This window comes from Necator americanus, chromosome II, assembly GCF_031761385.1.
Source record: "Necator americanus strain Aroian chromosome II, whole genome shotgun sequence".
Taxonomy (NCBI): Eukaryota; Metazoa; Nematoda; class Chromadorea; order Rhabditida; family Ancylostomatidae; genus Necator; species Necator americanus.
The window spans coordinates 15,738,620-15,810,708 of NC_087372.1; the positions used below are offsets into that span (position 1 = coordinate 15,738,620).

General features: G+C 40.3%; 8 protein-coding genes across 11 annotated transcripts in view; 5 read left to right on the top strand and 3 right to left on the bottom strand.

The window, feature by feature from the left end:
* Positions 1–3,199: 3,199 nt before the first annotated feature.
* Positions 3,200–9,812, top strand: RB195_017975 (uncharacterized protein; the record flags this gene model as incomplete). 2 transcript variants are annotated; one of them, XM_064185193.1, is made up of 3 exons in its annotated part: positions 3,200–3,526; positions 9,015–9,165; positions 9,220–9,812. In XM_064185193.1, the coding sequence occupies 3 exons, from the start codon at positions 3,200–3,202 to the stop codon at positions 9,810–9,812; spliced, it is 1,071 nt and encodes a 356-aa protein (XP_064041073.1). The 2 variants fall into 2 exon arrangements, with proteins under 2 accessions (XP_064041073.1, XP_064041074.1); XM_064185192.1 differs by having other exon boundaries at positions 9,292–9,812.
* A 128-nt stretch (positions 9,813–9,940) lies between these two features.
* On the top strand, positions 9,941–11,176 carry RB195_017976 (uncharacterized protein; the record flags this gene model as incomplete). Its single annotated transcript, XM_064185194.1, has 1 exon — positions 9,941–11,176. The coding sequence occupies one exon, from the start codon at positions 9,941–9,943 to the stop codon at positions 11,174–11,176; it is 1,236 nt and encodes a 411-aa protein (XP_064041075.1).
* Positions 11,177–14,832: 3,656 nt separating this feature from the next.
* On the top strand, positions 14,833–31,472 carry RB195_017977 (uncharacterized protein; the record flags this gene model as incomplete). The annotated part of the gene is made up of 16 exons (XM_064185195.1): positions 14,833–14,935; positions 16,582–16,667; positions 18,007–18,108; positions 18,384–18,431; positions 19,186–19,274; positions 21,098–21,148; positions 22,342–22,524; positions 22,580–22,652; positions 22,716–22,805; positions 26,990–27,122; positions 28,519–28,607; positions 28,662–28,766; positions 28,849–28,924; positions 29,016–29,111; positions 29,792–29,860; positions 31,354–31,472. The coding sequence occupies 16 exons, from the start codon at positions 14,833–14,835 to the stop codon at positions 31,470–31,472; spliced, it is 1,512 nt and encodes a 503-aa protein (XP_064041076.1).
* A 3,198-nt stretch (positions 31,473–34,670) lies between these two features.
* RB195_017978 (uncharacterized protein) lies at positions 34,671–35,129 on the bottom strand (the record flags this gene model as incomplete). The annotated part of the gene is made up of 1 exon (XM_064185196.1): positions 34,671–35,129. The coding sequence occupies one exon, from the start codon at positions 35,127–35,129 to the stop codon at positions 34,671–34,673; it is 459 nt and encodes a 152-aa protein (XP_064041077.1).
* Positions 35,130–37,085: 1,956 nt separating this feature from the next.
* On the bottom strand, positions 37,086–43,096 carry RB195_017979 (uncharacterized protein; the record flags this gene model as incomplete). The annotated part of the gene is made up of 9 exons (XM_064185197.1): positions 37,086–37,268; positions 37,325–37,411; positions 38,538–38,641; positions 38,711–38,822; positions 38,881–39,010; positions 39,077–39,201; positions 40,677–40,805; positions 41,017–41,112; positions 42,932–43,096. 9 exons carry the CDS (start codon positions 43,094–43,096, stop codon positions 37,086–37,088), a joined length of 1,131 nt encoding a protein of 376 aa, XP_064041078.1.
* Positions 43,097–44,786: 1,690 nt separating this feature from the next.
* RB195_017980 (uncharacterized protein) lies at positions 44,787–48,619 on the bottom strand (the record flags this gene model as incomplete). 2 transcript variants are annotated; one of them, XM_064185199.1, is made up of 5 exons in its annotated part: positions 44,787–45,538; positions 45,603–45,714; positions 47,074–47,210; positions 48,204–48,326; positions 48,508–48,619. In XM_064185199.1, the coding sequence occupies 5 exons, from the start codon at positions 48,617–48,619 to the stop codon at positions 44,787–44,789; spliced, it is 1,236 nt and encodes a 411-aa protein (XP_064041080.1). The 2 variants fall into 2 exon arrangements, with proteins under 2 accessions (XP_064041080.1, XP_064041079.1); XM_064185198.1 differs by lacking the exon at positions 45,603–45,714 and having other exon boundaries at positions 44,787–45,503.
* A 6,025-nt stretch (positions 48,620–54,644) lies between these two features.
* Positions 54,645–54,944, top strand: RB195_017981 (uncharacterized protein; the record flags this gene model as incomplete). Its single annotated transcript, XM_064185200.1, has 1 exon — positions 54,645–54,944. One exon carries the CDS (start codon positions 54,645–54,647, stop codon positions 54,942–54,944), a length of 300 nt encoding a protein of 99 aa, XP_064041081.1.
* A 16,953-nt stretch (positions 54,945–71,897) lies between these two features.
* Positions 71,898–72,089, top strand: part of RB195_017982 (uncharacterized protein) — a gene marked incomplete at both ends in the record, with an annotated part of 1,266 nt that continues 1,074 nt past the window's right edge. Inside the window, one exon of one of the 2 annotated variants that reach the window (XM_064185202.1) lies at positions 71,898–72,027. In XM_064185202.1, coding sequence (XP_064041082.1) covers positions 71,898–72,027 — 130 coding nt within the window. The remainder of the gene's footprint in view (positions 72,028–72,089) is intronic. The other variant, XM_064185201.1, reaches the window with a different exon arrangement.

Below are 72,089 nucleotides of genomic sequence, written 5' to 3' on the forward strand. Positions count from 1 at the left end.
CATCACATCTTAGATTACTAAACAAATCCCTTTTTCCAATTTTTCCCGCTTCTAGTAGTACTTACATATCTCAAAAACCTTTTGCTTAGATTTAAATATATTCAACAGTCATATTCATCCAATAGTAATGTAATTGAATCCTTAGCGCAGAAGTTTAGCTGGAATTATTTTTAAAATAATTTTAGTTAAACATCAATGTTGATATTGGTCCTAGGTACAGCTTCACCAGAGAAGCAGTGCATGGCAAATATTGAATCTGATCCAATTGTACCTCACCAAAATTCAAAGCAAGCAGCAGATACATTGTTAGCATCCATTGAGGTTATCTGCAATTAACTACTGCAGATAAGGTAGCAGTAGTGGTAGTGGTGTAGAGTAGTGTAAAAACAGATGTTTTAATTTGATTTCATTGATGCCAAAACCTTGAGTTCATGTTATATATTTATTTATTCGCAGAGGTACACTATTGGTGCACCAGAAAAGGGAACCGTACTAGCTCCTACTCAAAACAAAATTCTGATACTTATTTTTTGACAATGAACCAAGTCGTTCTGCTCCTAATTAAGGTGGAAGAACTCCTGAACAACCGATTTAAAACAGTGAAAATCAACGAGAATAAATTTACCCGGAAGTGGCTATGCACGGAGATAGAGTAACAGTATTTTTTCTGTTGCTAATGCAATGCAAATTTTATTCAAGTTTCTGCAAATTATAAATAGTCTAGTTTAACAATTTTTTTAGAAAGAAAACGAGGTCTAGATGAGCTTGGATCACAAGGACGAAGAACCAAAGGGCTTTGATCACTTCTCTCTAGGATGTCCATCTAACCCGTCTACTTCAATTCAGAGTTGTAGAAGTTTTGTAGAAGTAGAAAGTAAAGGGTTTCTGCCTTACCATACAAATCTTTCACTGAGGCGTCGACTTAAGAAGAAATAGTGACGACTTATCACTGCGTCAACAGTTCGGAACGTTACACAGATCCGGATGATTTACGCTTTTTCACTCTTTTTTGAAATTATTGGGTTGTTAGAGAACAAATTAGTTTTTTTTTTGATGGTTTTGTTCGATTACATGAGATTTGAAGAAAGTTTCCTTCTTCCTCAACAACAGCAACCTCAACAAAAACTCTTCACATTCTCAAGAAAAATGCTATCGGCAGCTACATTTATTCACTTTTTAGGAGGCAGGTCCAGACGTTAGCTATAATAGCGCTAGTTGCATATATAATTCTGCGTAAAAACAGGTAACAGATTTACACTTAGCATATCTACTCCACTACAAAATCCTTGCTCCAAAAAAACTAAGTAGGTGAAGTATTCAAGAATTTTTTCACAAGGAAACAAAAAATAAAATAAATCTCAAAAAAAAAACGTTAGGCTTCTCCAGCAGATGTGGAACGGACAGCGATAGAGGTGAAGTTTTCGGCATAACAAATATCAGGGTGGGATTTCCGAGGAAGAATGTAGAGCTAATAATATCTGCGTGCTATCCTCATTGTCTTGTCGCTAGACACAAACGATTTCAAAGTCAGAACAGATTATTCAATACGAAGAGTCAAGTTGGGAGAATTGAATGCACTTCGTGGAGGCTTTCCAAGGGCAGAAGAAAATAAATTAGAAGACAGCACAGGGAAGATTTCATTTAAAATGAGTTTTCCATTCATTGGCCGACTGTAGGTAGCGCTGTCGGTAAGTGGATCCATTGTATCTACACGATCGATCTGAAGTTGGAATCAAAGGAAATCACTCTTTGCCTAAGCATATGGCCGAGTTTCAGTATGTTCTCTGTGAGCTAAAATGTAGCAAAAAGTGGAAGAAGCTACAAAAAGTTCCGTTACATAAGTGCAAAAATGAACTGTTGTGTCACTAAGACTGAAATTAGAGATACATAAGAAATATAAATACTTGAAAACCTCCAGCTCTTGGCTCACTTCTCAGACAAAAAGAACAGAGAAAACGCGAGAAAAATGGAGGGCCACGCTCAATGACATAATGTCTTTTTATTGTATAAAAAAGAGAACTAAAATCACACCTAGAGAATTTCAATCTGACTGCTAGCCGACATATTTATCGTGCGAAAAGTGTTTGTCTGCTGTTGGGGCTCTCAGGACATAAAACTGAAACATAATTGTACCTTTCCATCGGAGAAATATGGCATTTTTTATACATGTGAGCTGTCGATATTAAAAACAAACTAGAAATGATCTGGGGCAAAAAATTCTAGCTAGAAACCTCGTTGAAACCTAGAAGGCTTTCATCGCCAGGATGCAATCACTGCTAAAAGATCTGTTACATCGACAGAGCGTGCAAAGGTCGCACGATTTTGAAAAGGATTTCAACCAAGCCAGAAACAAGTCGCAATTTTGGAAAAGAAACCAATGCCAAGTTACTCGAAGGCGTGCATCGTCCTTGGGGATTAAAGGTCGAGCCAACGTTCTCGCACAAGCTGTAGGTGCTGTTTACATGCATACCATGAAGGAAATCCGTCTGAATGAGCTATATTTTTCTCCACAAGCTTGAAGCCTTACGAAATGTGGTCGAAATGAAACTAATCTATAGATGGATTTCCACATGGCGCAAGGAATTAAAGAAAATTAGATGGGTTTTTAGTCAGGGAAGGCTAGCGAGCCACATTGCTATTCTCATAGATTTCTACTAGTGGGATAGTAGAGGGTTCTGCTACGCAGCCTTCGAATAAGACTCATACATCATTTTTCTTCGTTTGCCAGAATTAGACTCACCATTGCGATCGAGTTCACAAAGATATAATAGTGGATTGCACTGAAACATCTTAAATTGCGCTTGCAGTTGCCTGATGCAACGGGATTTAAACGCTATCCAATGAGAGCGTCAACGAATGCGCACAGCCACATAAAATAATGAATTGTATCTAACATTTAGGGCGGGTGTAGCGTAGCGGTTAAAGGTTCAGCTTCCTGCACGATTGATCGGAGGTTCGAATCCGCCCTAGTGACTTTCCATGCCTTTCATCTCTCCGGTGACAATAAATTGGTACCAACATGTTTTCCTTCTCATATCAATCTCATATCTAAAAGAAGTGTTACCAGCGCGAAAGGCAGGCAGCTCACATTCGTTCCACTACCTCGAAAAGAAACTGGAGATAACCACAACTTGATAAGACAACTAAAACAGGTTGACTAATTAACTCCGAACAACTACAAATTCGACGAAACATGTGGATGCATTGGTCTCCAGCTGAATCTGCAAAAGACAATGTTCATGCGCAACGGATGGGTCTCGGATGCCCCATTCATGCTCAAGGGAACGAACATATCCGAATGCACCAGCTACGTTTATCTGGGTCAGGAATTGAACATGAAGAACGACTTGATCCCCAAGCTGGGCAGGAGGAGACGAGCAGCTTGGGAGCGTATAAGAGCATCGAGGATGTAGTAAAGAAGACCAGCAATATCCGGCTCCGTGCTCACCTCTTCAACATCACCGTACTTCCTGCTTTGGCCTATGCTTCGGAATCCTGGGCATTTCGCAAGCAGGAAGAAAACGCGGTGAGCGCCCTTGAACGCTCAATGGAAGGGAGATGCTAGGAGTATCCCGTTTCATGCAAGTGAGGGACGGGATTCGAAGTTCTCTCCTACGTCAGCTATAGAAGATTAGAGACGCCGCTGCGTTTGCCAAGGAAAATAAAATAAGATGGGCCGGACACGTGATGCGCTTTAACGACAACTGCTGGATCAGAGCCGTGAGCGACATGGTTCCTCGCGATATTAAGCGCACTACAGGAAGACCGCCGACCCGATGGTCAGATTTTTTCAAGAAGTCCTTCGAAGAAAATTATGATTTTCTTTGTGTCCCACGCGAAAGGAGGAACTACTGGGCAACTCTGGCAGGCGATCGGGACAAATGGAAGACTTACTGGTGCACGCTCGACCAGTTCGAAGATCAACGGGAGTCAAGGTGATATATATATATATATATATATATATATATATATATATATATATATATATCACCTTGGCTCCCCTTGATATATACGTACATAAGCGTATGTATGCATGCGTGTATTCATAGTAATTCTTCTTCTACGTACTTTCTGAAGAAACAAATCAAAAGTGCCCTTCTAAATCGCCAAATTTCTAATCACCTTTGGTCATAACTCAGCATTTAGCGCTACTCACTAACACTTATTTCTCAACAGCGTGGATCCTCGAAAAACTTAAAGTTCGGTTTATCCAAATCTTTATTCCTTCTGAAAAACTTCTTTTTTGTAACATTTAAGAAATGTAACAGCTTTTTGGCAATTTCAATAACTCTCGTTATGTACAGGATATCGGTAGTTGTAGCAACGGCACAAACATGAGACCTATCCGATTTCCTGCGATTTTCTGGAATAAACAACTCATACAAACATACGAAGATTTTCAATGCTTTGAAAATTGAATAAGAACTCAATAATTTTTAGTCTCAGTAGCACGACTGGTAAGGTGACCCGAGTTGGCACTCCCCACTCTATACGATTGAAATAGTTACACAAACATGTCGTGGAGGAAAACAGAAACATATGTCACCAAAAAATTTGTTTTCATCCCCTAAAAATAAAAAAGAATATGAACCCAGAGACACTTTTTCTATATGTGTTTTTTTCAAACTTTTCTGCGAGTGGTTTTCCTTCTCATTCGAACGATCTGCTCTTTCAGCGCTGTGGACGCGGATAGGTCATTATTGATATTAGTATTAATGATTTAAACACAAATTCCGATAGCTTAATAATTTTCGTATTGTTTTTATATTTTTGTGAAACATTTCTCGTCTTTTCACATTTTTTTGGCTTATCTTGAAATATTATCAAATTAAGTCTTTTTAAACAAAAGTCGGAAATTACTTTTTCCCCTATTCCATTCCTATTATCAATTATATGCTCTAAAGAAGCTCTACGACCCCGTTGCATCAAATCTAGCTCAGTCGAGTATTGGATAGTAGCTTTTTTTTCTTTTTTCTTGGAAATAATCTTGTGAAAGATGCGTAAGGGCTTGTTTCTTGACAAGATGTAACCCAATTACGTATTGGTCCGTCGAACTATTGCTTTTTCTACGGAGAAAGAAGACAAATTGGTCAACATGATTAGGACTGTCAAAGCAGAGACAAAATCATTTGTTGCGGAAACGTTGTGGAGCCATATTGAAACTAAGCCGTAGAAAATCGAGAAAAAACGTTTTATGTAACGAAACAGCATCTGTCTCAAATTTGAGTTTCCGATCTCTCTTTATGGGAATGAGACCAAATTACGCCGGCTTCTTCTATAGTCATGCGGTGATTCAGTTAACGTTTCGCACGTTGACTACAAGTGCTGGAACAGAGATTTATATCGTGCGTCTGCGACCTTTTCAGTGGAAGAAATACGAAGCTTTCCGCAACCTTGGTGTTTTCAACAACAATAGAACATGTCTTTAAAATTACTCAGTTGAAGGTGTTGGAAAGCGCCGTAGAAATCAGTGAGTGCTAATCGGCACATCTATTATGTTTTTTATTGTCTTTTCACTCGTCTACAACAATTGAAGAAAGTGCGAAATTAGTACAATTAAGCAACAAGTAGGCACTTCTGCAAAATCGTTTTACTTTAAATCTCTTAAAAGTTTGCTTGCCATTTGTTTGTCCTCCCTGCTTCACAAGGTTCGCCGTGTGGGTTCCACCGTTTCTTAACCGACCAGATTAGTGATTTTTACTTTCGCCCTCCTGCGACTTGTTTGATGTGCCGTCTTTCAATAGGATAGACGAACTACTGTTAGGAAAAACTGCAATTGTTTTGATGACCAAATTACCCGAAAAACACTTCTGTGGTGGCCACAGACACGACTTGGGCTATGAATAGGGTGGAGTATGCACCGTCGCTCTAACAGCTGTCGATTTTCGCCTTCTTGTGACGACTGTTCGGATTCATTGTCCGGATAATTGTTGTTTCCGCTGAAACAGCCCTAATTTAGAAAAGAACTACCGCACTTACCCGTGTTTACAAATACTGGAACTGACAGCTGTACAATGTAGACATTAGCAAAGGGTTGACGAGCAATGCAGAGAATGTTAACCCCAACTACAAAATAAAAAAACTATTCTGCGGTTGAAGTTCTGCCTAAAAAGCAAAATTTCTGACATATAAACATCAGTTTTGAGGAAGATCTGATACTTTTAGAAAAAAAATCTCAAAACTAATTAAAAACCAGCCAGCATTAGTAGAAAAAAATAGGTTTGATTCATTAGAGTTATAAAAGAGATAAATATATACACATAGCCATGTCACATTAATTAAACACAATAACTGTGCATATGGTGCAGGCCCCAGACTTTTCAAGATATTTTCGTGTTAAGTAGCGAAAAATTCATTTGAAATAAAAAAGACCTATTTCTTGTTTTCTTAAAAAAAAGGTTGCATTAGGGTTTGAGGTACGTGAGATAACGGCTATTTATAATCGTTCATTGAGTTTTTTGTGTCTTTTTTTAAAATATTTCCTTCCGATAAGCGCCGATCCATTGAAGAGAATTTTACAGGATAAAAATTCTTGTAGAGTAAAAAGGCGTTGTTTGGTACTTTACCTGCTACGGTATCTAGAGTTCATCTAAGTTGTAGAAATAAATCAATAAACAAACCTGCAGATGACTAATTATCTCCCCATAGTATATTCTATACTATAGAAATTCGCTAAATCATCACCAATGTGATGCCATAAAAGAAAACTAGCTAGTCGTAAGCCACCTTTGCTGCTCAATGCATCCAGCGTAGAGGAAATTATCGCGAAGGGCGGTGTCCTTCACTGAATGTCGGCTTCAAATCAAATTTCGCCTCCTCAAACTTTCGAGGACGGTATGCTGATTAGTATCGTGCGTGCGGATCAACCTGCACCTATTTCCATATCCAGCTAGAATGCTTCGACGTCGGCAACACTGAAACTTTCCCACATCAACTGAAGCTTATTTGGCTATGTATATAAATGGTGACATAAATGTAGTCCTCATTTTTTGGGATCCACAAATCACTGTTGGGTTCAAGCGAGACGTTGTAAGACAGTGACGTATAAATCTCCACTTCCATCATTTGCTGTTCACCTTCTACATACAAAACGAGCCGGTTGTATGCACCTATGATGGTTTACATTCTTTCATGCCATTCGTCATCAAGGGCACAGAGACTTCACTTCACTCAATACTGAACCAGCATATGAGGAAGCTACCCTGTCTTTTGACAGGTTGCCCACAGTTATCTCTCCATCCCTTCTCGCGTTCACGAGAGGCCTATAATCACAAGAATAGCAGTTGCAAAATCCCCCGCAGCTGCTTTTCTTCCTTTATAACTTCTTAAAGTATATCGTTAGTATTTGAGGACACTTCGTTTCACAGCTTTTTTTCTATGGAACTGTGATAACTGACCACAAAGATTTCCTGAAGAGTTGAAGAATAAAAATAACCATAAAACTACTTGAAAAACTGAAAACTGGAAGTTTCTCGGTTTTTCCTACATGATTCAACTAACCTTTTGTTACTCTTGTAGGACCTTCCCCAATGCCGAATCCATCACTATCTTTTCTGCTTCTTTCTTTTTTTTTCTTATGTCACACGCATATTGCAAAACAAATCGGTAATGGGTGGTGACCATGTCACCGCGTACTGTCATCTTCCTTCTTTCCGGTTGTTCCTCGCCGCTTAAAAGAAGCCAGAAGAAACTCACTCCTCTTCACACGGATACCTTTGCCGCTTTTGCTATTTTGCTCCTCAGCCATCAAAATCATCCGTCCTCATGCTTTTTGGACAAAATGCACAGCTTAGAAGACAGTTAAGAAATCTAACCGGTCATCAGTCTGTGTTTGAAGTGTGGTTTTTTTTTTCAAATAATCTTCATAATGAGTTTTACCAGTTTTCGTCAGAGATGTCTGGCAAAGTCAAACTAATATCTGTTTCATTTTTCCTCTTGACATGATAAGACCATAGATCAATTAGGAGTGATCGAGTGGCACCTCGCTTACTCACGAAACACTTTTGGAGAGGATGGTATTTCTATGGGTAGCCATGCTCAGAAACTGCAGTACTTGCAAGAGTTGGGACCGTTCTTTTTTTACTTTACTTCTTTTACTTTTTGTCGTCCTTGTACCACTTATAGTATATTCTGTGTGATATTCCTAGGTGACCTCGCGAAGGTTTAAATATAGGCTCGAGGAGCCTTTGGGATACAGAGTTTTTCTAGAACAGCTCCAGTCGTTCAGCTTTGACCTGAACACCGCAACACAGCACACAGACTGTTACAAACTACTACTCGATAATATGGTTTGAAAGAATTTAAGGACGTTTTATTCTTATTGATGTGGCTGTGAAAATTTATGTCCAAAACAATGGCGCTGTTTCTTTAATGTTCTTGTTTCAATTTCTAGTTTTAGTAGATGGCTAAATTTTTTCCGATTTTTAGCCCCAGTAGTTAGGTTTCCATTGGTGGTTTTTGGCTTGTTTTTCTCTCCCAAGGTTCTCAAATCGTTTTTTTTTTGTATACGTATAGCACTCCGAGTGCACAGATGAGCTGGTGAATGAATGAATGAATGAATGAATTTAGGGATTAGCTTCAAAAACTATTGTTCCACTCCATCATCTCTCTTGAAAAAAAAAGTGAAATCAAAATGGAAGTTGGCAAAAACTTATAAAAAAATCCCAAGCCATCTATGCGTCGCAGAAAATAGAATCGAAGGTTAGAATTACCGCAAGAACACGATTTTTTCAAACATTTGAAGTTGATAGCACTTTTTTTACTCGAACTTATTTCTTCTCACTCCACAACGGTTTACCGCCTCATAGTGGCGTGGATGTGACACTGGGCGTCGAATTGCGATGCACAGCGGAGGTTCGTCCTCTCAAGCTCTCAAGTCTCTCAAGCTGAGAAGGAGTTCGACACATCCGACATTCCGACTTCTCGGAATCGGAAGCCTAGCTAAGAGTAAACCACTGCTAAGATTCACCACCGTCTTGGCAAAATGTCGCAAGGTGGTTCCCTGATCCATATAGGTTGGACGACGACCTGTGGTGAAAGCTAAACTCGCCGTGGCATGGCTGCTTAGTTTGGGGAAAAGTCTCTTTGTCACTCCAGCATATTCAGTGCCTCAGTACCCTGCACACTGGGCCCTGCCGTCTCAGACGTCGGACGGTATGGCGACCGGTGAGAGGCGATCAAATCTCAGGTTGCTCAGGACGTCATTGATTCTGGACTAAGGCGACACACGCACGACTCGCCATGGAGACGGTCTCAGATTGTGTACTTACAACGCGAGAACAGTTTTCACAGACGCTGACCTGCATGCCCTTCTCGGAGCTGCAGAGCGTATCAAATTTCACGTGATTGCTCTGCAGGAGACCAAGTGCAGAAGGAGCGACGTACGACAGATGAATGACGGTACACTCGTCATTCGTGGGGAGAAGGTTCCGTCGCGAAATGTAGGCGGTGTTGGTTTTGTTGTGCACCCATCTGTCGTCCATCTCGTCGATTTTCACGAGATCCTGTCACCTCGTCTGGCCATTCTTCGCCTCCGCCCTCTGCGCCAAAAATCTATCAGTATCATCAATTGCTATTCACCAACATCAGCAGCTGATGATTCCGAAATGGACGCGTTTTACGAGGAGCTGGAGGAAGTAGTCCGCAACGAGAAGTCCTTTTACAAATTCATTGTCGGAGACTTCAACGCAAAACTAGGAAAAGCCAAAGAAGAGGAATACAGGATTGGAATATTTGGAATAGGGGACCGGAATGAAAATGGCAATCGTCTCGCCGGGCTGTTGTCTGCCGCTCGCCTCTTTCATGGGAACTGACTCGTGCGGAGATCGACTACATACTCACCAACCGGAGGTGGTGTCTACTTGACATCTCAGTAGTACCATCCTTTTGTAATGGTTCTGATCACCGTCTCCTTCGTGCAAAAATACGACATAGCCACACGATGGAAAAGAACATCTGCTATCGGCAACGAAGGAGAAAAGAAGTCGTCTACGACGATTGCGTACTCGAGGACTTCTTGTCCCAAGGTGACTGGCACATTGAGGAGGACGCAAACGTGGACTACGAGATGCTGCTCAGAGGATTACGAGCCTGCGCTGAACGTGCCTCGAAGCCGCGCACGACAAACTTGGATCGAATTTCGAAGACCACCAAGGAATTGTTGGAAAGAAGAAGGGCATTGAGGCTTGATCCGAATGCATCGCACACTGAGCGGTTAGTAGCAAACACTAGCTGCAGAAAAGCGTTGCAGGAGGATCTTTTGAAGTACAGGCAGAATAAGATTCTAGAAGCAGCACAAAGAAGAACGACTCTAAAGAAGTGCCGCAGAGATCTCCGCGAATATAATATTCCGCTAGCAACCTTGCTGAGCGAAGACGGGACTCGCACGTCTTCTCGTCGTGAGATGGAAATCATTACGGAGAGGTTCTACTCGAACCTGTTCCGTTCATCAACTCCTATGTCAAGCCCGATCATCCCCACTGGCAAAGCTGCATTGCAATGGATAATGAAATCATTATCCTGGGAAGAAAGGGGCATACGTGTTGATGGAAGATTTCTCTCGAACCTTCGTTTCGCGGACGACATCGTTGCCTTTTCGAGCAGTACCAATGAAGCAGAAACGATGCCCAACGAATTGAACGAAGTAGGGAAGAGAATAGGACTACGAATAAACAGAAAGAAGACACAGTTCATGAAGAACGCCCACTGCGAGGACGGAGGAGTACAACTTGAAGGCTTCCAAATCGTGGAAACTCCGTCATACGTATACCTCGGACGTTCTTTGAACATGAAAAACGACTTGAACGAAGAACTGAATAAAAGAATGAGAGCAGCATGGGCAGCATTCGCAGCCGTCAGGGAAGCTACGGGCCAACTGACGGACCATGATCCTCGTGCCCATCTGTTCGACTCGACAGTCCTTCCATCGCTCTGTTACGCAGCGGAGACGTGGGCAGACACCGCGGCCACGTCTAGGAAACTATTTACTACCCACAGAGCCCTTGAGAGATGTCTCCTGAAGTTTAACCGGCGCACACAACACCTTGCCGGCCTTCGTAGCTCCCACTTAAGAGGAATGTCCCGTCTTCGCGACCCAACGGAATATGTATCGAAAGCAAAACATAGATGGGCCGGTCACATCATGAGAAGAATCGACGGTAGATGGACTGAACGCTAGAGTGGGTCGCAACAGTGCTAAATTCCCTCGAGGGAGACCGCCAACGAGGTGGGGTGACGTGTTCGCTACACGAATGGACCAGCTGAGAGCTCAGCTGGGTACGGCTCAAGGACCTCGTCAACGTCACTCACGAAGCTTGAGAACATCTTGGATGACAATGGCGAGGGAACGAAACGAGTGGAAGAGATGCTGGGGCCCGCACGTCCAGTGGAGACGGGCCATCTAAGTATCTAAGTAAGTAAGTATCTCTTCTTGCGGACGATCAGCATTCCACCCTCGTTTGTGTGTTTTAACATTTAATGTGTAGCGTACTATCTATTACGCTACTATAAAGCCGCTTCATATCTTAGTCCCAGTCCCACATGGACAAACGGGTACTATGTTGGGCAAAAACCCTTGCTGAATTTGCTTCACTTCTCCGCATCTTTTCTGCGCGATCCACCTGAAATATTTCACCCAGTAAATTCAGTTGAATCTGCACAATCTTCTAACATATCAGAAAATGTTCTATGAATGTTATGTTGTCCTCAATGCAATGAAATGTGTAGAAATGAGATTAAACCATCAAATATTATAGCAGACAAGTGCTATAATTGCTTAGATTCAGTTCAGAAAAATTCAGAAATTCCTGCGATTGGGGAACAACTATCCGCATTGAATTATTCACATATTTCTAAAAGAATTCGGATACGCGGGAAAATCACGTCACTTCTTGAATACCAAGCGAGCAAAGTTACTGTGAGATCCTCGAGCAAGCAAGAAGTATCTTCAAGCTCAACTTCTTTCCCTCTTTCTAAAATATATCTTGTAGTTGACAAGGAGAGAACAGTGTTTTTTTTTCTTTTTAGGACGGAGAATATCAATTCAACAAAATTCAATTCTCTGATTGTTTTCTGCATAGTTTACAATTCATTCTTAGTGAATTGCCTTGGTGATACAAAATGTTGCATAGGTCAAAGTCGATGAAAATTCTAACCTGCATACAAATTACATTTTTCTCTCTAACAGTAGGAAAATCGAACTTAGAATTCCTATTTCTACTTTTTCCACTCGCTGTAAATAGAAGAGACCAAAGTATCGACTTTCTTAAAGAGAAATTATGGACGTTTTGATTAAAGCGGAGTGAACAGTGATGTTTTGAGGAGATGACATAAAAAAAAAACAGAGGAAATTCTCTCTCGGAGGAAATTCATTCACTGTAAGGCAAAGGCGCACCGTGTTGTATAATGGTAGTCAAGCTATTTTATTGTAGTATGGCAAGAAATTCTGTGGTTCGTTAATCTTGGAGTAGGCAATGGAAAAACGAAAAGGGTACCAGTAAAAGGCCTCAATTAGGCCGGATCTGATCCTATACTTCATTCCTTCATCCACCGTACTTGTCAATTTCCGCCTTTTTCTGTTTTCGTTCAAGCTTTTCGAGTAGGCAAGAATGTTATAGTGTTATGATGCATCTGAGATAACCGAGAAGCGACTGGCTCAAAATTTTAGAAACTGTCCAACAGCGTAATCCACCTCAGGGTCTCTTAGGAATGCCATGGGCATCAAGGTATTTCGGACGAGTTCTGCTGGTGCAATGGTCAGCCAAAGAGCTATCTTATACGTTCGCTATCGCTCATATTACACTCTCTTCTTTGGTTCTCTGGTCTGGTTCTCTAGTCCTCACACCGAAATTAGAGGTTGCTTCTTCCTACCGTTCTTTTAAATCTCGCTCAGGTAAGAAAAGCTTGCTTTGAGACCGTCATCACATCGAGGAGCGTATCGCTAGGTGATTGATCCGGTCTAACTCCTGATTTTCTCGTTTCTTTTTTGGGAGCACCTGCCATTGTCGGTTTATGCACTAGTGAACATGCGGACTCACCTTCCAGATGCAAAGTATGTCTTAAAACTTTAATAACTCAGATAACTAGTGAAAAACTGCATTAGTTGATTTCGTTTGTTCTTGGTGATAGTCTGACTTTTCTCACTTCGAACAATTTCGAAAAGATCCGCTAAATCAGGATATTTTGAACTTTGGATTGCGCCGGCAACGGTATAACAGGAAGACTTAAGTGGAGCTACGAAACCACGCTCTTGCTAGACTTGCTCAATTCTGCAAGTGCATACACGGGCTCCCGACTATACTAACGCCTCTAGCAGTATGTCCAAAACCGTTTGAATGATCACTAATTCGTTTTATTTGACAATTCGTTATTGTTCGTCCATCGCTTTCAGTGTTATTGTTGATTTGCTAGGAGATAAACACCGCATACACAGGTTATGTAGGTTGTATTATCACTGTTACCAGAGCCTTAGCTATTCTTGACTGCTCGTGTGTGGTGAGACAAAGTTCGGAGTTTTGTCGAGCCGCAGCTTTAGTTATTTTCAAGGTAACCCTTGGAAAATATTAAAGATATCCTGAAAGCCGTTACAGTAGGCAGAATGTATCAGCTACCACTTAAAAATTTCCCAGTACCTCAGTCCCGTTATCCTTTTAATAAAAGTGCGCCTATTGCTTTGAAAAATAAAACAAATTGAATAAAAATTAAATTTAAGGAAGAAGGCAGGGCGTGGCGCAGGCGGTGAGAGGTCCACTGTGGCTGCAGGGTTGACGGTTCGAAACCGCTCTAGTGGCAACCAGTCCATTCATCCCTTTGGGGTCGATAAATTGGTATCAAACTTGTTTGGGAGGATAAAATTAGGGTCTAAAGTATTTATATGAATATATTTAAAAATTGTGTAAATTATATAATTTAAAAATTATTTATATGAATATATTTAAAAATATTTATAGGATTTTATTCACCCAAATACGTTCCAGCACCCTAACGATCACGAATTTCAGTACAGCGCATTGGGGCATTTCAGGTGGATTGATACGCAGGAGATTTTTAGACATTTCAAACGAAATAACGTAGCAAGTGATGAACAATTTTAAAGAAGCGATTGAAGGCTAAGGAAGAGTGATTGCAAATATCCTCTGTAATAAACGTTTACTCACAAGCCCACAAATCCGTGTCTTCGAGGAGCAACTTCCCACTTCCGGTACAAGATTTAGGCGTGTGAGAGCTTTTTGGGATAAACACGAACTATTATCAGATAAAGAAGAAGAAAGTCGTGTACTTGCGCATACACGTGTACTAGTACCTCCGCGCAGAAAGCATAGGTAACCTTGACTTTTTAAAACTCACATCAAATGCTTAGGATTCCGTGAAAGGTCTGTGTTTTACCTTACAGCAACACTTAACGAGCCAATAAGCAGTCGAACACAACAATAACAGGTCTCCGACGGTTAAACCTTTTATAAGAGCTTCAGAGGGCTTAGCTGCGCCTCCGAGACTCACACATCGCCGCCGCTAGCGCCGTTAGAAGCCCGCCCGCCCCTCAGTTGAGAGATTGCGTAACCGCCGCGAGGAAGCACGGCAACCAGATTCTTGCCGGCTGTTCTTTTAAGATTTCATTTTATTCGCGCAGGTGAGTTGAACGCGGTTCTCTTTTCTCGTATGGTTATGGAATCAGCATACCTGAGCCAGTACTTGTCTTCTGTATTTCACTTGCTCAATTCTTCCAGTTGTTGATGATAATTGCTCCTTCTGAATGGACTCGCTGACATTTCCTTGTATAGAAACCCCTTTTACACGATTTAGGTTCACATCGTCTCTCGTCAGGGCTCGAGATAAATGCCGGCATTTTCATCACCATTGTCATCCCTGATAGTCCTTCTTTCGTACACATACGCTGTTCAAACGCATCTAACAGTGGAGATCGACAATGGAGTTATAGGTACGTTGTGTGGAAGAAGTTTGCTTCACCTCACTGATTAGAATTGAGACATTTCATGGGTTACATATAATTTTTCTTCGAATCCAGACATTTCTTAAGCTGTTCATACACCTCCTATTTCCATTGCCGAAACGACATTCTTAGTTCATTCCTATTCTGAAAACTCTTCATCATCGGTTGCCTCATTGGTTCTGCTCAAGTGATATCGTAAAAATTGTATTGGGGCGATTCTGAGGTGGCATACTGTATGATTATGTCATGTTAGTCAAGTTAAAGGGTTTTTTCTTCTACCCTCACTACGAAGTCAAGGACACGCTGTTGCACGTGTGAGCGAAGCCGAATGTAATATGGGAAATTCCAGTCAAAATAACCCTACAATGTTTGATTTAATTCTGCAGAAATTTACCACTACCATTTCTTTGGTCCTTGCAATACTTTTAACGTGATCAAACCTAAAGAGTTTTAGATTTTAAGGAAATTTTAAAGAATAGAGAAAAGAAAAAATAAATACTTTGCTAGGTTACGAACATCTGCTGTCCACCTAGCTTTACTTCTGCACACCGCTCTGAATGCTTTTATGGCAATAACCTGTCTTATTGCGGGCCTCCGCTTCATAGTTCCCTTTTGAGCTTTTTCGAATCCATTTCTTTTCCCTATATATAAACTAGACGTTCTTCCGTGGAAAAAAATTCGTTCGTGTAGAAGAAATCTTAATGTCTGTCACTGTTGTGCTGAAAATAAACCTCAGAGCATTACAGACGCAAAAATTTCCGACGATTCCAGCTTTTATTCTCTAAGTACGTGTAAAAATAGTTAGATTCCCATCACTGTTTCTATTGCAGGAGAAACATATTAAGCAATTTTTTAAAAATTCTTTTCCTTTTCCATTCTGGAGAATAAAATGACCATTAGAAATGTTTTTATTTTAGGGTATGTTCTTGTCTGTGGCTCACAGTATAAGTTTAGTGCACTTTCTTTGAATTTTCAAGCTTCTTCTCGATTTGATGATTTATTCAAGTAGAATTTCTGGAACTCTTATTCCTGTTCTGTTGATACATTGGGAAATAAAAAGATCCTTCTTAGTAGTGTTATGTAAGTTTGACTTCTGATTTTTTGTTGTGTTGTTCGCTTCCCCGGAAAATCAATTCACATTCACACATACTATCCATGAAGTTGGCTTCCATCTAATTACTCTTGATAGACGGTAATCCGAACCAGTTCCGCATCGTCCGCTGCAACTCACACCAAATATGCTGTATGCTTCGAATGCAAAACATAGTGACTTCGTGCCACCGCCTTTTTTGTATGACATATGAGTCAGAAGCGTGGAACGAGGTGTGAAGGAGGTGTTGAAGTTGAGGGACAAGTTGTACGTTCGTACGTGGCGCACATAACAAATGCGACTGATGTATATCTTAAAAAGATGAGAGAATGTCCGGTTCATTCACCTTTTGCTGCCACCCTGCTCTTTTCCGGATTTCTCGACCTTGGTTCGAAATGGAGACCTTATGCGAAGCGGAATAATGGATGAGTTCGTTGTTGCGCTGCGATTGAAGAGGCAGTTTTTGAGTACGGTCTAGCGCATGCGACAAAATCCGCCGCTCTAATCTCTGCATACGGAATCCAAGCAAACTATTTTCTTCCAGGAGAACCAGAAGTACAATGTGGATCGGACTCAATTTCATTGCTCTTCAACTCTCGAAATCCTTTCACCGGTAAAGTCTTTGTCAAGGTAAGCGAGTTTGCGCTTTTGCTTGTTTTTGGCTCATGAGCTGGAACTTCCAGTCCCTAGAGGCGCTGTCTAATGGATGCTTCTAGACAAAAAAGTCATAGCCGTTTTATAGTCGTAGCCAAAAGCACAGGCATTTCTGACTCAATTCGAGGAAAACTGTTTTGTAAAAATTACCGGGTTTAGTTTGTGAAGACGGAATACATACAAGCCCTTAGAAAGTTCAAATAGTTCCCGAGCTCTCACTTGCTAATAAGTGCATCATTTCATATTGGCTTCAAGGGACTTCTCGGTAGAAGATTAGTAGGCTCTTGTAGGCTCCGAAAAGGAACCGATCAAAGGAAGAGAGGTTATCAGAAACGGAATCTATACAATTTCGTTCTTTTTTAATCGTAAGTGGATTTGGAACCAGTCTACGATAGTTTCCAGAGTCATTGACAGCTTTTCATTTTTATTAGATGGCAAAGATAGTTCTTGTGATCTTCTGATTCGGTAGATATGAAAAGTGCACAAAAACAATTACGAAGAGCTAAAATGAACAGATATTCTCGTTTTCCTCATTGACCTGCTTGTATGTGACCTCTACATATGTCTTCCTTGTCACGAAACAAAAGAAAAACAGAAGTACAAAGAGAATGAAAAAGCGGGAAAGGATTTTTTTAAAGGATTTTTAGTGTCATAGGGTACCTTTGTGACTTCAATGTAGTCTGTAAGGAAAAAACTTAGTTTCGATCACAACTCTAGGGCTTCAGATTAAAGAGAGTGTTCTGGAAAATTCCGACGTTGAGTTCTTCCTGCTGCCAGGTATGATTCGGTAACAAAGCGAAGAAGCGAAACAATGTCACGAATTAGAGCCATCAAGAAAGTCACACATCATTTAGCACAACGAAGAAACTCTTTACATCTGTGCGATTTATTTGAATGAATTCATGTGAAATGGGTTGGCGGTGAATTCATTTGATAAAGAAGCTTTTAAGGAACTTGTATGAACAGTTCTGCAAATCGTCATGGGGAAAGGAGTTGTTTGTTTGATGGATTTTATATGTGAAAACACTGACATCTAGTGGTAATCTTTCCCTTGAATACTAGTACATGCCCCAGGGCAACGTTTGCAAGAGGTCCACGGTTTACGTTAAACCCGAAGCACCTTATTTCGTGATTACCTTGTCATCTCCCGTTAACTTACTAAGAAATTCTTGCTCCTTCCTTCCGCCAGCGTACAAGCCAACAGTAGTAAAGGTTGGGATTCGTGTGAGTGAGGTAGGTGCTTGTGCGGGCAACGTAAGTCAAGTAAGTATAGTGTATAGTTGTAGATTACACTGCTGTACAGACAAATTTCTAGGGATTCGTGTCGGACAGCGATTGCGTGATGATGGGCGACAATAAGAACACGCATAGATTTACGGTAAAACACAATTCATGCGGAGTTCGACGACAGAGAGAGGTGAGCGTGGAACCTCGATGTCGATTCCAATAAAAAAAGGTGTACGAATGACCTAACACAAGATAAGGATAGGTGATGTCAACTCATGAAAAGATCAGAGTTAATTAATTAAATGAGCAAATGGTTCAATTAGGTATGTTGATAAATTCAAGGGAGTTTCGGGCAGTTCTAATTGTCGTACCTATCGTATCTGCAGTTTCACATTCAAACCAAACTTTTGTATGTGTCGTAAAAACAAAATGAAGTCTCAGTAGTAGCCACCTTTCTATTTTCAGGTAAACGGTGTCGTTATCATCTCCACAGTGATTGTATCCTTTCACTCGGTTTGTCTTTTCACTGCTTCTGCACGTTGTTCGGCTTTCTCACAGTTTTTTTTTCTATAAAATGAATTTAAATGTATATAAAAAACGATACTCGCATAATAGTCGCTATATTGCCTCAAATTTCCTCTCACTCTAGTATTTCTTTCCTCTTTCTTTTATATAAAATATTCCGAAAAATAGTACGGTTGCTGATAGAAATGCAGCAGAGCAAAAAAAAACTTTTTAACGCCCTCTCTTTGCACTTGTTTTCCCCAGAAACAAATTCCAGGAGAACTTGGACTTTTGTATAACATCACCATCAAAACTATTCGGTGAACTTTCCGGATTGTTTTTTTTGTTAAAAGCACATAGGTTCACTAACTACATTTAACTGTCTATTTGCTAACGTCTTCATAGCATTTTTCAATGGCGTCCTGCAGTGAAATTCCATCCTCGTTGGAGGCGTCTATGAATACAGGCCGCTTTTTCTAAATTAGCTCTACGGACCATCACCTATATCATATAAAAATATATATATATATATATATATATATATATATATATATATATATATATATATATATATATATATATATATATATATATCATATCTATAGACCATATCCAACTCTCCATAGTTTTCAGACAATGAAATTTTATGCATAGTCGGTGAAAACAGTGTCAAATTCACACTGACGACTTATTAGCGGACAATTCCACTTGCTTCTTTTTTTCGCTCCTTTCCCACTTTTTTTTCAAATACTGTTTTGTTTAGATATTTATCACCAAAGTCGACAGAGCCTACCGTTTGAGCTGTTTCTACGTTGAGGGCACGAAGAAAGTTCAACAACAACTAGATGTCGCGTAGGTGTCCTCTCCTTTCCTCCTCTCCTGCTATAGGATTGAATCGAAGTTCGTTTTATAATTGGATTTGAGCGTTCAGAATGGCCGGATCCTGACTTTAAGCGGTTAAGTAATTTCAAAGCGTTCCAACGCAACTCGTCATCGTCTCACCCGGCTGCGCACACAGCTTGGCGCCACATTCCCTTCTCCCCCTATCCGAAACTTTGTTGAGCTTATATCGAAAGGCTGTTCGTTCCAAACACGACAACAGCGGCTAGGATCCCCAAGGCCACATACCGTATCAATTACAAGTGCAAATATGCTAACTAGTGAGTGAGCCAAAGGATGTTGCATCTCTTTTGAAAACCGGTTCTTTGGAAACACTTCCGTGCATCTCGTGCGAAAACATTTTTCCCGTTGTGATGGGCGAACCGCAATGGGACCTACAAGTGCAATGAGGTCAATCGCATTGTGACAAGGACATATGCAGATCGCTACTCCCATTCACTTTTCATGTGCCCATTATATCCTTAGAGGAGAAAAGCGAGGTTGTTCGTTCAACTCTCTGAGTTCGAGCGAGGCATGCATACTATAATGGCATTTAAAAAGCCAAAGTGTACAACGACGAATGTCTAGAACGGCTAAGGCCTGCCTAGGGATCTCGCAGTGACTAAGTACATGTTCCGTTGTTGTACGTGCGTTTCTACTGCAAATAGAAGTGTGGAGAAAACTCAGGAATGCCTTTTTGAACAAGAAATTTATTTAGTCTATCCCATTTTTTGGTTTCAGTGATGGTCACATTTCAGTACTTTCCTTCCTATCTAATCTAAAAAAACGCGATGTTTTGTTAGTTGGAAGAGCAGGAGGTGCGAGGTTCGGCTGTGACGACACGGTCGACTGTCCGCAAGCGCACTGGAGCCGAGCAAGCCTTTTATCCTCGCGAAGTTGATAAATTGCTACCAGACTCGCGTGGGAGAACAAAAACTGACTTGACTCATCGGCCGACTCCCAAAAATTATTGTGTAGGCTGCACACGCGTTCATAAACCTCGAACGATTCTGAATTAAGATCTGCAACTTGGACGTATCTCCAAAGGGATTGTCCACGCCGAGCACTTATCCACTTCTATCCATTATTCTGCTAGTGGTGTATTTAACAAAGTTCAGATTACACCAGTAAATAGATTTTTTTCATTTTGCCCATTTTAGGAACCCAGATAGCTGCGAGGTTATTTTTACTTATTCACTTAGTTGAATACACCAGTTAATGTCTCATATTACAACAAGGGTATTTCTTCTCAAGAACATCTATTTAGCGAAGGTTCTAAGGGCAGATGATCGGCTTTTACAGAATCACGGTTTTTCTTCGCATATATGCGCATAGGATAGCTTGTGGTAACAGATGTAAGCCAACGGTTACCGATACTGAGTCAAAGTCACCCATAACATTAGGCCAGGTGGTAGTTCTTATTTCTAAACTTTCGTTAGCCTTTTTTTATGGAGAGATGGTCTCTTCTCAAAAATGCAACATCGTTTTGAATGATAGTGTTTTGAAGGAAGGTTTGTCCTTATCCTTCGCAAATAAGCACTCAAATTCAAATATCGCCTATTTCCTGGTTGTTGCCCGCTGTGGCGCTGGGATGTGAAATGGTTGCAAATTCGGAGGTCGCTTGCGATTGTTGTCCTAATGTAATTACTTTCACTCATCGAAGCCGTCTGAGAAAGAACAACGGAAGAGTGAAAAAGTTAATTCTCGAATTAGCGAATGTGAGATCTCGTTTTGACTTTTCGAATGGTTGTTGTTTTTTTTCGATGACTTTCGCTTTTCTGATGTGATTCTTTCAGATCTCTTACGACGCAAACGGTAGAAGGCCAGACACAGCTACCGGTTTGCAGGTAATTGAAGCTTACAACTTCAAAGGAAACAATACGAGTCAAGAAGTTGGCGTGGGGTGTGTGCGTGTGACGTTCCTTACGGGATGGACGAACGTCGAAGATAGCAATTTATTTCTAAAAAACATGTCCGTGCTAAGAAAAACCCCACATGCTACAAAGTCTACGTCCCAAAAAGCTAGCCAATAATGGGTTCTGAACAGGCTAATTTGAAGACTATACACTCAAGGCTTTCATTGAAAGATGATTGGAATATCCGTATCGGGATTCCCCCAGAGAAGGGAATGTTTGAGATTTCTTGAAAATTACCTCTATAAGTGAACCCATGACTGACTTCGCGACCTCTGTCAATTAAAAGACGGCAAAAAGTAACTTTTCTCTGTATTCTCCTGGATTGAATCAAGTCAATCAGCTTTATAAAGTGGAAGTTGTTTCGATGTCTACTCTTTATAAAATACTTTTCACTAAAACAACCGCGAAAAAAAATGATGATGGGCTAAGGGAAGTGAGAAAAAATACCTTCATTAACAGCATGGGACAATAATAACCAACCAACGAACCTTAAGTTAACCGCAATGAAAGCGATATTGAGCTCCTCGAGAAACTCTTTAGGAACCATCTGATAAACCTCATGTTGACATGATTTCATCACAGTTTCAACCGTATAATAATTTTCTATCTCTTCAGGTAGTAGCGAGTTTACTGTACCAAACACTGTGTTTACTTTACCAAAGAATTTTCGTTTTGATTTTCTTTTTACCGTTCGATCTTCCAAGAAGCATGTGATCTTTCTCAACTTCAACGTTTGAAAATGTGATAAGCTGTATGCTATGTGTGCTATATATGCTATAAGCTGCACAAATATGCCTACGCAAAGAATTATTAGAGATGAGGCCTTCTCTGAGCAATAGTCGACTGGCACCTTAAATCTTACCAGCTATCTAAAGTACAGGCCAACACCTTTTTCAGTATAAATTTCATTAGGTTAAATTATGTACGCGGTGAATCGATGTGATGGCGGAGTTTTTTTTTCATTAGTTGACATTAAGCGCTGGTCGTAGCGTAACTCTACGCCATTATTGACTATGCTAAGCTCCGGCTCTTCCGATAACCAAGGAAAGAAAGCCCATGCTGACCACGACAGTGCAAATATTAAACGCAGTACTTGGTTAAAATTCACCAGGAATTCATTCCAGATACGAAATACTCTCCGACGGTCCAAACGGAGTCCCCATCAAGTACGGTAAGATTGGAGAGACAGTCTATCATAAATGGACATGCGTATCGGAATTGACGGACGTGTACTGTATGAGAGTTCACTCGTGTACAGTGTACGATGGGCAGGGTGGACCACCGGTCACTGTTCTGGATGTAAATGGGTGAGGAAATTCAGTGATGGTAACTTCGGAAACGAAAGACCGAGTCTCATTACAGCTGTTCTGTCGATGGTGTTATCCTTCAAAATCTGGACTACTCTTCAGATCTGACAGCTGGAAAGCCGGCACAAGTGATATTTTAAACTTCATGTATCTCTCCAGGAACACGTAATAAATCCCGTGATTTTCCTCAGGTCTTCAAATTTGCCGATAAAACTGGCTTGTACTTCAACTGCCAAATTCAATTAACGATCAAGGATAAGGATTACGGATGCTCCACTGCAGTGAGTTTTCCTATTAAAAATGAAATGAACTGCGTCCTATTTGATTTCACACCTTGGGATTTTTAGAATATGGTAATTTTTAAAGTCCATCGGTGCAAAATAATGCTCTCCTTAAACTAACTATAACCATTTTCCATACGATATAGAAAACAGGATGATTACTCAGTTCGGATATGATGCTGGAAAAGGCCCTCGTTATCTTCATGACAATTGCGCCTCAGAGATGTAAATCTCGCTTTCTCTGATTTTATTACTATGCATCCTCAGATTTATTGATCCTTTTGAACATTGGACTAAGACACACCTGAAAAATTTATTCAATCCTTTATAAATGTCCCTTACTACATACCATAATGCTAGCGTGCAAAAAGCGACAACTCATAAAACCCATAGAATAGCCGCCACTTAGACGGTGGTAGCGATAATACGTACGTTCAAACCAGATATTCGACGCATGTCCGTTCCGATTACGTTATTCCGTAATCAGGCACTTAAATGTTATTGAAGTACAAGAATCATTGGTACTTTGAGAATTAGCCCCTCAGGAAGATGATGGATATCCATCGAGTTTTTCCCATACCTGTTTCGCAGCTGTGATGCACAGAGTAACAAGATATTTTTCTGTGGAGGACACAGTAATGTTCTCATTACTACTTCCTTCATGGAACGTTCCCTCCTCTTTCCTCATTCGTATGATATCTGGTGCAAATGGAAACACCTCAACACCCATTTGTTAATTGCGACGGTATGGGAGAGCGTAGCGCAGTGGCGGGAAGTTCCATCGTAGCAGCACAGTCTAGAGCTTGGAACCACCACAGGTCAAACAAGCCCTCCATCCTTTAAAGGTCGATAAATTGGTATCCTATTTAGGAGGATAAAAACACTGACTTGATAACGTTGGTCATTGGTAACTGAAGGTCGACGTAGTTTCGGAAACGACTGCGCTCGAAGCGGTGTAGTGGAGCCATCCGCTACAATCGAGGTGGGCTGTGCAGCTTTGAGCGCGGTCGCTTACGCAATGGCATCCTCCCTCTTCGAATGACTTAATTGTGAAGGCCATATTTTTTTTCCGGAATCTGGAGAGATTTTAAGTTGAAGTTGAACGAGTTTGCACTGTGCGCGGATTGATAAATGCAAAATACTTTATCACCCATTCACACTTCGTTTATTTATTACTACGTAGGAAACAAAACTAAAAGACGGAACGTGCAAAGAGACAATACAAACGTAGACATTAAAAAGATAACTAAGTGCTCACTACTCAGCACTGGATAACAATACCTGCACTTTCTTGAGGGGGAATCTTTAGAAATCTTTAGAAGAATCTTTAGAATCTTTAGAAAAAAGTCCTCATACTTGAGTATCTTTGATTCCTGATGTTTTGTATACTGATTCTTCAGTGCTAACCGCTAGTATCTATCGTGATTACAAACGAACCAGCCCTGTATCAAGACGTGGGTGTGGCCGCTAGGGGTTCTTGTATAAAACCCTTGTAATTCGTAGTTTTAGTTCGAGGCGGATTTCTGTTATCCGTTTACCCGTTAAGTACGCTGATTTGCCTGACCTAATCGGCAGACGAATGTTATGAGCTAACAAGACTTTTCACATATTCGCCGGAATGTGTCACCCTCAGTCGTATCCGAGCCCATAGTGTTTGATCTTCAGCGGAGAAGTGGAGGCGCGCTCAATCCATCCACTCGTCGCTATTCCATAATCTGCGAATCGTCACGTCTCAATTGACCTGCCTGCCAACAACTGCCCTTAAGTGTTCTTTAACCACTTTCGTCCATAACTTCATTTAATGAACCGAAAGTCTTCTTCAGTTCGAGTCTGGGAAAATCCTCAGGACAATTCAGGCAAGACGATCATACGATCTCTTTATAGCATAACCAAAGAACTTTTCTGTGACTACTCCAGAAGGCGAGAAAGATATTGATGTTTTACGCGTCTTATCCGCGGTAAACCATATCTACTTCTGCGTAAAGTTCTTTGTTATGGCACTTCGACGGCCAAGTCTAGCCTAACAGTCTTCTAACCAGCTTTCCCTCCATCCATTCAATCTTGTCCTTCATGGTTTACGGTGGTCCTCAAGTCTCCGGCCCGTACATCATGATAGGACGAATTTCGAAAAGATAGACCCGTTGCTTGATTTCTTTGACAATAGATCGAACACAAGGACTTCGTTAAGGTGTTGATTGCCAAATTGGTTATAACGCATTTTTGCTGAATATCTCTCTCGTGTTCGCCATCGTTTTTCAGAGAACATTACAGATAATAGAACTCACTCACTATCGCTCTTTGTCTTACACAGATTTTTCCTTCAAACCGCAGCAGTTGTTCCTCTATTCATGACATTGATTAGCCGTATGAAATCTGGAACTCCATTGGCGCGAAGCGCGCTGAGGAGGCCCCGATGAGGTGTAGGAGGGAGTCAAAAGCTGCTTCGAATTCCAGAAAAGGCAACTGTAGAGGCTTCGAATATCGCTGCCACACTTCGTTCACCCTCTCGACAATAAAAACCTGCTCAATGGTCGATCGACCAGGGCGATAGCCGGCTTGGTCGTGGGTGGTTTCGCCGCGATGTCTGACTAGCCGATCCAGAATGATTCACTCTAAAACGTTGCACATTACGTAGTAATACGGTGTAGTTTTTGATGCGCGTGGGGACATTCTCTGACATGTGTTTCCTGCAATGCAACAAACGGCGCATGTTGATATTGTAGCAATCTTGATAGAGCTGCTTGCTGGAGGTCCGACGACAGCAACCGACAGTGCAGCGTCACGAGACGATATTTGCTGCCAAAGGCATCCATGCCTGTCCATGTTTTCTCTATGCGTTGGACTGACGTTTGGCTTTGGATTCTAGCATTGTGCTGGGCGACATCGCCTTTTTGCATTTGGGAAAATTGCCTTACATAACATTACACGTTATATAGCTCATACGCTCGCATGGGATATACTCAGATCCTTGATTTCGTTTAGTTAGAGCAGGACCACTACAAGTAGGTAACAACGAGGATTGTATACGTGGCCCCTTTGGGTACGCTAACCGTTCGAACAATGAGAATAAATCACTTACGAATTTGATTCTCGAGGCACTGACGAAATGTACAACAATATACGACAATATCGAAACATAAGCTGTTTGTAGAAATTAAGTGTGTCCTTCGCCTCAAGCAACCAATTGGCGACTGCACTGCTTATAATATGACTAGGATGTGGGACAAGAGCGTTACTGTTGATTTCTTGCAGCTAAGGGTCGTATTATCTAAAGCACATCATTGTTGTACTAGCACCTTTTTGGAGCTTCCATTGTTTGTTGTAACAGTTCATGAATAGGACCACATGCGTAATTATATGTTATCTTACATGTCTAAATGTAGGACTCCGTGTGGTCTGTGGTTGTGCAACTGTGGTTCATATTTTCATGAGTAGGTTAAAGAAAGAAAACTTAGTTTGAAAGTGAAACACTTTGATGATAGTCAGAGCCGTTACGCTATAGAATAGTATTGTCCTAGGAATGATTATTTAAATTTCAAATGTTAGACTACATGCTACCGATATTTGATGGAAAAATCGGAGTTTTAAGAGAAACGAGTTTTGGATCAAATAGCCTGGTTCTTGCTACTCTATTACTCTATAAAAGTCCTAATCATAGGTTCATCCTGAGCTATTCTGGATGCCTCAAACTCTGCCTATAATTCCTTGTTTATGACCAGAAATAACAGTGCCTTATTAACGAACTGATCCTAAAAATCCCACGCATTGTGGTGCTCTCGTACTTTCCTCGATAGATCAGGAATGAATACTCTCGCGTATGTAGTATGCACGTGCATAACGACTGCTATCAAACCGCCATTGTACCGTTATTTGCGCGCTATCAAACTGAACACGCTTCTGTTAGTGGTGAATAACTACCGACAAAATTATACTGTTGCTCACATTGTTCTCATGAAAACCTGTCCAATGCATTTATTGTCATCCCAAATATTTTGTGGGGACTTAATGGATACCACTAAATCTCTCCATTACCCTTAAAGGTTAATATTTGAGAAAGCTTCGAATAAACATGACTTGCGCTGTGTTTTAACAGCCATCTATCTGCCTAGTCCTGGAATAATTTGAAATGTATAAAAGTTTTTCGTTTATGAAAGTGATAACAACTCTCCTTGACCTACTTACAGCAACCACAATGCGGACAAACATACGTGCAATCATCTGTACAAACAACTGAGGTTTCTTCGGAATACACAGGAAGCCATGAGTCAGGCTATCCTACTCGTGCTTCCGACGATCAGTACAGTGGCGGCCCATCAGGTATGGCTCTCCTCATCCAACCCATTTTAAGGCCGAGTGGCACACACGCTCTTCCTCTCCCTTCTACCCTGCTCCAATCGAATGCGCATAAATCACTCAGGTTTCAACACACTTTGCTCCGACAGTGTCCATTAAGTACTGTAAGGAGATGTTTTGAGTGTGCTTGTAGTGCGTCTACACTAACGCTTGTCGTGTGCATAATTTAACACTTTGGGGACACACCTTATCATGAATATTACATCTGTGTTCAAAGACTGTTTATGTGTGTTCGTTATCTAGAAAAGCAGATATATATATATATCTGCTTTTCTAGATTCTATCATGGCTATGTCCTCATGATGCTAGCAACACTTTCAACTTTTCCAAATAGAGCAAAGATCGAGATCCAGCATATCTGCTTGTTAGTTCTTTTTTTGTCTCATTGGGATCTTGGAGAGAATCTCCAAAAATCAAATCGGTAACATCCAGTGCACTAGTTGCTCACAATATGAAGCTCATTTTGCTGCAGGATAAGATTTCCGAAACTTGTTTTATCATCGTCTCCAGAGATGGAAAGACAGGAATTTATGGAGAGGAAGCTTGATTGACGGCTGCTCGGGTGCTTTTGGCCTGTGGCAAGCAGTGGCGAAGAACTTTTCACAGAGGAGAATGTGCTATACCGGCGGATGACACATAGATAACAACAAAATTTTGTTTCGCTTTCTAAAGTGGTCCCAGAAAGTCGCCTTCGCTTTTTTGCTCCCATTATAAGGAATCTCCACCAAGTTACCTTGAAGGTGCTCCCAGACCAGAATCAGAGAAGGCCGATTGAACGTAATGCAAAGTTCTTGAAGGAAATGGTGAAGGAAGATCTGGAGAAGGTTATCGTCACTAAGCAGCTCAGGCAAAACGTAATGTTTCGCAGAGTATGAACTGTGACGAATGGACAACAGATTCTATTCGAACATTAGCGTAAGATCAAGCTCAAATATGCTCAAAGAGGAGAACCGCAGCCATCAATGGTGTATTAATTGCTTGGAATATTACAGTCTTTTACACACTTCGACCATGTTAGGTTTTCCCCCTTGTTATTGTTTGTTGCTTTTGGAAAGTTTTGTTTTTTTTTTTTCGCAGACATCATTTAGCACTTTTGTTGTTAATTTTTGAACCGAAATTTGCCATACATGCGCAAAATTCGAGTAAACGAACGGATAGCAGGAACCGAAGAAATACATCAATAACACCAACAAAAGCAGTGTGTGAAAAGGTTGGACCAATTGACGGAAGCGTACGATTGACTACTTTGATTTCTATGCAAAAAAAAACACTACTCAGAAAAACAGTTTTACGATTAAAAATTAGAAAAGGTTTCTTTTCTTCTGCTCTCTGAAATCGTCTAGGTTATGCCTGTGTTAAGGTTACGCTTCCACCAGCGCTCCTGGTTATGAATCCGAACCAGTGCGTTATCCACAGCCACCTTCACTGAATGTGCGGTTAGGCAGCAGGGTGAGAATTTTTAATAACTGATTTTACTTCCAAACCATTGGTACTTTTTTGCAGCAAACATATTCAAATGTGGGCTCTGCTAGTGTACAACCATCCATCATTGGTGCTCCAGGAATAAGACCCACCTACAACGACTTGCATCCGAACAACACTGAGAGCGTGAATAACTTGGGAATTTCCATCTGACTTTCTCTTTCATTTTCCTCTGGAATTTGAGAGGATTTGGGTCTTTTATTTCCAGGGTGCCTACACGATTTCATCTTACAATGATCAGAACGCTTACACTCGATTGATTAAGCGAAATATCAAAGGAGCACGTACGTACTCACATGCATACAATATTTTTTTTAGTTTTTTACTTCTGTGACTTTTTTTCAATTTATTCCGTGTGAAATCAACATTCTCCAGCTCTTCACAATCGCACACAACCAATCACCGTAGCTGATTTCGATTTACCCGAACGTGGACTGATCGTATTTGGTCTGGAAGACGGCAATAATGAAGGTTCTAAATTCGAAACTATCCAAGTCATTAGTCAAGTAATTAGTAAATTCAAAAAGTGGAAAAACCGGATAAGAAGAAACTCCAACTTTGATGGCTGGATTAAAAAAAGAAGTATCTGTGTTCATGTAACTATAACTACGTAGCTCAAAAATGTAGAGACACGCTCATTTGTGTTCATGCCGATTTGTAGCTTCTGGGTTAGTTTTTTTTTTAAGATTTTTAGGATTCAAAGCTCGTCCATGGAACATTTTAGATTATAACACTTCCTTGATATAGGTATATATATATATATATATATATATATATATATATATATATATATATATATATATATATATATATATATATATATATATATATAGACTTTAGTGTCATTTTTGGACAAATCATTCACCGTGTCATGACCTTTACCTGATAGAAAATGGATTTTCAAAACGGATCCCATAAATCCGTGAGGTCACACTATCACTGAGGCTATCACTATTTTGGAAGGATTCGTTTTTATTCAGGTTGTTTCGAAATATCTCAGTGGTGTTCTTCCCTCCGCAGATGAACATGCTAAACATGCTATGTTTTTTGTTTGCGCTCTGTATTTGGTGGAGTTTCACATAGGATCGTAAAAAGTGGATGCCGTGAGCACGAATCCAGTTTTAGACAATACGTCATTTGTGGATTTTCAGAGCAAGACAGCGAGAGTGCCGCTCGGCTTATCGTTCAGGATCGAACCACCAAAACTTGCTTCGCATCAAGTACGTTGTTTTTTTCTGCCTGATTCAGTTGGTTCCACACGGTTCTTTTCAACTTTAAACACATCGAAGACTGCATTTTTAATCTCCACGCGCTTGGATCACAGCCTTATTTCTGATCTTTTGCACACGAGTCAGTTCCCACCAGTGTGGATCGCATTTTGCGCATCCCTCATCTCCTAATTAATTTCCCTGGCTTTTATGTGCCGTGGTGAGAATCTTGCGCTTGAATGCAAAGGAGAGCAACAACGATTTTACATAAACGGTTCTGATTGGAATGGAGACGTTGGTTAAAGATTAGAACAGAAAATGGGCAGGAAAAAATGTTACGTTTAAAGGCATCACCCCACGAATCTGAGGTGGTACGGATTCGTTTTTTACGTTTTTTACGCGAATTAGAAAGAAATGGACGGGAATCGTCCTTTCCTCCTAATTGCGCCGGAACGCCAGAAGCAGTATCTTCCGGGCCGTTTTTTACGCGAATTAGAAAGAAATGGACGGAATCGCCTAGAATACTCCATCTGGAATCCGTACCACCTCAGATTCGTGGGGTGATGCCTTTAAACTTGAAAAAAAAACAAACATTTTCATTAAATTAGAAAGTTACAGACTATTTTGTGGTTTAAGCTTTCTCAGGCAGTATTAAAGAAGTCTCCATCAGCTAGAAAAGTGCTTTTTTCCATTACTATGTACCAATCTGTCAACATCGAGCGAGTTTTAAGATCATAGGAATCTAGATGTTAAAGAAGAGTATTTCACCAAAATAGTTGTAATGACCTCTAAGTTGACGTTTTAAAAACTTTCTCAAGTATGGAAAGTGATAATTTATCATTTACCATTTCCCTCCATGCTCCACTGTGACGTTTCATCAGGAAATCCTAGTGAGATAACCAATGAGAAGATCTGTAAAGTTGCAAGACTGATTAGCAGAGCTTAGAAAAATTTCCTCGTTTTTACACAAAGTAACTGACATAATCTAATTTTGAGAGCAGATTTAAAATTGTGACACCAGTACTTCATATTTATTGGATATTTATTGGATACTGGATATTTTTGCTTCAAAAATTTTCTTTACTCAATTGCAAAAGTTTTGACAATCACCGACAGGGAAAAAGGTTTCGAGACAAATTCGTTACTGGGCCACTCCTGTTAAAAGAGTAATCCAGTCTTTGTCAATAAATGTTAGTACTTTCAAGAGTTTTTCATTTGCGAGAATTGTTACTTAGAGAAAACGCGCAGAGTAAACAATTGTGCAATTACTACATTGCCACTATTGCTATACCGGCGGAAGATGAAGAAATCTCAGAGATATAAACATTCCCTAGAAATGAACAGCCAACGTCAGTTTCTAAGCGGGAAAAAGGATTATCCTGTTACTTTGGTCCTGATTCTTAACGTTTCGTATTTCATCGATTTTCAATCCGTATTGGATCTTCTTTATTCTCTTTCGCGTATTCAACTCTTCCGTTTCACTCGGAAAACTATTCTACTTTCAGACAAAGTGCTGGTATTCGCCGTGATGTGCCTAATGCTATTCGTCGCAATGATCTTCTCGCTCTCACTTATCGTCTACAAACAGCGCCGCCTTATGACACAGCCATACCTGAAACATTAGTGCCTTCAAATATTGCTCGTAAATGCTCGTGGCTCCACGATTCAATTTTATATGTGTCCTCAAGTGCTTTTGATCAACTCTGTGACTGCCGCAGTTGCTTTCATCTCGTTATTATGCTTTTATTTTGAGACTACATGTCGTTTTAGCCATGATATTATTGCCTCTTATTAAACAATAAAAATCACCTTTAACGGTATTGAAATTACAAAAATCGTACAACAACGGTGGACAAAGCAACAACAATTTAAATAAGGTAATCTAGTGACATTGTTATTGACTAAGGTGAACCTGTGAGAGATGAATTTAAGAACGGCGAAAAATGCACACGCCAGAAATCCTCGCCATAGGGCGCTCCAGATGCAAACGACGCCACGTTTCCTGTTTATAGTTGGGTCAAAATGACACGTACGCAGTTGCGTACGCGGCTTCTCTCGAGGCAGAGCGGTGGAGGGTATCGGTTAGGAGCGTAATGGAACCCTTGCTGGCACCACTCATCGCTGCAGTTTCAACTGCTGCCTCCGCCGCGCCGTTTCCAGCGCGTACGCAAATGCACCTCAGCTACGCTCGTGATTCATGTCGTTTTGACCCAACTATACCATTACTGCCTCTCCCTGATCGGTCCAAATTGTCTGTGCATCACAGCCATTCGCTATAAGACAGTTATCTGGCTTCACGGGCTGAAGAATCCGAGTTTCTTCCCTTCATATTTGTAATCTGCGTTCCGAACTCTATGTCTTCACACAGGTTTCCCACTACGTCAGTTTCGTGATACGTCACCCTTAAGTTTAAGGAACACTTCCGTCCACAGTGTGATGCTGATGCAACATCAACGCATCGTGGGGCCTGTCGAGAAGTAGACGCAAAACCAAGGATTTATTGATCTTTCCCACAACGACCGTGGGAGCAGCACAATGTGAGAGGTCGTTACCAGAGATGACATTCTGTGTGATGAGAAGCTCAACCTTAAGCGTCAGGAAGTAGTAGGCTCAAGGTAGAGTGTCTCCTTGTCGAAGTGCGAAAGTTCGACTTTCCTTGAATCTTGGCATAGAGATTGCAACTTGTCGATAGCCCATTTATCCAATACCAGCATGTTTCTTGAGCAACTTCGAAGAGCGCGCTTGGGAAAAGAATGTGTCGTTGAATGTCTTTCGATGTCACTTCTTTTTACGCCAATGTCTCAAACAGCGCTGCAATGCAAGCCGTGTTCGAGCTACTCGTAGAACACCAAGACATTCTAAACCTGTACGGGTTTTCCATAAGGCAAATCATGACGCTCCTGGATGAATGTCTAAAGTGCTCCATATTTTGCTGGTTGGGACACTACTACAGACAGGTCAGGGGTTTGGCCATGGGGCAAAGACTAGCTCCCACACTAGCCATTGCAGTCATGTCAAAAATAGAACAACCCATCCTCGAACGAAAACCTTGCCTGTACTGTCGTTACATTGATGACTGTTGCATTATATGTCCCACTCAAGACGAGATGGACACTTGTTTCGAGCTTCTAAACCAGCAATCCCCTCACATACGGTTTACAAGGGAGAAACCCAAAGAAAATTGGCTGTCCTTGCTTAATGTGGACATACAGTGGTCCAACGGTGAGTGGAAGACACGATGGTTTCGAAAACCTAGTAGTGAAAACATATTAGTTCACTGTCTTTCAGCTCACTCTTGGAAAACAAAGAAATCAGTCATTCGGAACATGTTTAGGACAGCCGTAAGGGTGACATCTGATGTCCAGGAGCGGATCGATGCGGTTAACCTAGCGCAGCGGATCGCAACCTCTAATGGTTGCATTGCTGATGTACCTCGTAGGCGCAGCGAGATTATGCTAAGGTGGATGACTCCAAAAAGATCAATTTCTGCTTACCTTTCATAACCGACGATCTGAGTAAGGCGATAAGGGCCAGTCTGGTTAGGTGTGGTTCGATGACCAAGCGAGAGTTGTGGAAATACCTCTCACAAATCTCAAGAAGCAGTTAGTGCGAAACAGAATGTACGATCGCATTTGCCTGACTCAAAACTGTGTAATATGTCCATTTGGTAAGGCAGGCGACTGCAGGGTCTCTGGTGTAGTTTATTTGATTTCGTGCAAAACATGCGGCGAAGAATATATTGGCGAAACAGGGCGATCTCTTTGTCTTCGTATTAAAGAACATCTAAAGGATAAAGGATAAAGTTTCTGGCGTTAATCAATCCGCTTGGGATGCGCCCCCACGTTCACTTCAATTCAGAATCGTTTGAGGTTTACGAACGTGTATCTGGCCTATACAATGATTTGCGGTGGCTAGCCGATGTGTCAAGTCAGTGCTTTTATCCTCCCAGACAAGTCTGGTACCAATTTATCGACCCCGGAGGGATGAAAGGCTTGGTGAGCACTAGGGCGGATTCGAACCTCCGATCGATTGTGCAGTAAGCGGAACCTCTAACCGCTACACCACACCCGCCCCAAAGAACATCTAGATGGGGTGAAACATTCAAACACAGCAACCTATCTCGGAACCCATCGCAGAAAATGTCATGAACTGCTCCTTCCTGCATGGCTGCCACGATCCTATCGTACGAACCCGAAATTGTAGCTCGCAAAACTTTGGAGGCGTTTTGGATAAACGCTGAAAGTCCAAAAATGAATAGAAAGGAAGAATGCATAGCCGTGACGAACGAGCTGGCTCTGTGTCAAGACCTTTGCGGGTTTTAATCTACGGGGTCATATGCGGGTCACATCCTAATTGCTATTAGCGGAGCGATTTTATCACGCGGAGGTCCGCTAATATCACGGCAACGCGGCTACCTAGGTAAGCACAACGTTTTGGACTCTTTTGCTTTCGATTTTGGATGTAGCATCTTAGGGAACCATGACTTGTTCTGGAGGAGGCATTTGAGAGGATATATCACAAATGATCTGACTTTCCAGGCTCTGACGAAGGCGACGACGCCGAAACGTTAGCCGTAATAGAGTTTGTTAACAATCTTGTCTCCTTGTCCTTGGTGCAGTATCCAAGTGGATACTAAAAGACGTCTATGAAGAGGAGTTTCAGCATTGGGATGGTCTAGTTCCGGAGTTGTTCGTCTGTTGAGCGTGTGAACCTTCTCAATGTTGAGCTTCTTGAGAACGATGTCTGGGGCTTCTGGAAGTAGGTGATGCCTTGAAGATCAACCTCAGACGTAACACACGCTATGTCCATATTTAATCTTCCGTCAGTCGTCATGACCGCGGAGTTGAATCGCAAGATTCTGTGGACATACTGATGGCTTGACGGTCTCTTGATCATCTGAAGGTGTTGAAGGTATTCTGCAGGTGCAGACTCTCCAGTTGCATCGGCGTGGGACCGGAGATATTGGTGACGTCGGTTTTGTGGGCAACTGGATTAAGGCTTGATGTCCATTGATGTAAATCTTCAGGTCTTTCCGCACTTTTCCGGAAGGCCAATGATGATCGTGATCTGGTGCGAGGTTCACGGTTGATGAGTGCTTGAAGAGACATTCTGACACAGTCCTTAACTCCTTAATCCTTGACATGAGAACGAGTCTTGACACAGGGAGCATAGCAGATTTTCGGGAATTGTTTTTTTCAAACTCGCTGGCAAATTGGACAAGATGATAGTGGGTTAGGGGAGCTGGAGGTAGCACTTTTTGTATTCTTCTTCCTCGCGGCATGAATTCCTCTTGACGGTGTTACTTCGAATATCTTGGAGTATTCCCCGATTGACTTCCATGCGTTGCACTCTTCTTACCAAATTGTCGACGGTGATCTTCTTGTTCCTTCGTGATTGAACAGTGATAACGGAAAAGGATTAGTTGAACCACACTCCACATTGACAGCCTTATTTAGTTTCTGGTTCCAACGTAACCGGATCTGCTGCGTTGATTATTAGAAGGATTGTCATTAAAGGCATCACCCCACGAATCTCGGGTGGTGCGGTTTTCAGTTGGGTTATGCCTATACTGAGGGTGATTCCGTCCATTTTTTCTTATTGCTCGGAAAAACGGCCCGAAAGACGCGGTGCGTGCGCAAGGCTGGCGCGCTCCAATCGAACTCGTTGTAGAAATTAGCGCTCCGGAACGCTCGAAGGCGCATCTTTCGTTTTCTGCGGCCATTAGGAAGAAATGGACGTAATCACTCTCCTCTCCAAAGTAGACCCCGTATAGACATAACCCCCTGAAACCCGCACCAGCCCAGATTCGTGGTGATTCATGGTGATGGTGATACCTTTAATTACTATCACAATGTACGTCATATCCAACGACTAAGTTAGGAGGTAAGACGGTTTTGTCGGAACGGAAGACCTCGCCAGATGAAGCCCATGGAAGTTCCGAATGTGTTTGTAAGGAATTGGTGTTTATAATTCGTATGGTGCACGATCTGAGGTAACTTAGAGCGTTTGTATTGTGTTGGCGAATGTCTTCTTTTTCAAAATGCAATCTAAAGTAGAACGTATTAAAATAATGTTGAAATTGCAAAATTTGATAGAAAACTTTTAGCGTTAAAAGGCATTTTCAGTTTTATTGATTTTTGTTTTTGTTTCTAATCATTAGATTGTTTGGGGTTTAATCGAGAGGAAAATCGAGACGGTGATTACATGAGTTTTGTACTTTGTATGAATGGCATCGAATGAGAAATGAATACATTCGAGAAGAACAAAAAAGCATGCAAAGATATGAAAGAATGGTAGAAAAAAATTTGGAGAAGGCGAGTGTGAGACACCGAAAATCCAATTGAACGATAGGAAGAGTTCGTTGCAAACGACGTGAAGAACAACAGTGGAGAGCAATTGATTGATTTGTTGCAGTTTTTCGCTTTAGGGTTTCGTTCTCTCAAACTGTGACAACTCGTTGACCGGTGTGTAACCTTTGAGGTCAGGACACCCCGAATAATTTTAATTTTCAGGTAAGAATAGTTCTGAAGCGGAAAGACCAACGGTAATCGGACTTTCAAGCTCCACTCGCTCAGCATCTTCACCAGAACCTCATCCCCAGAGGCTTGCTCGTATCGAGTAAATGCAAAAAAAAACAAATAAAGGGAAAAATTCAAACTTTTGTCCACTGGACACCTTATTTCAATGATCTGAAAGAAGAAAAATTAATACAGCTAAGAAATAAAAACATGAGAATCTTAGAGAGCTGGGAAATGTTTGCTCTGAATTGACGTATAATGGTTTGCCATTATTCTTTATTTCTGTGTACACTTTTAAGAAGAAAAGATGCTCACGACGTAATTTTCAACCAAATAGATGGAGGAGCAGCATATGAGAATGAATGAGTAACATCATAAGAAATGATTCCACAAAGTGCGTTGTACAGGGTAAATGTTGAACATTTGGAAAGAATGGGAATCATTTAGTCACTATGCACTTCAACTTTTTTAGAAATCGCATTCAATGATATCACAGTTGCAAAAAAAAAACTGAGATTTTGCATTGTGAGAAGAGATCTTCGGAACAAGAGGAACGTTAGACGATCTACTAAACTATTACTAGAATTTTACGTCGATGTGCTGATTTGAAATACATCACCACAGATGGCCCTTATAGTCTCTACAAGAAGAGCTTGACGTACAAGGCACATTGAAATCCATTGCATGAGAAGAGTAAGGGACAATTCCGCAGCGGATATTCAGGCAATTTTCCCGATCAGAGGGTTGGTGACGTCGTCGTCTCCCTCCATTTTTAGGCTCAACTGTGAATGAAGCCTCGTTTCTCGTTGCTCGTTCATTACTGGAGAGGAGATGATAATGCTGCGACGTCTTCCGTTCGATTCGGTGATCATTGACTGACTGCTGTCCGCAATGCGAGTGAACTGGAAAACTGATTGAGTGGTCACTTTGCCGTTGATGATTGGGAGAGGAGACTCACCGATCCAGAGCGAAGCTCTTTCGTTGGATGTGGAGAAACAATTCGTCGTTCTGCCAATCTCGCATACACTGGACGATACAAGACTATCTATAAACATGTATTTCATTTGTATAATCTCTGTATGATTTCTTACCAAATACGGTAGATGCTTGATTTACTCCACTATCTCCATAAACACCTACTTCGTTTATATGTATCCAAAATTTTACTACTGTTGTTGGCTTGCAAACTGGCGGAATGACGGAACAAGACTTCTGTTGTAAGGTCCACTTTATTATTATTATTATTATTATTATTATTATTATTATTATTATTATTATTATTATTATTATTATTATTATTATTATTATTATATTATATATTATTATATATTATTATTATTATTATATTATTATTATATATTATTATATTATATTATATTATTATATATTGTTATATTATTATTATTATTATTATTATTATTATTATTATTATTATTATTATTATTATTATTATTATTATTATTATATTATTATTATTATATTATTATATATATTATTAATTATTATTATTATTATTATTATTATTATTATTATTATTATTATTATTATTATTATTATTATTATTATTATTATTATTATTATTATTATTATTATTATTATTATTATTATTATTATTATTATTATTATTATTATTATTATTATTATTATTATTATTATTATTATTATTATTATTATTATTATTATTATTATTATTATTATTATTATTATTATTATTATTATTATTATTATTATTATTATTATTATTATTATTATTATTATTATTATTATTATTATTATTATTATTATTATTATTATTATTATTATTATTATTATTATTATTATTATTATTATTATTATTATTATTATTATTATTATTATTATTATTATTATTATATCGTAAACATACTATGCGTTATTGCTTTCGTTTCATTTCCTATTTATCGTTCATATTGCTCTGTTATTTCGTTCCATTATTACACAATATTACCTCAAAACGTAGCGAATAGCATCCGGAGGACATCGGGGACCACCTGTGTGTCGGAATCACTTTTTGTTAACATAGTCTTGGAACTTTCTAAGATTATGAAAGTAAATTCAATTTAGCTCAATTGGTATTTAATATTTTGAGTTATAATTAAATTTGTTAGTAAACCTCTTCGAAAGAACAAGGTATGTATTAAACATAAACACACCTCTTCCTCTCTACATTCTTCGTTAATCTCGCCATCATACACTTGTCCAAGTCTGAACTCCGGAGATACGTATTTTCCCCCTTCCACGTGGTTCGCACAGAAATCTAGGTAGTGGAAATTCAGAATAATATCTACTTTTTTGTTCTACTACTACTCAAACTCAGATCGCATACCGTATTCAATCGGCGGTTGTGGTGCGTTGGGTATCCGATAGGGTACGGTAGCGACTGTCAGTGGGAACTCCAAATGAAGACTTTCGTTTCCTTTTTCATCAACAAGACATATCTATGTAGAAACATTTTTGAGGAGTCAAACATTGTAAAATGAAGACAGTACGATCTACCCGGAGGATGTAGTATATTTGCAGAAGACGACAAATTCCTATGAGCGTAGGCGGTACCACCGGTAAACGTATAGGTTGCTCCAAAGTTGAGTCGTATTTCCCTTGTGAATTAGGAGTGATGGAAGGCGATCTAAATAAGTATAGGTACAAGAATTACAATAAAAAATTGCGTCAGTGAATTTTTTCGAAGACCTACTTGTGGTCAAAAACCACGCATGTGACCGCCTTGCTCTCTCCTAGAACGCCTTTGTCGATAAAGAACTCGACGTGTTGGATCAATTTGATTGAGATCAGTTGTTGGGTGGATTGTCGATTCTCTACCTTAAGAACACAGAATTAAATTTCAGAAAATCTACTAGAAATTGCAAAGATGTTTTTTATCTAAGAAAAGTCTCAAAAAAATAGACTGCACCTTTATGACTGAGAACTAGAGATTTAAGAATTAAAATTAATAATAATAATTGTTATTATTTATAATTAAAATAATAATAATAATTTTTTATCAATAATAATTAATAAAATTGTAAAACTCATCTTCTAAACAAAAGAAAACTATTCCAGCTTTCTGAATTTCTTTCAAATGACATATTCAAAGTGTTGCTGTATTACGAGACATTTTTTATCCTCATTGCAAAATAGAAATAAAAAATAGAAGTCCCTTGAAACATAGAAGCCAATTCTGAATTCTAACATTCTATGTTGACCGAATTCTCATCATATCTTCCCCACAATTTTCTTAACAATGAAAAGTAATCACTTAGCGATAAGTAATCAAAATCACTTATCGCTCATCGTCTTCCCAAGAATGTACGCAGGAGTGTGAGGAAGAAACATGGAGTACCGAAGAAGACTATGGAGAAGAAGTAGCATTGAGGAGTATAGGGGAGTAGGGGGTGTTTCCGGACCTGTGTCGGCGGACAGTTCCGAGACGACATGAGCGAGTTCACTCCCGCTCCCTCTCAGAGTTCTTGGAACATGTATTTCAAATCGTCCATCGAAAGAATTTTCTCAGCATTTCTTTGGAAAAGAATTCCACAGAACTGTATTTATGCCCTTTTTACAGGCTACGATGTTTTGCTGAAATTTCTTATTTTCCTGAAGTTTCGAGAACTTTGTCTTTATCGAAGGCCTGGAAATGGTATCAACGGTTTCAATGGTTTTTTGGAAATTTTCAAACCCTTCATTTCCTACTGCATTTGGGACAATCTTATAGCCGACATGCAGCATCTTAACACTATCCGGACATCATTACTTAAGGATACTGGACAGTGCGTAGATATCATTCGCCTTGATGACAATCTGTGTGAACGCGGTGGCTCACCAGCCCTTCTAGCGGGAGGTGAGACTGGTCAATTTGATTTTCCTTTTGGAGTTATTCGTGGCGTTAAGAGGAATCGAGACTTTGCAAGGAAAGCGGAAGAGTTTGATGGGATGTGCATAGTACCAAAGATCTCGAACCATTTTCAAGCCTTCGATAAAGACGAAGCTGTCGAAAGGGCAGGTCAGTAATAAAGTTTCGCAAAACCTCGTTGGTATTAAAAAAAGCATGAATTCTTTCGAAAAGGTACTTTCTTTTCAATAGTAAAGAAAGAATAGAGAAAACTGAATGTTATATTCGTCGGGATTCACATATTATCCAGACGATTAACTCGTATTCAAATGTAATAATGTTGATCCACAGCTGCCTATATTTTGAATTTACCTATACCAGCTGCCTTAATCTTCTACGCTATTTATATTTATATGAAGTTAGTTTCTACTGAATTATGTTAAATGTATAGTGACAACTACGCTACCTGTGCTCTGACTCGAATGTTCTCCCCGCATACATAAGCAGTACGATCAAGCACCACTCTTAATGCTAGAGCACCTCGCCTGCAGCACCAACAGCAGGTCGTCTTGCGGTCCTGTCCGGAAAGAGGACTCTGAATCCAACGTGTTATTTAGGATTCTCAACTCATCTTTAGCGAAGAAATATATATTTGTTATTGCCCAACGTCAAAATACTTTTCGTTTTATTTTCTCTGGTCCTTATTTCCTCAACGGCAAACAACAGCAACAAGTAGAATTATGACTAGGATATGTAAGGAAATAAAACCTATTTAGTTTCATAAAGGTGGGAAGATTGAAACAAACCAGGTACTTCTCTTCCATGCAATCAATGTGTGGACCAATAACAGTAAAGTATTTGATGCCTTGAGGAGATGACGCATAAGGAATGTCAATAATTACCTGCAAATATGATACATTACTGGACTAGTGTATTAAAATTGTTAACATTGTCGATAATAATTACAGTAGTTGAAACTATCAATTGTTAGTTGAGTCAAGACGAATTTTCAATTTTTTTTTTCAAAAAATAACCGATCTTTTTGCTTCTTTGTTAGTTTTTTCTCGTAGAGAAAATAAATAAATAAGTCGACTATTATTTATTATTTATTATATTATTCATTTCATTATTATTTCCTTTTATTCATTTCCGCTTCTTTTACAATCCACGTTACTAACTTGTAGAACGGGTTCTCTCCCTAACTCATAAGCGAATTCTAGAAAATAAATCTAAATTTTGCATTTGAAACCTTCGCATCTTTTTCCAGGATAACATAACATGACTTAATTTCAATAAAAGGATTGTACTTCCTCAAAACAGTCGCCTGCGCGTTTACTCACATCCGTCCATCAATGTTTTGAGTATAATTCTAGATGATTTAACATTCCAAATAGGACCTCGTATGTTTCTCCTCATTTCCTTCTCCTCTCATTTCGGCCCATTTTGTCCGTGCAGAATCGAAGCTAGTGGGGATGGGATTGAACCACAGTAAAGCAGAAATTGCGTGATGCAAGGATGGATGCCTCCAAAATATCAGCAATTCAAAAACAATGAAAACAGAAATTAAAATAAACGTCGACTTCTTTGTTTTGCTATCGCAATTCATTTCTTCCGCGACGTCCATGAAACCTGACAGTGATGGTTACAACGGTTTTTTTTAAACTAATTTCAAAGTAGTTATCCCATTTAAATTCAGAAGAAGACGATTCAAGAAAGGACGGTCCACTACTAGATCATTTATTAGTTATCGAACAAAGCGAAAGATATTCTGAATTGCATAAAGTGTGACAGATATTGAAGATGTTGTTCACAGTGATATTGTCGTAAATTGGATGAAAACTTATCACTAAAAATCTCAAAACTTCCCTTATGTGGGTATCATTAAAAACAATTAACTTAATTATTTCCTAGAAGGAATGGATGAGAGGAAAAATGAGTTAACAGTGAAATATTAAATGGCGCGAAGGGCGCGTCTTACCGTCTCACTAAGCAACGCGGGAATGAGATAAAGTATCGAAGTTGAATGAAAAAAGAATTAATCAAATGGAGTGAGAACACCACACTTATAGTGAATTATAATAATAAAATCTCTTTGAAAATTTCAGTTATCGGTTAGTGAGACGGCTTGACTTGTGCATGCCGTCGTTAACAACAAGTTTTTCTTTAGCATTGTTGGACCGATGTTGAGAAATTTAGAGGCTTTTTTGTGGCTATATTTTGAGCGGGCAAAAATTCGCTAAGAGATGCGCTTAAATTTTTCTACATACATACGATGGTCCCCAAACCAAGTGAACATTGTGAAGATGTGTTCAACCAAGTGAAAGCGACGCGTCAGCCGCCTTCCCGTTCAACGCTCCACACGCTACACCTCCTCCTTTTGCCTTGTATCAGTGGAATGTCTGTTGTGCACCCTGTCAAACTTATTCGAAATCGAATAATTATTTCACTCATTTGAATAGAATAGATGACGTTACATGAATGCCGCTATACTTGGCGTTATCACTAAGCCATACGTATCGAACTATATTCCAGTTCTACTTACCAATATTAGCCAAAAATTAAAAAAAGTTGGGGTAATTTCATCGATCAAAGACTAATTCATGCACTTTGAACTGCTTTTAAAAGAGGCACATATGATGAGGGCAAACTACCAATGCACAGTGCTAAGTACTTCAGCGAAAATTTGGTGCAAAGTGCATTCTTACTTACTTAGATACTTACATGGCCTGTCTTCAATGGACGTGCAGACCCTAGCATCTTTTCCACTCTTTTCATTTCCTCGCCAATGTCATCCAAGACGTTCTCAAGTTTCGTGAGTGACGCTAACGACGTTCTTGAGCCGTATCCAGGTGAGCAATCAGTAGATGCAAGCGTGCGGCGAAACATCACCTTATCTCGTAGACGGCATATCGTCGATTCTTCTCATAATGTGACAGGCCCACCTATGCTTTGCTTTCGATGTATGTTTAGCTGGGTCGCTAAGACTTGACATTTTTTTACTCGCAGCTTCGAAGACCAGCTTGATGTTGTGTGCGCCACTTAAACTTACAAAGATAACTCTCAACGGCTCTACGGGTAGTGAGTAGCTTCTCAGTCTCCGCTGCGCGACAGTGTGCTGGAATAACTACCGAGTCGAACAGTTGGGCACGTAAATCTTGGTCCGCCAGGTGGTCCGTGACGTGCTTCCTTGACAGGTGCGAATGCTGCCCACTCTGCTCTCGCCTTCTATTCAGTTCTCCCTTCAAGTCTGTTTCCGTATTCATAGAACGTCTAATGTGGACGTATGACAAAGTTTTACGATTTGTGAACCTTCCAGTTGTACTCCTCCGTCCTCGCAGTAGACCCATTTGTGAGCTGTTTCTGTTTATTCGCAGTTCTATTCTGTACCCTGAGTGGCTCAGTTCCTCAAGGATCGTTTCTATTTCATCGATACTTCTCAAAAACACAAAGATGATGTCTGCAAAACGAAGGTTCAAAAATCTCCAGGCAACACGTTTGCCCACTCCTTTCCAAAAGAGTGATTTTGTTATCCATTGTAATGCAGCAGTGAACAGCTTCGGCGATATAGTATCGCCTTAACGTACCCCTTCTCAAATGTGTATGGTAAGGGTGCGGTGGAAAAAATGTATGTTGATGGTGCGTCAATCGTATCAATTAGCTAATGTCGTCACATACGACGCGTCCACACCTTTATCAACAAATACTGACAGTACTGGATACGTTTCAACGCTGTCGAAGGTTTTCTCATAGTTTACGAAGGTTAGAATAAGGGACAGAGGATATTCCCGGCAAACATTTATGCTCCTTAACACGGTTGTACATGCCTCCAAAACCCCGACGAAATCTAGCTTGTTCTTGAGGTTCTGCTCCGTCATTCTATGCGCCCAGGGATCTTGGTGAATACTCTGTACAAGATGCTCAGGAAGCATATCGAACAGCAGTTCCGAGCGTCCTTTCCATCACTTTTCTTATACATAAGAACGGGCCGCGAGTTCATCCACTGATTTTGGATCGTTTCCTTCTCAAGATAGGATGCCCTCACCTACAATTACACGCAGTGGATTGCCAGGTGCTTATAGTCTGCTTATATAAAGTTAAGTAAGGGAGCTGTGCAAGATTTTGTGCTCTTGCTACGAAAGAGATAATCTGTGACGGGACTTCGCCAGTGGAAATAGTCGGGGTTGATACAGCAGTTGACGAACGGAAATGTTCGAGTAGAACTTCTTCGTGATGATTTCCATCTCACGAGAAGAAGAAGTGGGAATCCCGTCTCGACTCAGCAAGGCTGTAAGTAGAATATTATAATCGAGGAGGTTACGACACTTTTTCAGACTCGCCCTTCTTTGTTCTGCTTCCAGAATCTTCTTCTGTCTGTATTTCGAAAGATCCTTCTGCAACGCTTTTCTCCAGCTAATGTTTTTTGCTACTTACCGTTTAAAGTGCGATGCATTCGGATCAAACTTCATAGTCCTTCTTCTTTCCAAAAGTTTCGTGATAGTCTTCGAAGTTCGATCTAAGATTGTCCTACGCGGGTTCGAGACGCGTTCAGCACAGGCTCGCGGTCTTCTGAGCATCATCAGTCCACGTTTGGGTCTTCCTCGATGTGCCAGTCACGTTGGGACAAGGAGTCCTCGAATACGCAATCGTTGTAGACAACTTCCTTTCTCCTTCGTTGCCGATAGCAAATGTTCTTTTCCATCATGTGGCTAAATCGTATTTTCGCACAAAGGAGATGATGATCAGAACCACTAAAGAAGGATGGTACTACCGAGACGGCACGTAGACTCCACCCCCGCTTTGTGAGTAGGTAGTTGAAAAGAGAATTCCTATAGAAGAGGCGAAGGGCGGACAACAGCTCAGCGAGACGATTGCCACTTTCGTTTCGAACTCTTGGTCCAAATTTTCCGATCATGTATTCCTCTTCTGTAGCCTTGTCTAGTTTTGCATTGAAGTCTCCGACTACGAATTTGTAGAAGGACTTCTCACTGCGGATCATGTTCTGCTGTTCCTCGTAAAACGCGTCCCATTCGGAATCATCAGCTGCTGCTGAGTAGCAGTTTTTTTTTGCGCAGAGAACGGAGGTGAGGAATGGCCAAGCGAGTTTACAGGATGTGAGAATCGATAAGGTGGGTGACAGACGGGTGCACAACAAAACCAAAGGAGTCTTCTCTCCACGAATGACGAATGTAGCGTTATTCATCTGTCGTGCGTCGCTCCTTCTGCACTTGGTCTCCTGCAGAGCATCACGTGAGATTTGATCTGTGCAACTCCGAGAAGGGCATACAGGTGGCGTCTGTGAACACTGTTCTGGCGTTGTAAGCACAACGTCTGACACAGTTTCTATGGCTACTCGCGCGTGTGTCGCCTTGGTCCAGACTCAAGACGTCCTGACCAAGCTGAAACTTGATCGTCTCGGACGCCATACCGTCCGATGTCTGAGATGGCAAGGCTTGGTGTGTACGGTACTGAGGCAGCGTATGATGGAGAGGCAAGGAGACTTTTCCCTAAACTGAGCACCCTGCAATGGCGAGCTTAGCTTTCACCACATGTCGTTGCTCAACCTATACGGATCAGGGGGCCACCCTGCGAATTTTTCTAAGACAAGACGGTGGTGAATCTTAGCAAAGACCGACTTTAAGCTAAACTTCCGATTCCGCAAATGTCAAAGGTGTCGACCTCCTTCTTAGATTGGGAGACTTTGCCAAAAGAAGTACCTCTGTGTACATCGCAGCTCGAATCCCAGATTCACCTCCACGACACTATTAGGCGGCAACCCGTTGTGGAGGAAGTTCATTTTTTTGGGACTAAGCAACTTTAATGTTTAATGCAAGAGAGATCTCACTTGAAAATTTCGACATTTCAATTTCAACTAGTCACGCATTCAGAAGACTTTAGATTATTCTCCAGAATAAATCGTTTGCGAAAACCACGAGGCCATATAGTAAATAGAATTTGCCAGTGAAAAAAAATCACAAAAAAATCACGAAATCACGAATTTCTCGACTCAGGAGAGTGAAAGGCTTGGTTGGCCTCAGATGAAATTGAGCAAGAGACCAATCTGAGACCCTCTGAGACTATGCAGAGCTTTGCAAATGTTTAACCTGTTTTCTAGTCCAGAATTAAAACAGCACCAAGAACCGTAAAATAGGACAATGGTTACGCTTTTGCTATTTGTTCTTATTAGCAAAAATGAACATTGGTATCAACACTGACTCATCTTTTCATGCAAATTGGAGGTTTGTCAAAAAAAATCTTGGATTATTTTCTAATTGCTGAAAATTAGGGACCTCACTATTTTGCTAACATAATCATGAAAATCTCATGGTCCTCTGTAGATGCGAATAGGCTCTAGATATATTATTGATCGTAACTATTGCAGGCATTTCTATCTAATAAATTCACACCTCCTTTCAATGACAAATAATTCGCATCCTCAACCTACATTGTGTTGCCCCCAATTTGAAGTTTGCACGTCGGCAATAGACTGGAACACATGCGTACAGGGTGTATGTGCCGGAGACGTTCCCGGTAATAGGAGTCATCTCGTTGTTTTCTTCAATCAACCTGCAGTTCCTCCTCCGATTTTAAAAGTTAGGAGCTGTTCGTGGTACGTGAGTGTGAAACTCAGCGCGAGATAAATGACGTAGACTTTCCATGATGATTGATTTTGTTGACAGCAGTAACTTTTGGAATCTCTTCTCAGAAATACCACTGTAATTCGCCGCTTCGGATTCGTATTTATATTTACTGCGCGTAAGTATGCTATCACTCATATATGTTTATTCGGAAATAAGACTTCCTCTTTGCATGAGCAAGGCAAAAGGGATTCATCTGAATGTAAACAACTCCATCAGATTACACACCTTGATATAGTAACGAATCGTTCCATGCCGGCTTTCGAGTGAACATGGAAGGGTACTTTGCGGCAAATCGAATGCAAACGGGAATTGGTGCAATCCTCTTGCCAAAATCGGAATAACCTCGGATTCATCGGTTTTGTCTGAAATATGTCGTTAATAGATTTTGTTTGTGAGCTCTTGAAATCTTTTAAAAGGCAAACAAATAAAATCCGAATAAAAATAGTGACTGGAGTTAATTGTTTTTGGACTCCAAAGGAGAAAACTTTCGATATTTAAATTATTTATAATGATCAAAAGTTTCAAACTTCAGTTTCGATTTGATTACCAGCAACTCCAGACCATTATTTGTAAAATTGTCCGATTTCCAAAAATTCCCAGCAAGTCGATGAAAATTAGGTTTTTTTGTGGGAGAATTTTGAAGGAAGTCCTGTGTACATCATTTTCTGCTGTTCTACGACGCTGCGGAGGGATCATTCTTCGGAACTCTTAACTGGTATTTTGATGAGTTAGGGCTTTGGTGCTGCCTTTGGATGGTGCAGGATTGCAGGTGCTTGTCATTTATCACATAATCTCTTTCCACTTCCGATAACGACATTTTTAAAACAAATTATCGCTTTCGCGAAGATGAACGTTCGGATCACTCGGTCTTTGGTCGCAATCCTGATCCGATGAGCAAAGCGGGCTGATGCCATGTTGATCAAAAGTCTGGTATCAGTGAAATAAAGTCTACATTTCTTGAGCATATTCTTGTTGAATGAAGTGAATTTTTGCGCTCAACAAAACTCTGCGCTTCAGACAGTAGTACTTTACAGTAGCTAACGCCTTCTGCAATTTTGTCTTGTTCCATTTTCATTTGTCTGTGTTTCTGCGCTACATTTGTGGCAGATCTATTATTTCTACGTGGAAAAACCAGTAGTGTTGATAAGACCTTTAAATGCACAGAAACATTCGAAAAACAAAGACGTAAGTGGAGGTGTCTGCTAAAAAGGGGAAAATCAACCTCGAGAAGAAGAAAAAGGACGGATCTGCAGCATGAAAACGCTGAGTTTGACCAACATTGCCGGGGTCAACGAGAATCCTTTCTTTATTGTGCTTGTGCATCAAAAAGAGCATATTTCTACGAACACACTAACCTTTTCCCCAGATGAGCATTTTCTCATCCAGGACATATTGGTCGTCCTTTATTGTTCTCCTTTCCCCAGACTTCACCACTTTCAACGTAGCGTGAACCTTCCCACGAAGCAATACTCGGATTCCTGAAATTTTTCAAAGCCATATCGAATCCAATCTGAGGTCGCCGCTTCTCGTCAACGGCGGCAATGATTGGAAACATGAATAGCGGCGAAAATGAACCATTTGTAGCGTGCGCTTATTGTTGCGCTCTGAGAGCGCTTCGCCTCGAAAAATTACATAGCAGAAAAGAAAGAAGGAACAAACCCTTTATTTTTATATTTTCTGTGTTTTCCAGAAGCACGGTGCCAGTGATTTTCTCACCAGCATAGTAAATTTCTTTCGGAAGACGAATATCGAAACTTGAAATGTAGTCCATTGGAGGGAAGGGTCTCAGGGGAACCCTTCACAAGCCTATGTTGCCTGCAACTAAGTACACATTCGAAACATGATGCTTTGCTGGCCGAATATGACGTTAAACAAACAAAGACGAGGTGCTTTTCTAGAAAATTGGTTGATCGATATTGAAAATAATTCCTTATACAGACATGAACTTGAATGTTAGCGAAGAGATTTCCTATCAAGTGAGCGGACACACATTTGAGCACAAAATCTCTATGTTTGTTCAAAAATATGCAGCAAATTCAAAAAAAAAAGAAAACAGAAGCCATAGTAGTGTTGAACGATTAGCGAAGACTCATCGAATTAATTGTAAAATTTAGACAAAAACAACGTGCATCTTTGAAGCGACACTTTTCCAGATACTACTTTTCCAGGAAAGAATTGCGGAGAAAAATAGTAGTTCTCCATAGCTATAGCTAGTGTCGTTATCTCCACAAAATTTTTTCGATTTTAAGCGACCATTTTTTATATTTATTTATATTTTGTTTTTTTTATTTCGTATATATTTTTATTTATAGGCTATATATATATATATATATATATATATATAAAATTTGTTTGCACATTCAAGAATCCAACGACTTCCCATCATCACCAAAGACATAAACTCTAAGGTATCAAAAATCGAATGACAAATGCAATAAAATAATTATTCGAGAAATGTCAACAAATTGGTGATTTCCTGAGGCAGCAACTCTCACACTAGACTTATAAGAGTAGTGAGCTGTAGTCGAGTGAATTCTCAACTGAACACGCTGAAATTTTCCGCATAAGCTGTAGGGGCAGAACTGGTTCAGTGGAGTAGATGTGTGAGGCAGCAGAAAAGGATCGAATTTATTAGCTACAACGATTGAAAAGGGATTGGTTTGGTTAGAGTAGAGTCATTCATCTGCCATATGTAGTAGGTTAAGAGCTAAGGATTCAGTTACACACAAGTTATGAGTAACGTTCGCGAAGCGCTCGCTATGCATTGGTCAGTTTCATAAGTAATGCGATACTTTCCACCTACTCAATTTTTAATGACTAGACATTCCCTTTGCGAAGAAAAATGCAATTAAAATTTAGATCAGCTGGAAAAAACGGATTATTTGACCAGTTCATAAATAAATACTTTGATTCGGTCTCATTCCACTTTAGTTAGTTTGCATTTTATTTTGAGCTTGTCAGTGACCAAGCAAGGATTTTTTTTTTCGCTCAGTTGCCTGAATTCTTTGTGATTGTGTCTTCTAGAATGTAGTTCGCTTACAGTTTGGGCCATTAGATCTTTTATTTTCTACTCAACAATCTATTGTCATTGCCTCAAATTCAATGGGGCAAATCTTTGAATGCAGTAAGCACACTCCTTTTGGCACAGGCTGATTAAAGAGTAGAGGAAATTGAGTCTTTCTCACGGCACAATTTTCATCTCCAAAGGAACCGGAATAAACGGAAAGTAAGATAATTTCAATAAGGAGAGAAAACAAAATCAGCTCAAACTTAGGCAAAGCTCATGTATTCTTCTCTATCATGTGATGAGCTATAATCCAGCACAGCATAGAGCACGGACGAGATGAAACAGCAACAACTTGCAAATGACGAGGTTGTTACAGAATCCGTGAATATATATAATATATATATATATATATATATTCCTTGGTAGGATATCTTCTATTCAAAAATTTTCAAACATAATGGATGAAGGCTCTTCACCGCCCCTAATTAAAAAATGACTCAACAAATCGGCCCGATTTGAAACGAACGGTGAGGAAACACCTAATTTCGATGATTAGGAAGAACTTTGACTTTAAGAATAGCATTCTATTTCGTTTGTGTGTTTCACTGTATTAAATGTAAAGGGAATAAACAGTTGGAAAAGGTGAGGAAAAGTGCATTTTAAGTGATGAATTAATAACAAATAATCATGCTATATAATGACAAGCATTCAATCCGTGTGTGTATGTGCGTTTGTCTGAGTGTCACGAAAACACTCCACAATAATGGAATAGTTTGTATCAGCAGGAACCGAACGAACGCCACCCACCTGACAGGCGAGCATACTTCCACTGAGGCATTGCCAATAGCTGTATGAAAGGATATGAAACACTTGATGATGCAAGCTAATGAGAGCAATTTTTTGATGTTTTCAAAAGTGGAGTACCTTCCTCTTGCAGAACTAAAAAACCCGAAAATCTGCAATTTTTGAATCTTATCTAGCAAATATCATTCATGACGACTTTTTTTTCGCAAGATTTACCCACGGAACACACCACTTTTTCCAGAGAAGATATGTCGTGATGTTCAAGAGCTCATCCTAAACATGACAAAAAAATTAAGTGTTAAAGTTTGTTATGCGTTTGTTTTATCTTTATCAACATTTGTACAAACAGCCGGTTTCGTTGCTGATTTTTCTATGTAGATTACTTTTGCTAGTTTTTTAAGATATGTTTTTGTTCTTTTTTGTTAAGAACTACAAACTTTCCACTGCTCCTTTTTTCACATTGTTGTCGAAAAAAATGAGTAGACTGAAAGTACAACAAATCTCCACTTCTACTTTTATTGTCGTGTTTGAAGTGACATCCTTAACATAACAACAAGTTTTTGCCCCGAAACAGAAAGGTCGGAGTGGGACGAGTCTACGACGTGAAGTGATCGTGTTGGCGTGAGGAGGCAGTGAAACTAATTCTACAATGCTGAGGTGGTGCGCCAGCTCCAGAAGGGCCCGCACGCTGGAAAGTAACAAGATGGGTTTACGGATTTTACAGCGTCAGACAGATGCATCAGTGTCAGATGGGAGATGGATATGGTGGCACGGGTCCACACCATCTTCCCGCTTCTTGGGGCTCACATTGGTGCGGCTGCGCCAGAAAGCGATAGAATGTGTGTGGCACGCATCCGACGGCTTCAGTTAGGGATGCTGGGGATAGAAGGTGGTAGAACGCATCCCACGACGTCATAGTGCGCCAACGCAAGAAAGCCGTAAAATAAAGTGAGACGGTTTGTCTGCGTGGCGATTCACCGGAATGTACTCCTTCGTGTGTCCCCTTCTGCCTTACATTACCTTACATACTTTACACTCATCAGGCTTCCCAGATGATTTGTTCAGGAATTATATGCATGCGTACTGAAACCAGATTTAGTAGGAGCTACTTGTTCACGAGGTCTGACAGGTGATTCTCACCCCTTTACGTTATTTGGCAGTATCACACCGCTGTAGATTAACTGTTGGGAAAGAAGTCGAGAAAAGCTTCGATGCTGCGGCGGTAAAGAAGAGAGGAATATTATTTGCCGGAATGAATTTGTCCAAAAGTGAATGAGACGTAGTGAGCCGTTTCATAGCCGCGGTAACTGCATGTGTTGCATTTAATTCCTGTGAATTCCGCTGCACGTTGTCTCAGGCTGGTGACATCTTTCCATCAGGAATTGGAAACAACTATTTGGATAGTAGCTGTAAACAGCTCTTTAGATAGTCGTTAACAGTTAACGTGATTTGGGGTAGAACCTTGATTTTGTCAGTATGCTGATGACATTCACGCCATTTTACATCATTCTTTGTTAATTGCTGGAAAAAGGCCGAGATATCTAATATTCAAGTAATGTTTTCAAGTGGTAGCGGTGCCGAACGAGAATAGGTGTAAAATCAGGTTTGAGTACTATCTAAGTGAAGTACTGCCCATTTTAGGGGAAAAAATTATTAAACCTTTCACACAGGGTTTAAATTTAAAATAAGAGCGAGAAAAAACGTTATTAAGAAAAGAAAAATTCAATTCTGTAGCAAAAATCTGGTCCGGCGTTACCTAGGAGAGCGTTCAGTATGGTAATTAAATGGATCAACATCATTAAGATCAATGAACAACAATTATGCTCTCTGTAGTGATAGTTTATGTGATAGTTTTCAGTAAAACCGGATGTTTGTTCCATGAAGATTGCATTAGCCTAACACTGCCTCAGTGCAGTAGCGCTAAACAACAACTAACAGTGAAATCCGAACGAAAGTCTACCTAGTTTTTTTTGTTGGTGTTTGCTTCAAGAAAACCAATATCTACATCTATATCTATATTTATATCTACACCTATATCTATATCTGGATATATATACACACATATACATAAGTTTTGACAAAACAGCGTTTCTACTAGAAATGTGGAGACAGCGGAAGTTTAATTCTATGTAGGCCATGTGGATGAATGTGAGGACAATCCTCAAAAAATCGAATAATTCTAGGACGAATAATTCGCTGATGAAGCGTTGATAAATATAGTGAATTCGAACTGTTCTCAACGATTAATAAAACATAACATTCAAAAACAAGGAGATCGACTGAGAGTAACTATTGACCAATTAAAAATTAGCAAAGAAAAAAGTTCTGCTCGTGTCCTTGAAATAATGTGAGCAAAAAACCTAATAAACCTAAGTATGTAGCTTTAAAATGAAATGATTACCCAATGATGCAAAGTAGGCGACTTTTTTATCTCCTTTCTATAAAAATCGTAGCACTTTTATACATTTTTGTCTGTTTGTTTTATTTCATTCTTTCTGAGTGCGAAATGATAAGAAATAGAAAAATTAACAACGTAAGGTCCATATTTGGGAATTTAACAGAACTGCGGAGAGAGAAAATCACAAGCGATTCGTAGTAAGGATGCTAAATTTTTTGGACAGAATAATAGAGTTGTGATGAGATGTCAGGTGTCTACCACTATCGAGTAAGGTCTCGGCAATCTCCATAACTTCACCTACGTGGATACTAATGCACTTTTGCACAATGATTGCAGTGGCGTGTATAATAAATTTTGGCCGGCTTTCGGAAGCGCTGTTTTTGGACGGCCGCCGAGCCTAAGGAATCCGGAGAACGAGCAGACCTTCACCAACGACTTGGCCAAACAATCCGATGGTAAGGGAACGCCAACAGTTTCGCGGCAAGCAAGCATCGAATTCCGCCGTGGAAAAAGGCTACCTTGAGTGAGCTACTGCTACGGTATCTAAGAGAATTCACAGCATTTCCCAGATAAAAGTAGATCAATTCAAATCCAATTCACACAGATCTCTTTCCGTGTAACAACGATTCGCAAATGACGCAGCTCGTCCTGAACCAAGCATAGATGCCAAGGATAGTTTTTATATTTTCTCGAACGAGCATTCTTCACGAAAATAGAGGAGTTTCTCTAGAGGATTCTTATCTGTTGAGCAGAATAAAAAAACAGAGAGACATATGGATGACGGTTATCACACCGCTCTGTCCCACCAATCAACAACTAATTTCTTAAATACAAATGTTCCGATTTGTTGAGCCAAAATCTTTCATTTTTCTTGACAAACGCATAGTTACCGCACACTATTGCAACGATAAGTAGATATCGACTAGACCCCTCGAGCGACCATCTCAACATATGGAAAATGACCACAAATTAACAGTAAAGATATAGAAAGCGATCAGTATGAAAAAATTAGTGTGATGATCGACACATGCTCTATTCCTTCCACTCTATTTTTTTCTTCTAAACGGATGTGAATTCTCTATGCAAACTGTAAGTGATTTTCCTCGAAGGCCTCTATTTTGATGAAATTGGTTTTTTCAAGAAAAATAAGGAAATTATTTCTTAAATCAAACGAAAATAACATACTCAAAATTCTACTTCTTTGAGTAGCTTAGTGAAGTGAATATTGATAGCAGCAGGCCCTAATGGTGGAGATTATTCGCGTTCTCTCTTTCAGGAACGATATTTTCATTAGAAGCAGAAATTGCAACGACGTTCATGACATTCAGGTGCAAACTTTTCTTTGGAAGCCTGCTACGATAAGGTTTTTGTGGAATGAGACCTATAAGAGAACGGGAAGAAGAGAAGGAAAAACTTTACGAATTCCACATTTTTAAATAGCTCAAAGTGGATCGAGCCTGAGAAGAACATAGAAGCCGACGTCCACGAGCATAGAATTACGTCTAAGAGGTGAACGAACCCAGCCGCGACAAAGACAAACCACTTTATAATAATTTCGAAGGTGGACAGCAAGTGATGCGGAGACAAATGGGCGCGCTGAGAGGCTCGGACGGACGCCTGACTAACGCCAAGCAGTTCCTCGTAACTGTTTCGGCTGTGCCTTTCGAGGTGAAACACACTGAGCTAGAATCGAGAATGTCAATAGTCCGAAAGGAATGTGTGCGAGTAATTAATGTCTTTTCGCTGAACTCCGCCTACTATTCGAGCACGTACACAGACACTGAGGAGAGCCTGGAGGCAAAAGCACAAGGAAATCGAGTCGCCCTTCGGGACTCGAACATTGCTTCGGCCGCACTCATATTCCCTCAGAAAACAAAGCACGCATAAGATTTGCGAGGCGTGCGTTCCTTAGTGCAATTCGGCAACCACCAAGCCTATTTCTGGGCGGGCGGAGGAAATCGAAGTGCTGGGGCTTGGTAAACGGTTGCTATCTCTCACATGCACATATGTAACTACCACACAAACGATGAAAAGCTTATATAGGGGTCAAATATAAACGTCATGTAAAAATGAAATGCACTACGACTTAAGGATGCGCCTGCGACTTCACTTCAAAACCGTGTAGGTTTATGAGCGAGTATGCACGACAAATGTAATTTGACAAATTGACAAATGTACCTAAGCAATTATTTGTGGAGTCTAATCGATCTACCAAGCCACTGAAATTAAGCTGCCGCAAAAACAGCGATAACAATTTACGAATAAACAAATAAGGGTGGAAGGGTTTTCATGGAAAGAAGACTTTGACTCTTCTGCCAGTTCAGGAGCAAATTGGAGCACTCGGTTGGAGCAAGAGTTCCATGATGCGCAGCTCTACAACTCAAGACATCATTCTCATCTGAAAGTTGTATAAGTTTTTAGAGCTTTATAATTTCTATTCATGAGAGCTAATCGCTGCAGTTCGTTCTGCCCAAAAAAAAACTTTGTACACTAAAATAGGGTTGGGTCGCAACTGAGAGGAATGGTGACGGTAGTTTTCTGGTCTAAACTGCAATTCTTAAACCATTACTTTTTTGTGTTAAGGTACTTCAAGGTTTTCTCTTCTTTCAATTGTTCCCTTTTCATCACAGAGCTCAACACAATTGCTTCCGTGTTCTAATATTCGTTCCTGTGGAGATGAAAGTAGCAGGTACTTAAAGGTACCACGCGAAATGATGTGAAATTCCTTAAGAGTGAGATAATTTCGTTGGAAATTGCAGCTCAAACGCGCCGCACATGTATAGGAGTCTCCATCAGCGTTTTATCTAACCAGAATTATATTTTTTTGTAAAATTCGCTATTTTTGGGTCAATTTTTTCGTCTACTGACACCTGCAATTACATATTCCACAGAGAAATGGAGAAAACTCATCCTTTACGTGGAGAAAAGTACATCCATGATTCTTGTTGTAATTATCTTCAAAGCGGTGTTTTTGAGATCTGAAATATTGGCTGACCACACTTTAATAGAGTGAATGGACTTTTTTGAAAGGTTCCTCAAATTTTACACAACGTAGATATTCTATTTTGCGATTATCTGCCACTTTTAGCAAGGTTCGGTGACCTAGAAAATGCATATTTTTTTGAGTTTTTTGAAAAATATTCGCTTAAATAAAAGATAAATGGATTCCATGAAGAAGCTGTTATGATTCTATAGAATATGTGGAAAGTGCAGTTTGCCTGGATATCCACTAATGTCTAGAATATTCTAAAACAGAATGTGAAGGACAGCAAGCGAACTAAAACAAATACATTTAGAGTCAAGTCGAATTGACGGGAAAAGCGGTAAAAGGTTTCGCTGCAAATTAGTTTCTGCGTATGAGACGCATGTAAATACAAAAAGTGAATAGCAGAATAAAGGTTTCGGCGATTCGAACCTCGGGGTTATCAGGGACCAGAGCAGAGGGAGATCTAGTTGTGACCGCACTGTTGATGGTACGGAGCCGACCAGCGCCTACCAGACCTTTCGATTCCTCGAGGTGGATAATTTAGCTGCAAACTTGTATAGAAGCACCAACTTGAAGCCTCGGATTGACTCGAAAGGCATTGTAACGCTGCAGACACGCTCACAAATCTCAAACGACTACTAATTGATCTTGAATATGTGGGTGCATCCTGAGGGAAATAATGCACTTTATCCTTCATCCATAAGAGAAAAAACGCTCGTTGAAAGCCAAAGGATGAGGATTTGTTTTTCTTTTCGGTTTAGGACCGAGAGCACAATGAGATTGCTTGAAGCATTCTCATTACCAGAATTCGTTTGACTGCACTTATACGTAAGAAGTATGCAGAACTTCTTAGAAAGTCATAAAAGAGGGCAGAAGTCATGGAAATGTTACAATACTACAACGATTGCCGCAGTTCATGTGAAAATAGTACACGGTCAACTGTGGTGTATTTGTTCCAAACAGTTTGAGAATATTGCAGTGTGACGAGGTCACTTCCCGGTCCGAGCTGTCCTTGCTTCAACAAGCATGATATCACATTCTCCAAAGATTGATATCGGAACTGTCTGCGAGGATGAAGACATCTCACACGTCATTGTCTGTAAACTTCTTCAATAAATCGAAAGCGTTGCTGCATCACATAGAGACCGACCAACTCGGAGCATGCTTTTTCTTTATGTCTTTTCTTTATGCTTTTTCCTTCAAAAAACCACTGAGAGGATACATCGGTTAGCCCTTCCGGTGGACTGTATAGGCTAGTCACGAGTTCCTAAACTTCAAACAATTCTGAATTAAAGTGAACGTGTTGGCGTATCTCAAGCGGATTGGTACACGCTGGACAATGTATCCTTTACCTATTAAATACCACAAAAACGTCTATCAATGTAAGAAGTAGACGCCTTCTCATAGGCACACAGACCATGCAGGACGTCGGACGGGCTTTCAGCGAGCAAAATGGTGTCGGACAGCGTTGCTCGTTATGAAGAGTTTCCTTTTTTACTGTATGTACATTCATAGACGGAGACCAGTAGACGCATGGCAATTGTCAGGGGAACAGAGCATCAGCGGTCCGGTCCATATCAGCCTCTAGTCTACTAACGAAAGGGATAGACCGAGAAATATTACAATTCTATCAAATTGCACTGGATTTTCTGCCGCGATGACGATTTCCGGACGCGCCAACATTGAAGCTATGGATGATTCTAAGCTCTCGAATATTCGACGAGTATAGAAATCAAACAAAGGTTATGAGAGAACAATGAATACGATTGATTCCAGAAAAGAGGAATGATTCAACACCGGGCAAACAATTATTCATTCCTGCAGATAAACTCTAGAAAAAGGATAAAGTCTCTGGCGGGTTAGTGAATCCGCTGGGATGCGCTACCACGTTCACTTCAACTCATATTTGTTTGAGATTCACGAACGTGTAACTGGTCTATAAAATGACTTGCAGAGGCTTGCCGATGTGTCAAGTCAGTGTTTTTTTCCCGGACAAGTCTGGTACTAATTTGTCGACCCCGGAGGAATGAAAGGCTTGGTGAGCGCTAAGGCGGATTCGAACTTCCGATCGAGCGTGTAGGCAGCGGGATCTCTTACCGGGTGGCGCTACACCCGCCCCAAGAGCTACACTACAATTTTGGGGTAAGCGTGGCGCAGTCGGTTAGAGCTCTATTGTAGCTACACGGCTGATGGTTCGAAATCGTACTAGTGCAAACCAAGCCTTTTATCCCTCGCTTGTCGACAAATTGGTGCCGGACTTTTCTGAGAGGATAAAAACACTGACTTGGTCATCGGCTGCCCTCTGCAAGTCATTGTATAGGCCAACACGCATTCCAAAAAGAAACCGATTACGAATTCCAGCAAAAAGTGTTGGCGCACCACTGAAGTGGACTGATACAACGGGGACCTTATCTTCTATCCAAATCCTAGCAATTTTGAAAAAAAATGCACTTAAAAGAAACTATCACAGAGCCAAAGAGCTCCTAGTGCACTTGGTGCTACTTTCACTTGTATTAGTAAACAGATCTGACACTCCTAAAAACAGAAAATGCGAGGATTAAGAAGAGAGATTCTCCATTAATATTATGCTTAAGATACGGATCTTGTTTTGCGGACTGACGCAGTAGCAGAGTTATTCTTTCTCAGCTCGACTTCCCGTTTCACTGTAACAAGCGCTAAAGCTAAATATCTTCAAAATAATACGGAAGGAACACCGTGTATAGAAGGCATAAGACAAAAAGTTGACCTCTCGTAAAGTACTGAAAGCTGGAAAGCAAGAGGAACGGAATAAGATGTCGAATATGAAATAAAGACGTAGGCAATTAAGGTTTTTCCTACCATGCGCCCCTGCTTCCTCGAAGTCCCAAGAGTTTCATTTACGAGGCGTCGTCGTGTCGCTAGAATGAATCATTTGAGAGCCAATTCCATAATGATTCGTCGGATATGGATGTTTCGTTTGCACGAGACGGGAGGCCAACGGCGAAGGTGTAGTAGCCTATCGATTCTAATTCAGCCTCACTTCGTATGGAATGTACGTGTTGCCGCTTTTATCCAGGTGCAGAGCAGATTAAAAGCGATGCTTGCGTGATTTTTTACCGTGCAATTTGTTTATTTTCTTATTTGAATACAAACGAAGATGCACTATTAATGAATGCGAGGAAGGACAGAACCATCAAGAATTACCTACTCTATTCTCGAAAATTTAAGTCTTCTAAAAATCACCATAATCAGAATATTGAAAAAATCATAAATTTTGAAGTATTGTTCTAGCTTTGTGCAGCAAATATCGTCCATTTGCTTATCTCTGCGATGGTTTGTCAGGTAATTTCTAGCAGAAGCGAGTCGTGTTAGGAGAAATCATAAAATTATGGTTTAGTGGGAACGGATAGCTATCTGATTCCATGAGCACATTCGAACGTATTAGTGTGGATTAGTAGGATGATCCTCTCACTTCCTATCCGACCACTAATATCCTGTTAACGCGGTAAGCTGCACACTAAATACTAAGTAACGCGAAGTGAGCATTTAGACTTGCACAATTTTTTTTACATAACTAACAGCGTAGTGTAGATAGCATCAGAGTTCTAGCTAATATCGATTCTTCTTTCGCCGGTTCCAGAGCTTCCAGAGTTCCAGAGTTCAGCATCTGACTTTTATAAAATTAAGAATTAAGCGTTCACAAAAAGGCGATTACAAACATTCCGAACTTTTTGCATTCATTGCATTGCAAAGGTGATGGACAGTTCTTCTTTAAGCGCCACATGCGCTTAAATCCAAGTGGCATCGTGGATCATGGTAGAGTCAATAAAAAGTCTTCATCTCTGCAGTCTGAAGAACAAAGAGAATTTTTCTTAGTCACTCTCCTTCAGAAAATCACTGTCTACGCTCGGCAATTCCCTCTGTCCTCAGAGGAATCCTCGTGCATATAATAATTTTTCCACGAGAATCTTCAAAAGCTACTGCACAGCGCCGTGTTTCGAAAACCTCCTTCAATTTTGAAACGTACATTGAATTCCGTGTCTTTGAAGGCAGTGAGTTTTCAGTGATCCAATTAGATTTAACGTTCGTGGATTTTTTTTAAATGTTCGTTTCTACTCTATTTTAGGCCAAACTCAAGAAGTGGTTTTCGATACCAGTGGCAAAAACGTGGAACAACTACTAGAAATCTGAGATCCGGGTACGACAGGAGAGTGCAGAGTTCTTTGTTCACGCGACAAAGCAACTGTTTACAGCATAGGATTGATGAACTAAAACAGCGTCAAATGGACATAATTACTCGCAAAGAGCTGCTTCTTGTCTTGAAGAGAGATGTTTTCTAAGCTACGACATCCGTGTGCTGCTGAAATATCTGACTTCTGGATTTGTAGCGGATGTTCGGCGTTTTTGTTCATGAAATCATGTTTTGAGCCTAGTCTCCTACTGGAGACATCATAAGTTTTCCCAAATTCCGATGCCTTAAGGACCCCAATAAACATTCCGAGGCTTTTGAACCTTTGTTGATATTTTCATTCACATAAAACCAAACAATGTCGGCAAGAGAAATTTTCAGAAACGAAGGGGAAGCGGCTGTCTATGACATGCACCATATCTTTGATGGAATAGAAAGAAAAAAATTTTTGGCCGACGAGATAGCTTTCATTCAATAAGCTCTCGTTTTCTTGCTGGGATTATTTCACGTTCCAGGGGTCAGATCGTGCAATTTTAAATTCGCTTCACTTTTACAACTCATGTACTTCTTGGCTTTCCTACACATAAACGAGCCCTACGTCAACATTCAGAAGCTCGCCGAATATCTACGTGCTCAATTAATTTGCATCAAAAAGTCTTACCATTAGTTTCTCTGAACAAGCAAACGAAAACGAAGTATGTAGGGTACAAGCTGCCTAAGGAGCAAAGGACAAACTGCTTGGCCTTGATCAGTCTCTTTAGAATGCACCACTTCAGAATACTAAGGGCTATGGAACGCCTTCTTGTTTTCACTCTCCCAGACGAGTCTGGCATCAACTATGGATTATTAAATTAATTACGATTAATAATTGATTAATTATTAATTAATTATGGACGTAGAAATAACGAAATGATTGGCTACCGTTGCGTTGTCGCAAACATCAACGGCCAAAGCGCAATGGTGACCTTTTACGACACGTCGTAACTCAAAAGTTGAAAAGAGATAAGACTGATTTTTCTCGTCATTAGTTGCATGTAGTTACTTAACGTGATCAGCGTTTCTCATTAATGTAGCTGTTAATTAATAAATGTATGATTTTTTATGTATAAAACATGTTTGTTGCAATTCCTTATCTTAAGAAAAAGCAGCGAAAAGCGAAATCTGTTCCAATCCATAAAGAACCAAAGTACAGCTGTCACGTTTTCTGGTAAACAAATCTGTTGAGACAAAACAATGCTGTATATTTCAGCTTATCAAATAATTTGTGGTTGAAATGGGAACATAGGAAGGAAAATATTGTACCTTCAGAGGTACATAGCAATGTTGCACTTTTCGTGAAATTTGTTCGATTTTTTTGTATCAACTGCTTTACGCATCACCAAAAACCAATTTAAGCCCGATGAGTTGGGTTTAGCGGTTGCTTCGCTCCAATAACTCCAAAAGTTCAAAAACGAAAGAGGAAATGAAACAGAGATCATCTACTGGAACGAATAAGGACAAAGAGAGGAGCTTGAAGAAAGCAAGAACACTACGTCAGACTATTCTGAAGAGGTTCTCTTAGAAATAATTCCATATTTGAGAAATGAAACATATACGGAATCAGAATGCATATTATGGGAGTTTTTGTACTTTTTGAGGCAAGCTTTCATTAAAACTCCGTCTTGTTCAGTTTTCTGTATCCAGCAAACTCTTAGGTGGACGTCATCGAGGACAACGATATCCTCGCTTTGCCGTTGTCAGTGTTTGACGAACTGCTCACCTCGGATAAAAGGGTAAGCCTAGCTGCCAATCAGTTCGCCAACCGAATTCCATGCAGCACGAAATTCGTTGAAAAATAATCATCAGACCAGCTGTGTGGAAAGAAATTGTGGATGATGAAGGGAAGATGGTGGGTTTTGTTGCGAAAATTGTAAGCGCAGTAAAGTTCGAGGCGATGTAGCAAATATTGGTCTAATTTTCCACGATCAAGAAACATCAATTAATCCTATGGTTTCCTTCAAACTTTTATTCGACAAAAAAATTACACGAATAATTTTCAAATATTTTGAATTTCCAAATCTGTATTAATAATAGGTAGATAAGAAAGCAAACAAAGTAAATAAGTAAGGTTTAATGCGCTTAGCTATGACCATTATTTTGCGACGTTCTCCTTGGCGGAGAAAACTGAACCATAAATATTGCAATTATTTTGATTGAAATTTGTAATACCAATAACAATAAAACCATAGTATTCGGAATTAGTTTTCAAAACTTTAATCAAAATATCTACATTAGCCATAAATTTTGTTCCCTTTTGAACACAAACAACATATATAATTAACGCGAATTTGTGATGAAAAGAAATAGTTTAAAAATTATGGTAGTTGAAGGGATAAATACAATATCCTAATACAGCTTTTTTGCACTGTCATGTATGTATTTGCGAAATAACTAAGGAGTTTGCATTTACGTTCAGAAACAATGCCATTCTGTTGGCTATTGTTTCGCTCAGCCAGAATTATTAGAAAAAGGAGAATTATTGCTTCAAAGAAAATATTTACAAAGCTAATCCACATGAGCATGAGCAAAAGTTCTAAAAAAACTCTTCTACATTTTCTGCGTAAGCTACAGCTTCCGGAAAATATTCTTACGCTGTGCTTACACTAATATACAAATTTTCAAGACATCCCTGCGTATTAGAGGTATCGTTTCCGGTTCGGAAAGAGACAATTGTAAAAAATGCAGGCGGAAATTTCAAAAGCACATGTTAATCGAAAAACGTTTCAAGAAAAACTAAGGAAAGGGGGAATGAGAAATGAGGAATGAATAAACAACTGAAATAAATATAAATAAACCAGAAATAAATATAAACTGAAAAGTGATGAGAAATGAATTATGAATAATGGAAGCAGAATAGTGAGAATTCGAAGTCTCAATAGGTTAAAAATGAGAAATTAACAGGAGGTAAACACGTGAAATGAAGCGTTGCAGAAGAAACATAGCAGAGCTCTCATTTACTGAGCTTTAGATTTTGTGGATAGAGCTGATTATGTCGGGAGATAAGCAGCCTTAATTTCGAACCTATTTGAATACGAGCAAAGCATGACTGACGACCGAGCGATACGTCCGTCGTTAATTCGCACAATTGTCATGGCAACAACATGCTGGCACATGGAAGATCCATCTAACCTGACATCGTTTAGCTGTGAAGACATAATACCGGACGTAGAAAAAGCAAGGACATGATTCCGAATGACGGCTAAATTAGGCGAGCACCATTCCTCCCTCATGGGTATTGGAATGGGAGCGCATCGCAAGGCAGCAGACATGGCAAGACGCGCGTATTCAGCGACCGCCACAAACGAAAGCTGTGGGGGAAGAGGTCAAAAGTCAAAAAAGCCAGATAACCAGCCAGCTATGGCTAATTGTATCATCTGGCGTACATGGAACAAGTCCAAAGCATTTCGACTCTGGATCCAATCATGCTAAGCACTTCGGGCAATCAGAATTCAGACTTATTTTCTACAGATCCGTCTGAAAAGTAAGAAGAAAAACGAGAACAGTTTAAACAAAAGGGAACAGGAGCCGCATGTTCATAAGCATCCGATCGACTTAATAACATGGGATTTCAGGCTGTCTGACTTTCTAACAACAACCTAAAAAAATCGAGCTTTCGAGGTTCACGCCTTCAAAGAGACGAACATTTTGAGCTTCTGATCTTGAGATTAGTGACAATTTTGGGCGACGACGTGCAGAAAAGGGGAATTGTAGAGATGTTTGAAGATAAAAGAGAAGTTGCAAGTATCTTAAGAAAAATAAGTTACGAGTTTTCTTAACGGAGAAACTTCCGCGAATGGAGGAAAAAGTAGGTTAAATGTTACAGTGTAAATTACTAAGACCTCTAAAAATTCCCAAATAAACTTTTCAAAATTGGTTCTCTACTTTTTCAAATTTGGTGTTCACAAGAAAAAAAAATTGAGGCATGGGTTATTTCAAAACCATAGCCAAGACAGATATCAACAAACATCAGTTATCATTATAAATCATAACAATTTTTCTACTTATGATTTACAATGATAAGTGAAGTTTGTTGATATCTAACAAGAAAAAGAAATCAGAGAAAGAAAAATCACTAGGGTAATTTTTTCTGGGAGGTATTTAAAGATCCTTAGTTGGCACGTCGGTTGTTTACAGCAAGTCACAGCCTATGAACCTGAAATGAAGGCGGATATGATTCGCTTATCTTAAGAGGACGTTTTATCAAAGCCGAGCGCTTCATCCTTAAGAGAAGAATTCGAGTACATTATATTAGCTAAATTAAGACAAATTGTAGAGGACAAGAGATGGCAAAGGTAGGTTCCAAAGCATTTCCGCTATGAATAAAAGGAGTCGATACGCGGACTGGAGCAAGTTCTGCACCTGAAAAGAGAGCTGCAAGAACAGTCAAGCACTAGCGCCGCAGTACGAGTAAAATAGTGCGGCGTCTGTTTCTCCGGGATTTTTTGCATCTTTCCGATCGGCATGAAAAGTCGGAGGCGAATTTTGTAACATATTTTCAACGAATTCGAGCCCAACGCGAGCGCACAGAGACTTTAGGAAGAGAGTTCGTGTGGTCGTTCTGCTGTTCAGCTGGATAAGCGACTTTATTAGCTTTGTGCTCTGTCACTAATAATTGAAGGTCTCTCCTCTGTAGCTTCCTTTGTAGGTGATGGAAATTCCTATATAAATGTTCAACCATGTAAGCGCAGTAAGTGCTGGGTCATTGCAGCGTACAGAAGGAAGGTGCAAGCAGAGAAATACCGTACGTTGCGGCTGATGCGTCGAGTTCACACAGCTGAGCACACTTTGGCGCAGAATATATGTGCGCCTTTGCGGAGCGTCGGTAGTAGAGAGGACAGAAATTGTGCTGTTCAAATGAAGATGGGAGAAGAACATAAAAACTTGTATGAGAGGTGAAAAATACATACCAGTTAGGGAGTCCACAATAGAAATTTGGACCAAGAAAAACAATTGTGTCCCTAGTGCCCGGACCATTCAGTAACTAAAGGGTGCATGCCGAATATGGAAACCGCAATTAATCAGGAGTGAAAGGGGTTTGTTCGGACGTCAGGCGTATGCATATAAAAGACTCCACGGTTTCGATTGCACATTAAATTCATTGGACATGAAAAGTAAATAAAGTGCACAAAATTCCATGAATTAGAAACCTTTCCAAAAAAACCCTCACACCAGTGCTACGATCTGGGTTGATTTTTTTTATTTATATACTTCAAATAGCAAATTTATCACGCTACAATTTACAACATCCTTATAAGTAACTTGTCGGACACTTGAATAATATTTGGAGAAAACAAGCATGCAGCCTGTACAATATCAAAGATATTTAATATCTCATTTTCTTGAGGGACCGAACTGTAAGTCTAACCTGGTGCTCACCATTGCTCACTCCAGATTTGGAATCCTGATTACGTCTTCCAAGAAAAAAGGAAGGGAAAACAATGAATAGACAATCAGAATCGTCTATCTCGGAACTAAAAAATGATGTTCTCTCGCAACTTTTTTTCTTCTTCTTAAATCTTTCCGATATTTTTCCGCTTGTTGTAATTTAACAAATAAAAAATTGATATCTCAGGATATACTGGGAGGTTATCTTCAAATTTACTGTTGGACTATAAGGAATAGTTGCCTATATTTGTCATTTTATATTTCACTTCCGTCCGTGCGCTAAACACGCTGAATTTGAGAATAAAAATGAAAATATTTATATGTAGGAGTAACATAAAACTTTATGTGTGCGCGTTATTTTGGTGATGTTCCTGTCGTCAGTCCATTCAAAACGATGACCAACAGAACAAAAAAATCTACAGAACAGGAAAAAATTCTGAAAATTCATTCGCTACATGCAATGCATTGTCCTGGGACTTCCGTAACACTTTTTGTTGTCACGTATGACCACAACTACTACAAATTTGGTTTCTCCTTCAATATTTCCCAGTTCAAAGACAGTGAAGACAAAAGACAGAAGAGGGGCGAAAAATTTCAGTGATATGGAAAATGAGGAGGAATTTGGTTCCCGAACTCGAGTTCTTAGGTTTTTATTTGAATTTATTAAAGCGGACGAAACTGTCTAACCTATTTTTTCTTCAATGAAACCTAACACCATCAATGAATCAGTAATTCGTTCCACCTAACTTCAAGGAAATCCTGAGGGATTCCTGCTAGGACAAACATGGCATTATCTTGCTCCACGAGAAAAACGGTTCATTTTGGACTGTCGCTCTGCTTGGAAAGAAGAGTTGGAGGCAAAAATAAAAACATTACACAACATGTCCAAAACCAGAGTTTGCAGAAATTTCCTACACTAATCGTTCAGAATAGCGGGAAGAGTTCTTGACATGCCGCATGCAGCGGCATCACTACGAAAATGCGGACTGATCACAGATCCGGAAATCGGATTACCGATAGTCTCAGGCGAATCGGTTTTCCTGAGAAGGTTTTCCTTGCTTTTTATATCCGTAGGAGCGGCAATGAAAACGTGTGAAGTGCATTACTAATGGAATTAGTTGATCAAACAACTCTACTGCAGACATGTGCGTGTTGAAATCACTTCACACGCCTTCATTTCACAACCAGTACATGTGTTCAGAATTCCTAAATATTTCTATAAATGTTTCTGTTTCCGCTGGGATTTTCAGTTTCTACAAACGTTCCTGCTAGAGGAAAAATTCAACATCGAAAATTCTTGCGAACACTTTCTTCGACTCAATCTGCCACGAATAAGTAAGCTATCCAGCGTTTGTTTTATTGATGAATACATACGGAAACTGAAACTACTCTAATTTCCTCCTTCACTCATCAACGAGGCTAAGAACGATCGTCTTGCTTTCAAACAAAATTAGCGCCTGAAACGAAAACTAACAGCATGTTTCCCTACAGTTTTTACAAAACTCTGCTTTTTGCTTCCTATGCGGGGAGTAATCCTGAAAATGTTGTGAATCGTATCAGAAGAAATGTTGTATCAAATTGCCGCGAAAAAGTAAGTAGTCCAGTGTAACTTCAAGATGATTTTAGAATTGCGGAAATGCCTTTAACAAACAATGAAGATCAAAAAATGTAGAAGAATATAAACGCTTTCAACAGGAAAATGGATAATATTGGATCAGGGGCAAGACGGGATTGTCAGGACGATAGCGACAATAGCAGGTGATAAGGGAAACACGACTGCATATTTTTGTTAATAAGCGGCGGCCGCGGGTCCCCAAAAAAATCTGAGAAAGACGCTCGAAACTGACTCAATACAACCGAAAGAGTAGAAATTTGTTCCGTGAAAAAGAACCCGATGGTTTTTTTTTTCTTTTAGCAGAATGTTTGAGGAAATTGAAGCGCAAGTGCACGACGCTTCGTTTCAGCATCTCGGACAGGTTTTTTCGAATGTGTGAAAAAAGCAAAGAAAGCAAAGGAGAGAACTTTGCAACCTCAAGAACATCACTAAAAGACATCGCCAACAATAATCAGCTGTCACAACGTTGGTGGAAGAGTGGACGAGGATGTGATGGGCTTCCCGTTTCACTGAACGAGCATTGTTTTCTCAAGAGCGTACACCTGAAATCATGGAGCCCATTCTTTCGTGAATGCGGAGCGCCAAATGTGTCTTTGGATCACTTCAGACTATAAAGAAGAAAGACAGAGCGATCAGTCGTGCAGAGTATTAACAGATACGTAAAAGTTGATATATACTGCAAAAAAGTAGAAAATCGAATTAACTGAAAGTGATTGAGCATACTGGAAGGGATCGGGATCAATTATCAGTCAACGGTATTTTCTCATTCAGTGTAAACGAAAGAAATAAAAGACTACATTACGTTGAAATCGCGAAAAATGGACAATCCAGAAAATGATCTTGACGATTTTTTTTCTTAGGCCCTTCATGCTCACATATAATGCGACGGTGGGTGGGTTTTCACGGATTTCTCGCTCACATAGCTGTGCCCGGGCAACCGAAACAACTGAGCTGCATGAATCGGAGGATGAAGAACTTGACTTAGAATTCGATCGAAGAGCGATGTAATGGCAAGCGATACCCGACTCCCCCGAGAATTGGCCTAGACTTCCCTTTCTTCCCCTCGGACAATAAACCGAAGATTCCACAGACCGCAAAAATCGTCTGTAGTGCGCTGCCAGGGATTTCAGGAGAAGAACTGATTCAGAGAGGACCCTTGTGTTGTTTGCATCGACTAGTGTAATAATGGCCAATCTATGGTGGTGTGTTTCTGAGGGGGAAAGCGGAAAAGGCACCGCCGGAAGCGCGCCTCGATTCGCCCGGAACTTTTAGCGGAGTCATTGAGTCGAAGCGAGCAACGCAACTGATCAAAAGTCCCTCGGTTGGCTTGTCGCTGCCCGATCGGGACCGATACGCACGGATGGCTTTCGAGGAGTGGAGGGAGGTTGTCGATTTTAAAAGTGTTTATTTAGAGTACTAGCATTCTGCTAAAAAACTCCAGAGGCTGAAAGTTCTGGACATTTGTAGGTGTAGCGAAACCCGAGACGTCTTTTCATGCAGTCATGCCGGTGAATTGCAGGTGATTTGTTTCCGCAGGATTATTCCAATAATACTTAATTAGTGAGTAACACATTGTGTTGCACTTTGGGTGCAATAGCGAAAGTTATGAATTAGGTAACCTGAACTGAACATTTTTTTTTTCATTCAGAGAAATTCAATGGGAGGATTATTTCCTTGCGTATGCTGTTTCATTAATGGTAGTTATACTAAGACACGTTATTTTTGCGGTCATTTAAAATGCAACGAATATATGAACAAAAAACTAGTGTATTTTGGATCTCTTAGGATTCCCAAAGGCTAGTTTCACTAAGATTCCTTGTCTTTGTGACGTATATGTTCAGGTCCTGGAATGGATTTCTGGAACCTAATTCAAACATAAGCTATTCAGATGCTTAGCAAAACTTAGATTTACAACACAGCTAAAAAAACTTGGAAAGACCTGGAGCCGGGTGGAACGTGCACGGATATGAGTATCGCTGTGTTGTGCTTCTTACGACCTTCGCTTGCAAATGCAAATGTCTCCACGACGCAACAAAAAGTGTTGGGTGCACATTTTCGACCATTTTGCGGCCGAGGTAGTCACTGAATCCTGGTTTACCTAGAAGCTGAATCGTATCTCAAAGAAATGATGAATGTGGGCTGATATTATGTGTCATTCTGATGTATATATTCTGATGGGAAGTCAAGGAAACACTTGACTTCTCGTGAGTGAAATACTCTGCCTATCTTAATCAAAAATTGACTGCTATATTATGTCCAAACATATGGCGTCGTTTTCAACGTTTTGGAAGTGAAAAAAGTAATCAAAAGTATGACTGCCTATTCTAACCCATCTCAGTATTCTCTGTCAATAGTCTAACAAGATGTGAAGGTGCGTAAAGTTAAAACGACGTTCGCGAAGGGTAAAAGGACAAAATACACGGCGCTGATCAATCCCTACGAGTATGCGCCTAAAGTTCGACTCCAATTCAGAATCGTTTGAGATTTATGAATACGTGTGCAGCCTTACAATGAACAGCGGGACGAGCCGATGTGTCAAGTCGGCGTTTCTACCCTCCTAGATGAATCTCTTACCAATTCGTCGACTCCTGGGGGATGAAAGGTTTGATTGGGACTAAGAGGCTTTCGAACCTTCTCTGCAGCAATAACTGAACTTCTTACCGACTGCACCACAACCGCGCGTTTTAAAGCGGTGTTTAAAACAAGCAGAAAAATGCTGTCACCTCTGAGTTAAGAGCGTCAGCACTTATGAAGAAATGTCAATATTTACCTGTTTGTTGGAATGATGAATTACACTCTGCCGACGATCTCAGCACCACATCATTTCTAGGTTTTCTTCGTCCAGGATTGCCGGAAGAAACTGAGTTGTTTGAGCGGAAAGAGAAGCACCAAAAAGACTCATTTTTGTTAAAGGAAGTTCACGCGTTTGCTGTCTTTGACGCGTTGACGAAATTAGTCTTATTCATGCAGTTCCATAACAAAAAACTGTCGTGTATTGGTTTGTATAGAAAGTTATGTATGTTTGTTTCATGCTGTTACCCTAGTTAGCCGTTCCATAATGCTGTTCTTTCGATTTCACGAGTTTGAATTCGAATTGTATTGGGCAGCCATGTGCGCGCCAGTCACGTGCACGGCAGCTCCATGACATAACGCAGGGAATTACTCTGTATAAGGGGCTCGCTCGCAGTCAGGGACCCCGTCAGTCGGTTCGACTAGTCCACTGCGACCACGGCGAGACTATAACGTCTCCGAGAGTATTTTCCCCAAAGTGGGGGCGGTTCATATTGGAGAGGAGGTCGTCGCTGGGACTCAGAGCTCCCTTAGGGACTCAGCGGGAGTTCCCAAGCATAAGCGGCTGAGAAGGCGTGCGTGGACCCACAGCGATTTGTGCGGGAGTAGCCGCATGCAACGCCGAGCTGCAGAGCCGTTCGGAGCGGTAGCACCGCATCAGTCAATGCGCCCGAAGGACACCCAAGTGGGCGACGTTGCACGTGGTGGCCCACTTATACTTTCAACCCTCTAATTGTATTTGTGTATCGTGTATCAAGGATAAAGGATAGCCGGCTACGTTGTGTGTGGTAAACGGAATGAAGGAACAAGGCGTTCTTCTACCATTACTTTCAGGAGGGGATGAAATGCTATAACTCCAACTGTTTTAGAGTCAATGCAGGTTTCTTCCTATCGAGAAAGGATCGTTCGCGTGGCGGTAGGTCGAAGATGCTTCGAACCTTTTCGAAAGATTATCAAACAACTGGACTGCACAAAGACTGTCAACGCACCAGAAATGCCAGGAGTCGTTGAAAAAAGGAATCAAAATAATGACGGAACCAACCTCAACAAAATGGCTCAAGGGCTGGCAATTCGTCGGAAATCTCTTCAGATGATGATCCGTAACGAGCCGGGACTCAAGAGTTATCATAAGAGTTTCCTCATAAGACAACTACTCAAAGATCAGGAAAGGATCGGTAGAAAATGCAAGTAGCTCCTCGATTTTTTTTTCAAATGGGCCTCATCTAAGACGCTGAGATGATGATGATAAAGTCTTCAACACTGAAGTGACCAAGAACGCACAAAATCATTGACAGCTTTTTTGAGGAATAGCCGTAGGCGCAACCTAGGAGCCCTTCTCCAAAAGATTTGATGGTGTGTGGCGACATCAGTGCAACCGAGTTGATTTTCATCTACAAAAACGTCAAAATCAGAGACTTTTAGGGCGTTAGTATCGCAAAGCCAATGAATAACAAAAGCAGTCCTCTTCGTTATTTCTCAGCACTTCTCAGCGAAACCAAAATGCCAGTACCAACTGACTTCTGCGGGACTGTGAAGGACTACATCGTCCACAAACTTAACCTATCAAGTGGCGATATCCAGTTGGTGCTTAGCTGAGGATTGTGCTTCCAACGTCCCTCTCGAGAATTTAATATCGACGACGGTTCAGAAAGGGTTCTATTCTGCCTAATTCTCAAGAAAAAAAAGCGGTGTTCACAGCGATCGAACCTTGAGAATGGTGTGAGTATAAAAATGTCACTGGTAACCCTCAAGCGACAGCCGGTATAGTTGAAACAAAACAATATAAATTCTGGTGCATTTGCGGCGTTTCGAAGCAGTGCTGTGAAGCGTAGAGGTTAGGGTCGGAGGAGATCTGCTATGACAATACCACTCATCACTGCACTTGCCATCTCGATGCCTGCCGCTAGCTCCACGGTGCGACCTCAAGCGCAGCCGCTTACACAACTGTATCGAGCTTCATGTCCTTTTGACCCAACTAAGGATGACAGTGAGTGTGACCAGCGCGGTACAATCACCCTCCAAGCGACACGCATGACCGTATACAGAGGA